At 32.7% G+C, this 72,089-nt stretch overlaps 4 protein-coding genes across 7 annotated transcripts; 3 read left to right on the top strand and 1 right to left on the bottom strand.

Annotated features, from left to right (window-relative positions):
* The first annotated feature begins 23,846 nt into the window (after positions 1 to 23,846).
* On the top strand, positions 23,847 to 25,361 carry LOC108475625 (uncharacterized). The gene has a single exon (XM_017777608.2). The coding sequence runs from the start codon at positions 24,177 to 24,179 to the stop codon at positions 25,170 to 25,172; it is 996 nt and encodes a 331-aa protein (XP_017633097.1). The 5' UTR covers positions 23,847 to 24,176; the 3' UTR covers positions 25,173 to 25,361.
* Positions 25,362 to 51,796: 26,435 nt separating this feature from the next.
* LOC108475012 (probable protein phosphatase 2C 11) lies at positions 51,797 to 60,087 on the top strand. Its single transcript, XM_053026312.1, has 16 exons — positions 51,797 to 52,202; positions 52,299 to 52,367; positions 52,860 to 52,925; positions 54,337 to 54,458; positions 54,602 to 54,730; positions 54,844 to 54,953; positions 55,000 to 55,050; positions 56,643 to 56,861; positions 57,638 to 57,780; positions 57,962 to 58,060; positions 58,159 to 58,317; positions 58,639 to 58,725; positions 58,974 to 59,065; positions 59,276 to 59,347; positions 59,487 to 59,626; positions 59,722 to 60,087. The coding sequence occupies exons 1-15, from the start codon at positions 52,064 to 52,066 to the stop codon at positions 59,613 to 59,615; spliced, it is 1,686 nt and encodes a 561-aa protein (XP_052882272.1). The 5' UTR covers positions 51,797 to 52,063; the 3' UTR covers positions 59,616 to 59,626; positions 59,722 to 60,087.
* Positions 60,088 to 61,643: 1,556 nt separating this feature from the next.
* On the top strand, positions 61,644 to 67,452 carry LOC108476027 (putative DEAD-box ATP-dependent RNA helicase 29). 2 transcript variants are annotated; one of them, XM_017778078.2, is made up of 11 exons: positions 61,644 to 62,191; positions 62,647 to 63,808; positions 63,961 to 64,018; positions 64,221 to 64,310; positions 64,682 to 64,727; positions 65,167 to 65,243; positions 65,403 to 65,455; positions 65,857 to 65,938; positions 66,029 to 66,085; positions 66,682 to 66,820; positions 66,918 to 67,452. In XM_017778078.2, the coding sequence occupies exons 1-11, from the start codon at positions 61,816 to 61,818 to the stop codon at positions 67,139 to 67,141; spliced, it is 2,364 nt and encodes a 787-aa protein (XP_017633567.1). In that variant the 5' UTR covers positions 61,644 to 61,815; the 3' UTR covers positions 67,142 to 67,452. The 2 variants fall into 2 exon arrangements, with proteins under 2 accessions (XP_017633567.1, XP_052881827.1); XM_053025867.1 differs by having other exon boundaries at positions 62,093 to 62,209.
* An 87-nt stretch (positions 67,453 to 67,539) lies between these two features.
* On the bottom strand, positions 67,540 to 70,782 carry LOC108476028 (F-box protein SKP2A). Of its 3 annotated transcripts, none has more exons than XM_017778081.2 (6): positions 70,528 to 70,782; positions 70,362 to 70,394; positions 69,608 to 69,941; positions 68,596 to 68,944; positions 68,358 to 68,499; positions 67,540 to 68,055 (listed from the first exon to the last, which is right to left on the bottom strand). In XM_017778081.2, exons 3-6 carry the CDS (start codon positions 69,859 to 69,861, stop codon positions 67,682 to 67,684), a joined length of 1,119 nt encoding a protein of 372 aa, XP_017633570.1. In that variant the 5' UTR covers positions 69,862 to 69,941; positions 70,362 to 70,394; positions 70,528 to 70,782; the 3' UTR covers positions 67,540 to 67,681. The 3 variants fall into 3 exon arrangements, with proteins under 3 accessions (XP_017633570.1, XP_017633569.1, XP_017633568.1); XM_017778080.2 differs by having other exon boundaries at positions 70,362 to 70,391; positions 70,528 to 70,779; XM_017778079.2 differs by lacking the exon at positions 70,362 to 70,394 and having other exon boundaries at positions 70,528 to 70,657.
* Positions 70,783 to 72,089: the final 1,307 nt, after the last annotated feature.

Raw genomic sequence — 72,089 nt, 5'->3', positions numbered from 1 at the left:
TCAAACATGATTAAATACCATTCCATTAAACTTTCTCAATGTATTACATGAATAGATTCCGCACATACCCGTATCACTTTGTACTAACCTTTTTCTCAACCATGGCATTTATTTATTCATTGAACCATTAGGGATAGAAATCAGATACTCACGAATCACAATCGGTAAGTGCCTATACCATGGCCCATAGCCAAATCAAGGGATTATCCGCACCCAAAGTGTTGATGGTCCGAAGCCAATGCATTAACTTAATGACATTACATTATCATCATCACTATAGTTAAGGTTTAACCGGGAAGTTTCGCTTGTCGATTTCATCGTTGAACACTTCCGTATAGTCGTATTCACAATTCAAACATTATCCGCAATCTCATAAACACATTTTATGCAATATCAAAGCATAAAACATTCATTTATAATGAAATTAACACCTACGAACTTACCTCGTACTCGGAATTGACAAATCGGATCGATTACTCGATAACTTTCGATTTCCCTCGATCTAAATCTGAATTCTTTCCTTCTTGATCTATATGTATTCAAAGTTAACCCATTTAATCACCAACTCAATCAAATTCATCCACAAATATACATTTGGGTATTTTTTCACTTTAGCCTCTAAACTTTCACATCTATTCAGTTTAGTCCCTACTGCACAAGTACATAAAATTCACAAAAATTCAATTTAACCCATGCTTGGCCGAATTACCATAATGCCGTTAACAGCCCATATTTTCATTTATTTCACACATTTAACCCCTCAATTTACAATTTTCTCAATTTAATCCCTAATTGACATTTTTGTCAAAAATCACTTTACAAAGCATGTATATCAAACACCGTGCTTACATAATTCATCATCAAACGTCATAAAACTCATGGATTCATCAATGGGATTTTTCAAAATCACTAACAAACTCAAAAATTAAGGTATGGGCTAGCTAGTACTCAAAGTAATGATAACAAAAACATAAAAATCATCAAAAACGAGCTAAAACGGACTTACATGCTTAAACATCAATAGCCGAACCATCCAAAGCTTTCAAAACCCTATTTCTTTTCTCAAAATTGGTTGAGGAAGATGACAATTAAAAATGAAATAGTTTTTGTTTTTGTTTTACTATAATTTATAACCATTTTACAAATTTACCCTTAATTAAATCATTTAAAAACAACTTAGTGGATGCCCATTTATGTCCATTCCCACTATCCATGGTCTAATTACAATATAAGAACCTCTCATTTAATAAGACATGGCAAATAGATACCTTTACAAATAGAATGTAACTTTTGCATTTTACATGATTTGGTCCTTTTTTTCTCAAATTGAGCTATTAAACGATAAAATTAGCTCACGAAATTTTCACCCATGCATATTCACATACTGTAAACACCAAAAATAATATTAAAATAATTTTACGACCTTATATTTTTTGTTTCGAAACCACTATTCTTATTTAGCTAAAACCGGGCTGTTACATGTGACCTATCCACACGGCCTCGAGACACGGTCATGTGTCCCCTGTTTTCATATTTTTCTCATCTTTTTAAATTTATTTCAAACTGATCCAAATTAATTTCTTGCTTAGTTTTAAATTTCTGTAAGTTTGATATTAATCCGTAATTGATTGAAACACATGTTAATTTATTTAGTTATAATTTGTTTGATAGTTAATTTAGATTTTCAAAATTATAATTTGGTTGTAGTTGTTTAATATTTAGTTGTTACATCCTATTGTCTAAGTACGATGACCAGATCGGGTGAGGGGTGTTATATTTAAATTCTATAATGGAGCATACTTGCATTATTTGTTTAGGTGATAATTATATGTATTTTATGGTTTAGAAATGTTGGACAAAGTTTGGAAGTGAATGGTGAACAATATAGCATGTTTTGGAGGTGTTTCAGGCTTGTTTTGGCTTCCAAGCATCTTATTATCGACACAAGTGGGAGTTGTATTGGTACTTTCTTAGCAGAATGCAAAAAATTAATAGTTCCAGTGCCCAAGTATCGATAAATTGGGTTAAGGTATTTATACCTCTACCCTAATCCGCCTTATTTATTTTGTTTAGCCTGGAAAAAGCCCCAAACAATGATTGAATGCAACCAAAGCATAAGAGAAGCTTAGAAGTGGTTCAAATTACATTAAATTACCTTAATAATATTAAGTAGGAAAGATGAACCTCAAATTTAGTAAACCTAGTGTTCAAATGTGACATCCTTTGCTTGAATTATCAACTAATCTTTGGTTAAGGGGTACTACATTTGTTTTGGTATCAAAGCCTAAATTTAATTGATTCTACAGTTGTAAATGAGACTAAAAGACATGTGATATATGATATTTGTAACACCTCTTGCTCGACTGATCATCGAATCCAGACTACGGGATGCCACATTCGTTGCTAGAGCAATTACAGCCAGATTCAAAATAAAATGATCATTTTCACATGCATTTACACATCAACCATGATTTAAATACAATAATATCTCATTTCAAAGTCTTAATCGAGCTTACAAAAGCTCTTAGTCAATCTATGCACGAAATAGGACCAAATTGTAAAGTTTTAAAAATTTATGGATCGATGTTGCGACTTCATCTCAGCATGTCACGTCGCGACAACAAGCCCTAGCTCGTCGTGATGTCACTCACTGTAATGGCAATTTTGTGACGTCCAAAATTCAAAGTCGTGACGTGGAACACCTTTTTGGTAAAAATTAATCATTTGATACCTATTTCATACTCTCCAACCAACCTAACAATTTACGCATCAAATACCAATTTCATTTGGATCAAACATACCAAAACAAGTCAATTAATCATCTCAAATAAGCTATATTGCCCGATGTACTCTAGTAAATGGACTCGGATACACAGGTAACCAGTTACTTGCCCGAGCTTGACATGTAATCGTGTTAGGTTACCAATCCAAGCTAAACTTTTAAAATGACACATCAAGTTACTAGTCTAGGCTAAACCTGTGTCACGTGTATCTTTGAGTCCGCAACAAATATTGGATCTTGATAACATTTGTAACCAATCTCGTACAAGCACACATTTAGTCGTATTATAACATTTACTAAGTTCAGACGGGCATCTATTAAACACATTAACATTTATTTACAATTTAGTCCAAATCTCACATTTTATACCAATATACCACCAATTAATTCACAATCGATTATATATATACAAATCAAACACACAATTATTTAAACACATAAATACCATATAAACTTACCTGGTCAAGACAACAAGCAAATTAGATCCTTGAGGACTATTCGACAATTTTGGCTTTTCCCCGACTATAGTTTGATTCAATTCTTAATTTAAACAATTATTTTAGACAATTCATCAATAAAAATATTTTTATAACATTCCATGATATGCATGAACCTATTCAATACCATTTTTAATACCCCTTAAGTTTTACATTTTATTCAATTTAGTCTCTAAAATAAAAATAACAACATCATTCAGTTTTGAGCTTCGGTTTGAAAACTGATTTCAATCACATCCCTTAGGGACTCTCTACTATCTATTATTACTAAAATTTCACATAAAATTTTAAATTTATTCACTTTATTCCTTATGTACAAAACTAACAATTAGACTTTACAATCTAGTCCTTTTTCATATCTAAGCTTAAAATCTATCAATTTAACACCAATTTCTTCAAGAAATCAACACTGAAAACTTTCAAAAACTTTAATAGTTTTACAAATTGGTATATGGTCTAGCTAAATAAAGCTCTCATGACCTCAAAAATATAAAAATTAAAAGAAAATGACTTAATTGAACTTAAAAATTAAGGGTCGAATGTTTGAAGCTTCCTTAAGGGTTTTATTTCTTTCTTTGTGTGGTGGAGAAGAAGATGAATAGAAAAATGGCCTTTTCTTTCTTTTATTTATCTTATAGTAAGATTAGTGGTTAATTAACTAGGTTTAATTAACTTAATTATAATTAGTTTAACTTAATCTATCACTAACATTCATAAGTGGAATTTTACATCATATGCCATTAACACATATTATACTATGGTTTAATTGCCATTTTGGTTCTTTGGCTAATTAAAAATCCATAGCGATAAGACTTTTACAATTGAGTCATTGTACTTTAATTATGCAATTAATAGGCAAAATTGAAGGACTATGTAATATCTCAAACCCGACCCAGTCGTTATGGCTGGATTTGGAAAGCTACATTGGCCACCAAATGTCCCAGACATACTTTTGTAATTTCAAACGTAATTTTTAAACCATTTGCGCAGTCCATTCAAGACTAGTAAAATCGAATGTTCAACTCCATTTTCAATCACATTTCAAATCCATTTGTCCATGAAAATGGTCGAAATAATCTTTCGAAGTTTTGAATTAAATATTTTAAAACTATTGGCTCATCAATTCAAAACAAATGAAGTAAAGTGTTTATTTTTATTTCATAAAAATCGTGAAAATTTCAAGAATCAAAATAATTAATATCTCAATCGTAGACATTCAATCATTTATTCAAAACTATTTCACATTTTCAATCATACTTCTAAATCATTTGTACATTAACTTCAAAAATCAAATGCCTTTAGAATTCTCATTTGTAAACATCTCGTAATTTTGAAAACTAAGACTAATTTTATTAAAAACTCATTTTTTAGAAATGAAACAGAAAAATGTATTATTGACAAATTTTATTTTAAAAAAAACTGAGTTTCATTCGTAATCTTATCAAATACTAACTTATATAGTTTTTAAAACTTAATGTCATGCAATCAAGTCATGCAAATCAGAATAAAATCCTTAAAGTAAAGTCTCATGCCACAGGTCATACTCAAACTTATTACAAACCCAAAATAACAAAATGAAATTTAATTACTTTAATTTAAAAAGACTTCTGATAAACTCCTCCAAATGTCGTTATCGAATCCTGACCTCAAGGTTATCTGTAAAATCAGAAAATTAAAAGGTGTGAGCTATAAAGCTCAATGTAAGATTAACATAAACACAATCATATACATATAAACATATACGTTATAAAATCATAATAATCATATCAGTTTCATATAACTCAATATTTCACACTTATACTATGCATGATCATGTCAATGGACATTTTGTAAAACGATTCAGATTTTTATGAAAACAGTCCTACCCATCTTCGCTATACACCAAACTCGAGTTCCCCGAAACTCGTCCATCCTATAACACACCAATTAGTGAACAATGTCCAGTAATACAGATAAACTACCACATAATCAAAATCATGGACAAGCCACCAAAATTGTAGATAAACTGCCAATAACTTCCACCTTTCACATATCCCACCCCATGCATGTGATATGGCCAAAATCACTTGAAATTACATAAGCATGTTTAACATGCAAATCACATATGTACACATAGTGCAAATATTTCACATTTTATAAATCATGCAAAAATCACATATGGCATAAGATCACATAACATGAGAATGAGATTTACATACTTTTCAATCAATAATAATCATCAATACCATACAACATGCTTTTCACAACATATACGGTTTGGAATCACTTACTTGACATAGTCCATAACAATGAGTTTTATCACTCTTTATGGATACATAAAGTATCCTCATCAAACAAACATAATTTAAATAATGATGATTTTATTAGTATAAAACATAAACTTAATTTTGTTTAGTTTTAAAACACACACTTGATTGTAGATCCAATGTGAAACAACTTTTTAAGAATGCTCACACTTGGATCTAACAAATAGATTACCTAATCAATCAAAAAAATGTGATCTTACGTTAAGACTATCGTTTTGAAGGTAGATACGATAAGTTAGTTATCGGTTTCCATGAACACTTACCCTTAAAAAATAATCACTCGGATTAGTGATTTTGATCCCAACGTTAATGGTCTCTCAGATTGGTGTCGGTCGGCCCTTCAATAAATATGACATACGAGACATTAATACACGAGAAAAATATTTCACTATGGCCTTCTTAAAAATATTCGGTCAAGAGAAAAGTAGGGAGATTTCTACTCAACCCTTATGCTTACACTAACTTGGTTGAAACGGGAGGATCAACAGATCATCTTGATTATGAATCAGGGGGGAAAGAATGATCTAAAAAGGAGGATTATTTGAAATTAAGTTCATGAAAATAAAGGTTAGGATTAAGAATTAAACACGATAAATAATGCATAGTTTTTCTATTACTAAAAAGAATAGTGAATGTGGAAAAATGAAAAAGACAGGAGGAAGAATCTCAACTGTCAACGGTGGTGCTGCGGCGGTCGTGACAACTTGCTAAGGGTTTGAGACAAATTTGCACCAAAAAGAAATTGATGAGAGGAAAGGGATTCAAACTCAGATCATCAATGGCAGCTCCACCACTACTCAATTACTATAATGATATTTATTTATTATCAACTGAGCAAAATATTATCTAAATAAAAATTTGGTCGTGACCACTCTTGGTTCATTAACCCAATTTCTACTAACCCGATTTTTGGGATGTGACAGACTAAACTTTAATAAACTTTTATACCAACTTCGTAAATTTTATATTTAAAATTTATGAACCCAATTTATGGAAATGGGGTTCTGAAATAGCCTTTTGCCAGCACCACTAAAAATTGGGCTGTTACAATATTGATGTGATGAGATGTGATTTTGATATTGATACATGTTTTAATTGTGATTATAGATTAGAGATGTCAACTGATTCAAGGCAATCAGTTGAAGAAGAAGTAGAAAGTCGTGCTTCAAATTTGAATAGAGAAGGGAATGTACCTACGACTAAAAAAGATCCTGTTGAGCCGGGAGGGTTAAGAAGGCCTCCAAAGGAAGTAAGACTTGCATGAGAACAAGTACCTATCCCAGAAGAAAGGCCCACATAATAGGCTTTCTTCCAAACAATGAATTAATTCTTTCAACAGTTCATGAGAGTTGTTCCTCAAGCTCTTCCTCTACCACCTTAACTTGCTCCTCTCGTGCAACCACTTACACTTGAACCTCAACCCCAGCCTCCTACCCAGAATCATTGGTCTATTTTAGAGAGAATTAGAAAGCATAGGGCGAAAGAATTTAGAGGGAGAAAAGAAGATGATCCCATTATTGCTGAATATTGGTTAGAAAAAGTTAGCAAGTATTTGAAGAATTGCAATGTCCTAATGTAAAAAAGTTGAGATGCAATGTTTCTCTATTAAAAGAAGAAGCCTACCAATGGTGGACTACTATGAGAAGTGTAAATTTGGCCAAAAGGATTAATTGGAACTTATTCTTGACAGAGTTCAGGAAGACATATGTTGACCAAATATATCTTGAAAAGAAGAAAAGGGAGTTCATTAATTTAAAGTAGAACAACTTGCCACAATAATAATATGAGAAAGAATTTATTAGATTGAGTAAGTATGCAAGAGAATTAGTGGCAATAGAAGCTAATAAGTGTGTAATATTTGAGTGGGGATTTAATGAAGATATTTTTGTTCTTGTGACAACTTTGGGGTTAAGAGACTTTTTTACACTTGTTGAAAGAGCTCATAGAATTGAAAAGGGTATTAATAGAAAAAAAAAAGAAAAGGGCTAGGTTATGTTGGAAAAATCTTGGTTTGAAAACAGTTTTTTTGCACGGTGGAAAATTAAAATTTTGAAAACCGACCCGGTTTGTGATATTTATAGCAATAAACCTTTATTGAATATGCATTTGTGTTTTCTGATAAGCGGATCCTTGATGTTTTTTGACTTTCAACCAAACGATCTTATCCGCTATTCTCATACCACAAATTGCTTCGCGTGTGGGCTCAAACCAGTTGAAACAAAACATAGAACTTCAAAAAGTTTTCCTTTTTGGGTGAAAATGGAAATTCTCTCTTGTTTAATAGAAACAGGTAAACTTGTTATTCTAAAAAAATATATTTAAAATTTGAGAATAAATTCTCTTTATATTTTAGCAGAATAACAATATCTCAAGAGTAGCGTAAATAGCTCTATCAGTGCCATCTATTTATAAAAAGAGAAGGTAGAACCCTTATAGAGTTGTAGTAGTTTATTTTCACTAAAAAAATAATATCCTATCTAGGATATAGGGGGCGACAACCCTAGTTAATGATTGATAAAAAATAAGGCAGATGAATGCAAAAACGGATTGTAAAGTTTGTCAAAGTTACGGATTTTACTTAGGGCTCTAGACGTTTGGAAAGAAACTTGGATTTCGACACAACTTGAAACGAAATCGAATCCAATGAGATAAAAAATTAAAATAAATAACTAAAATAAAATAATAAATCAAAGATTAGAATAATAAGGAATCAAGTAAAAAAGATAAATGAAAAATATAGAACGTGGCATATAGAAGTCTTAAGAAGACTTGGAAACACAAAGAATCCACAACCCCCTTCAAGCAGCTCTAATTTCCCCTTCAAGAAAGTCAACTTTGCAAGAAAAATTTTGAATATGATCCCCACAATCTGAAAAGATTGTTAAAACTCTTCTAAAAGAAACTCAAGAGAAATTCTTGGAAATAAAACTCAAAAAGAATTTATTAACTCAAAAGAGAAGTTGAATAATAATGAATTGAATGATTTGTGTAAAATGCAAAGGCCTATATATAGGCTAGCTAAATAAATCTAAATAAAAATCTTATGTATACTAGAACTCTAATTAACCTAAACAAGAATTAATTTTAAATTAAACTTTCTTCTTCACATAAGACTCCTAAATAACTTAAACTACTTAGTCATTATTAAAAATTTGGAATAATAAAATAATAAAATAATTGGAGCTGATAAATACAATATTGGGCTCATACATAACAAAAATTAAGCCAAAAACTTGAACCCAATATGATTTAAACTCGAATTAAAAGCCTAAAACTTGAGCTCCTGAACTCGAAATCGAGTGATTCAAAGGGCATTTCGAAGCTAAGAGATAGATATTTGAACACCATGAAGACATCTTAACCCAAAAATGCCTGAATCCTATACAAAATGCATCGTAAGTGTGTTGATTTCCCAAACTTGAAAATTGGTAGCTTTGGTGAATGGAATCTAATAAATTTCACTTCATCCGTGTATGTATCATTCCCCATTTCCTTGAAAAGAATCTTCCACGAATCTTTCTCAAATCTTGTCTTTGATCGAATATTTGTTTGATTTTTTTGGCCTTTAACATTGTTGTTCGGCTTTGAAGTAGTATGAGCCCTTCACATCAATGGGTCTGAAATTTGGCCTTGAGACTCACATCATTCCCCCTTCCCTAAGAAGATTCATCACCGAATCTTCAGTTGCACAAAAATAAAAAGGATTAAAATAAATAAAAATAAAATGAAAAAAATACTTACCTAAGCTTTCTTGTGCACCAAAACCATATCCAGGATCAAAGATATGATTTTGATCTCCCAAATCAGCATGGATCATGTATCTCTCCTTTAAAAACAAACCATCAACACTAAACAAAGAAATATTAGGCACATGAGTGTTTAAGTAAAAAATAACCTATAATTGTCTTTGATTATACATGGTCATCTATAAGAATTTCCAATAATGAGTTAAGAATTTCACATAATTATAAAAATCAAGAAGGTTAAGATTATGTAAAAATTCATTGTTAAAGGTCAAAACATAAAATTTTGTTGCAAGAGAAAATATATAAAATGTTTTAATAAACCTATCTAGTGCAACAAAATTACTATTTTTAACCTTTACAAATCTAGATAAACCCATAAAATCAATTGAACTTTCAGATCAAGGTTTAATGAAATTTGACCAACAAGAAAGCATGTTGTAACGAAAAACAAAATTAGTAGCATACTTATCAAAACCAATCAAGGTGTGCCTTCTTAAATCAATTTCTAATGTTTCCTTACTTTTCTTACTTTGTAGCATTTGTGGATAAATATCAATGTTCAACTTACCTCTCTCCCATAAGTAAAATTGTCTATCAATGGTAGAGTAATATAATTGGAAGTCTGTCAATGGATCCTTGAAATCAAGTAATAAAAAAATATCACTAACAAATTTTGAGTTAGGGTTAGCTGAAACATAATCATTCCTTACTTTTGTATGAGTATTTTCTTGCTTTTCATTTTCTTTTTCTACTTGAGAACTCTCTAATTTTACCTTATATGAATTTTTACTCACCAAATTTAGACCATCAAGTAGACTTTTATCACTCAAGGTCTCTTATCTCTCTATATTTTCATATGATTCTTCCTCAATTCCCATATTCCCCTCACAAGTATTATAAATATTCAATTTATTACAATATATCTCAATAGGAGAACCTGATATTTGTATATCATCTAACTCTATAAATTCAAGGAAAAAAATTCTCATTATCATCTTTTTCCGATTCATAAAGTTTGTCATCACAAATCACTTTTGCACTAGAGTAAGAGTCAATAGAAGGCACGAAGTCATACTTACTTTCTTCTCTAATTGGACATTGCAAACCCTCATGATCTTTTGAACTACACCAATAACATTTCACAATAGGTGAGAGATCAATTGTACTCCTTTCGTTTGGTCATCTTTTCAGGAAGTACTCATCAACTTATTGGTTAACTTAGTCGACATTTTGTTTTGACCTCTTTGCAGTAATAAGGAGCGTAATGCTTTCCCATCACTTGCTTCAACTCGTCCCTTGTTTCAATTACCTTTTCATAGTTTCTTTGACAATTAATTCCAAGCTGAATCCACCAACTCAACGTATAATCCGAAAATCCAAAGGCTGCCAATAAGACTTTTTCCTTTTCTAAGCATTTATAGTGACGGAATATAAGTTCAATTTTTTATTCCCGCTCACAATATGCTTCGGGATCATACTTCTCTCAAAATGGTGGAATGTTGAACTTTGGTTTAGCCACAGAAGGTTGGCCTTGTGGTACGTGATATTCGTGACAAGTTTTAAAAATTTATAATTAATCGTTCTTGAAACTAACTATTATCACGATGAAGGCAAGTGTACCTATCGAACAGTAGTATAGCTTTAGCAAGACTGGATTGTCAAACCCAAAGGAACCAAGAGTATTAGTAATTACCATCCTTTTTATTATCTAGCCTAAAAATTAAGTGATTTGTTTATCTAAACTACTTAACTAAACTAAGGGTGCACAGAGAGAAAATTGGGAAAAAAACTTTTGGGAAAACTCGATTGATTAAGACAATACCCAAGGAAAAATCCACCTAGACTTCACTTGTTATTTGACTCTGAACCAGACGATTTATTCATTTGACTTGATCCGTAGAAATCCCTAAGTTATATTATTATCTCTCTCGAGACTAATAACGTCTAACCCTAGGTTGATTAATTGAAATCTCTTTCTAATTAACGCTCTAGTGTTGCATTAACTTGATCTATGTATCCCCTTATTAGGTTTCACCCTAATCCGGTAAAATCTTATCACCCTATCTCTAGGCGTGCAATCAACTCCGCTTAATTATAACAAATTTACTCTTAGATAGGGTCTCTTCCTCCTCTGAATAAGAGCATTAACTTGAATCAATATCCTGGAATATTTAAACAAGAATTAAGAACACATAATTAAGAACAAGTCAAATATTTATCATACAATTTAGATAATAATAACAAGATCCGTCTTAGGTTTCATTCCCCTTAAGTATTTAGGGGGTTTAGTTCATAATTATAAAAGAAAACATCTCAGAAGAATAATGAATACAAAACATAAAGAAAACCCAAAACCCCTGAATGGAAATTGAAGGGAGATCCTCAGTATTGATGATGAATCCGACTTCTGAAATAGACCAATCGGCTTCCCTTGAGTAATTCCTTGCCTCCTACTCTGTGTCCCCCTTCTAAGTGCCTCCTCAGGTATTTAAATAGGCTTTAGGATGCCTAAGAGCCTTCAAAATTGGCCTTTTCCGAATAGGACTATACTTGGGCTCGGTATGGACACGTCCGTGTACGATTACTCCAGCCCGTGGTCAAGGCTGTTGAATAGGAACGGGTGTGTAGTCTACCCGTGTAAGTCGTGCTTCGATCCTGCCAAACGGACACGGCCTTGTGACACACCCGTGTGAGGAAGTCCAGGCCATGTTGATTTCCTATGTGGGTCCATTTTCTCCGTTTTCGGCCCGTTTCTCGCTCTTTTTTCTCCCCTATGCTCACCTAAGTATAAAACATAAAATTAAAGAATTAGGAGCATCGAATTCACCAAATATAAGGAGAAATCATCCATAAATGTGCTAAGCATGGGATAAAAATATGTATAAATTATGGTTTATCACCTTGATTAGGAGTACCAAAAGTTTCATCAGTATGACGATATCTTTGTTTACCATTATTAGAAAAAATACGAAGTTGTTCATTGTCCCTATCATCATCACTATCATGAGAACGAGACCGTCGATTTGAACAAGTCTCCAAAAGAGCAACAACTTGAGTTAGCATTTGAATTTGATTGGCAAGCTGATTAATGTTCTCTTTTTGTTCTGTTCGATACTTAATCAAATTGGCCTCAACTGTATCATGTAACTCCTTCAATTGTTGATGTTGATAATTTACCATCCCTACAATATTCTAAAATGTAATAACTTGTTCTTTTTTATCGGATGGTGTCTCATCATGGTTTCTACGATTACGAGTGTCACGAGTCATAGTGAAAGCTTGAAAAAACACAACACTCAAAAGAAAATTTAAGCAAACCTCACATTTATGCACTCAGAAATAAAATAAAGTTCTCAATGAGATAAGAATTAATCTTGTGAGTATTTTAAAAGTGTCTATATCAATCAATCAGAATGTATTTCAAATTAATAAAACAAACCTAGTAGCACTAAGAGTCTAAAATCGGTTAGATACCAAAGAATCATGTCGCACAGAGGAAGGAATGTGCAACGTGTTTTAACCTACTAACACAAGAAACAATAAAGTTTGAGAATGCGTAAATAAATAATAAAAAGTAAAAACAAAGGAAAACCTAAGGCTAAGAGTCAATGAAAATTGCTGAAACCCAAAAACTGTGTAGCAACTTGACAAAATTCGTTCGAGATGTTCCCGATGTCCAAAAGTCACGAAATTAAAACTGGAGCATCTTCAAATAATACAGATCTGATCTAGAAAGTTTCGACACAAAATTCAACCCACACAATATTTTTTGATTTATTATTTTTTTTGTATTTTTCTATTTTATTCCACTTTTTTAATTATTTTTTTGAAATATTTTTATATTCTAAAATAGTGCTAAGAAGCTAAGAAGTAATATGTAAAATTTCAGATCATTTGAAAAATGTTTACATACTGTTACGAAAACAACTACTCAGTGCTCGTCCAATGACTTTGTCATTAGTGTGTTACCCTCATAGGATATCCTTAATCTCTTTAGGATAATATCCGTTCTCCCAATATGATCCTATTTTATCTTATGGTAACCATTACATCTTCCTTCATGAAAAGTCAATCACTATCAAATAGTGATCAAGTCATCCATCCCCAAAAACGGACAACCCGTGACCACGTTTACTTTTCATCAACCATGTAATGCCAATGAGAGGATGTCATTTACCCATTTTTTGGGCTATGAATTCCACTATTTTGAATGACGTAACATACTATAGAAGTCATACACCCTACGTACCATCTTTTAATTTCTTATCTATTTGAACTCAGGCTGTTACTTACATCAAAGTTTATGAGTCACACATATATAGTTTGGCATCCGTTTAGGATTTAGGTATGTCACACTATGAGCATCACAAGTGAATAAATCCAAAAACGGATTCAGGATCTATTCTGCTTAGGTCTTATCCAATATACTATCAATCCAGTCAGTCACATCTATATCTCTATCTTCTGGGAGTCATTCGCTCCAATGTCCAAGACAAGGCATCTCCCCAATTAAACTTAATAGACGACATATTAGTATTTCAATCGGTTTGCACATTTTCTATTAGACTAAGGACATGTTTAGGTTCATCTACTAACACAAGCTATCTTTCTGTACTACAATCTGACCGCGTAATATCACTTAGTATTAGTTAAACATTTAGACAACCAATAAGCAACATTTGCTTTTATTTTGGTTTGCGTGCAAAAATCATGTAAGGACAATAATACAAAATATATTAATTTAATTCATGAATTATTTTATTAATCAATCTATTTGAAAAAATTACAAGTTTACAAACAAATGTACTATAATTAGAGCACCAGATCCAACAGGTTAAGTGAGTAGCAACTAGTTCATTGCCACCACCTTCAGCCAAGAAAGCTAATAACTTTTGAGGATCGAGGTACTTATCTCCTATTCAAATACAAAGGCAAAGGGGACAAGGTAGACAAACTCAACAAACTACCTCAGTTGCAAGTACTGGGCTTCGAGGAAAAAACCTACACTAACTTATGAACATTGTGGAAAATTTGTAACACCCCTTACCTATGTCTGACGCCGAAACAGGGTACGAGGCATTACCGGACTTGAACATACACATTCACGTAAAAATCGAGCCATAAAATCTCTTTTAATTCAAAACCTTTCAAACATATGCATGTCATCTCTTATTTGGGTCTACGAAGCCCAAAACATTCATCAGAATTGATTCGGGACTAAACCGAGAACTTTAAAAAGTTTCAGGAAAACTTAGAAAATTTTTCCATGAAACAGGGTCACATAGGGACATGTCCATGTCCTCAGGTCGTGTAACTCTGTTTAAGATGTCAGCATGCACATCGAACCATACGGTCAGGCCACACGCCTGTGTCTTCAGGCCGTGTCCCTCATACGGTTGAGACAGATGGCCGTGTCTCAGCCCGTGTGGCCAACACTTAGGCTATTTTCCAAGCCTTCATGTCACCCATAATCTTTTACAACCTTATGCACATCAAAATCGCAAATCATGCCATCATTTTAGTGATTAAACACTCTTTATTAAGACACATCCTTAATATTAACAAGTCCTCTTACAAGTAATGCATCTACTCAGGCAATACCAAGTCTAGACTCCTTATTTCACATTCATAAGACTTGTCATTTTGATAACCACTTTTATCATTATACTATGGTTACCAACTTATTCATTGAGCACTCATGTTCAATCATTATCACGTTGTGTTTATAACGTGCAATTACTGTATGGCTATGACCACCTCATTTGGTTATAGAGCATACATCCAACACACATGTCATATTACTAACCATGCATGGCAAACAAACATAATCACATTATAAACATTAGACATGACATGAATAGCTGGGCTTACAAGCCATAATCAATATGAGTCACATCTCATGGCCATATACATATAACTCAATATAAGCTGACACATTTGGCCAAAGCAAAATAATACATGTCAATCAACTAGATCCCTATACATGCCACTCACTTGAAATTTCTAATATATGCTTCATTATTCCAAATATAGTAGCTTGATAGTGTGATGCTGCCTCCGACGATCTCCAACCCCGAGCTAACCTAAAAATGCTAAAGGAAAGGAAAGTAAGGAAGTAAGCTCTATAGCTTCGTAAGACCGTATAAAAATAATAAGCAATTTATCAACTTGCTTCTCATGGTAATACAACCATATTTTCACTTTTACTCATGTTCCAGTCAAGCTATTTTCTCGAGTCACAGTCACTAAATTATTTATATCTGGAGCTATGGAACTCCAAATTAAGTCCTACTAATTTTTCATGAAACTAGACTCACATGTCTTCTTACCATAAAATTTTCAAAATTTTTGATTTATCTAATTAGTACAATTTATTCCTTAAAGTTACCCTTTTCACTATCTGACAGTTCTAACCCCTCTTCACTGAAAATTACTTAACTCATAATACGTGACTCGAATGATGTCCCTGTCATTTTTCTTGAAAATAGACTCATCAATAATTCTAGTATATAAATTATAACTCATAAATATTTTTGTACAATTTTCAATGATTTTCTCAAATCAGAACGAGGGATTTCGAAGTCATTCCAACTCTGTCTCACAACAATCAAAATATTTCATAATATGAAACTCTTTTGCTTACATCATTTCCTCTATGTGAAACTAGACTCATTAGGATTTAATTTTATATTTTATTCAGCCTCTAACTCAATTTTCACAATTTTTGGTGGATTTTTAAAGTGGGACTATGGTTGCTGTCCAAAACTATTTTAGTGTAAATTAACGATACTACGTTTATCACACCATATTAATTCATTTTCACCACATTGGTAAGGTTACATATTCATATATCATAAGTATAGAACTATAATCACAAGGTCATCACAAAATCATTCTCATAAGTATGAATTACCTATTTACATCTTCACTAAATGTGCATCATAAACTGAAATCATTTCTTATGAGCTTGACATACATACCTGTGTTGCTCAACATGTTCATAATTCCTTACTAATCATATAACATGAATTGAATTTAAATTTCATCAATTTCATGTAAGTACCTATTCCACTCACAACATGGTTATACTTTTCTCATTTAACTTAAACTGTAACTCTCACCGTTGAACCATTTGGAATGCTATCGGATATTCACTAAGCCTCAAACATAGGGTATAATGCCGATGCCATGTCCCAGACATGGTCTTATACTGGCTCATCCATCAAGTCGATGCCATGTCCTAGACATGGTCTTATACTGACTATCGAAATCGAGGCCGACGCCATGTCCCAGACATGGTCATACACTAGCTCTCACATATCTGTGCAAGTGTCATGTCCTAGACATGGTCTTATACTAACACATCTCGCAGCCGATACATGTCCCAGACATGTCTTACACTGGCTCTCGTCTCAATGCCGATGCATGTCCCAGACATGTCTTACACTGTCATTTCATAATGTGGTCGATGCATGTCCCAGACATGTCTTACACTAGCACACACATATCGCCCAAATGTCATGGCATGAATATCCGTTTATTCCTAAGGTTCAACCGGAAGGTTCCTCTACATCAGTTCTCATCATTCATAATCATTTCTACAATCAAGCAATTTATGCTATATCTATTCAAATACGTGTAATAACGATGTAGTTATATTATTTACATACGACTTACTCGTTTTTATGGGATATCATATTCCATTGAATTTCTAATGTATTCTACCATCATGTGAATGTTATTAACTTTTGGCATCATTTTCATCATACTCAATATAATCAACATATAATTCAATATAATCGAAGCAAGATAGATTCAAGTATATTAACAATAACATGGATAACATGCTTATTTAGTCATACGAACTTACCTTGAATACGAGAACGACAATTTTACCATTAGTCCATAACCTTGTATTTTCTCGATTTAAGCCTGAATCTCGATTTCCTTGATCTATCATTTCAAATATAGCCCATTTAGGACTCACATTATTCAAATTGACCCAAAAAATCATATTTTGGCAAATTTACAATTTTTCCCCTAAACTTTGCCAAAATTATGCTTTTTCCCCTAGGCTCGTAAAATGATTTTTATTCAATTTTCTTACTCTTTAAGCCTAGCCAAACAATTTCCATAACTATAGCAACTCAAGATTTCAATTGTTACATGCATTTACTCTCTATTTTACAAACTTAATAAAATGATACTTTTAGGTGTTTTCATGCTAACACCTTTCACAAAAGTTGTTTATTTCACAACTAAGATTCATTTTCTTCCATAAAATTGCAGCAAACAACATGAATATTCTCATGGTAAAATCTTATACTTTCAACCATTTTGAAAAATAGTCCCTCATTAGCTAGATTAAGCTACAAGGGTTCCAAAAGTACAAAAATTATAAAAAATAAGCATCTAAATCACTTACTTGTAAGGGTGAAGAGTTTGCTGAAATTTCAAGCTTCCAAACCCTTATTTTTGCTGGTATTTTCAGTGAAGAAAGATGGAGAAGAAGGGTGGCTACTTTTGTTTTATTTTATTAGTGTTTGCTTATGTCATCAATACCAACCATACCAAATTTTGACTTTTCAACTCTTTTGCTCCCCCCAATGGCCGGCCATCACTTATTTAATGGTCTAATTTCACTTTAAAGACCCCCAATTAAGGTTCTCTAGCAATTTGACACCTTTGACTATTAAAACAAAATTTTTGCCCTTTATGCGATTTAGTCCTTTTTCGCAATTAAGCACTCAAACGCCAAAATTAATTCACCAAAATTTCCATGCACTTATATAATCATGCTATAACACATAAAATAATATTAAAATAATTTATTGACCTCGGATTTGTGGTTCCAAAACCACTGTTTCGAGTAAGCCCTATTTCGGGATGTTACAAAATTTCAAATAGGTAAGTGTAGGACAATTCCTGAGGCATGTCTTAAATGTAGTTTAAAAGAGCATATGATAAATAACTATCTGAAAATTACCGAGGAGTCTGTAGAACAAACTGTGAGAACTACTCCAACACAATAAAGGGTAGAAGACCTAGTGCTAGTAGTGAGGTTAGTGAAAATCAGAGGTTGAAGAGAGAAGCTACAGATAGACCCAAGTCTCAAGCACTAACACGAGCATATGCCATCAAAACTCAAGAGTAGTATTCAATCAAGTTTGAGTCAAATTTCAAATCAAATACAAGTTCATTCTTTTTGTTATGTAAACTCAACTCAACTCGATTCGATTACGATATTTATTTTTTGGTGAAAGAAATGAAAAGCTCTACAAAACACTAGAGAGACTTAAAAGGAGATGTTTCAAATAATTGTAAACCTTCCCCTCTACCAAATGCAAACTTAGCAATGTGATCAACTTTAATATTTTATTTTCTAGGGGTATATTCAAGAGACAAACTCTCCATTTTCTGCAAGAGCTGAGCAATGAGCTTGGTTATTGTTGAATTTGAACACTTCAACAAGGATTCCTTAATAGCCTCATTAACTTTCATGTTTTTTGTATGCACTAATCAACAACACACCATCAAGAATGCCCTAAAATTCGGCTTCAAATATTGAAGAAGTCTCCAAACGATGGTTAAAACCAATTATCCATTTCCCATTGTGATCTCTCACTACTCCTCTTGTAGCAGCACATCCCATGTTTTCTACTGAACCCACTCTAGATAATTGCCTCGTAGAACCTCCATTACAAACGGTAAAATATTGCTTAGCCCAACTATACACATTTTTGACAATTTCCTTTACACTCTACGACACACCCTGAAAGATGCAAATATTTATGTTCTTCCAAATATGCCAAGCAACAATGTCAAAGAAGCTCAACCAATCAACATTCATCATAACTAAATTATGACGATTTTGCAAATTAGATGCAAGCCAATCCTTTAAATTACCTAAAAAGAAATAAGCCTGCTTTTGAGGTGGAATGATTTGAGACCATACGTATTTCATTGCAACACAATCCTTAATAGCATGAATTACATCCTCCAATTCATGTCCACAGATTGAACATCTCGCATTGCTATCAATTTCACTCCTTAGTCGCTCTGCCCAAGTAAGTAATCATTGTTTGAGAGCCAGCCAAAGGAAAACTTGAACCCTCTTAATGGATTCCACGCTTCCATATTAGGATTCTATGATTTCTCCTTAATCATACGATAAATGCTTTTAACGGAGAAACAACCTGAAGAGGTGCCCACCCAAGCAATCTTGTCAGAACTCACCAAGGGGTGCGAGGGTGGAATACTAGTAATACGCCCAATAATTTCTTTCGATAGCCAAACTGAAAGAGCTCTAGATTCCACAATCCTTCTTTTGTGACCATCTCCTTAAGGTAACAATCAAAAGCAAAGTTTGCACCAACTGGAATTAGATTGATCAATGGACCAATCTCCAGAATCCAATTATCCCTCAAACACTTAATGTTGTTACCATCCCCAATTGACCAATAAATATTTTCTCAAAGCACATGTCATACCTTAGACAGGTCTCCCCATAGAAAAAAGCAATTACTGCGGAAGATACCATGGGGTAAGCTTTCCTTCATTCCATACTTCAACCGTAGGACACGAACCCATAGAGCCTCTAAATTCGCAAAAATATTGAAACCCAACTTCAACAAAAAAAGAAATGTTCTAATGCTTTAGATGTCGAATCCAAAGTCCTCTACAAACTTTTGGTTGGCACAATGAATTCCAACTAACAAGAGTCATCTTTCTACTACCTACAACAGAACCCCATATGAATTGTCTAACAATACTTTCAATTTCATCACATATTCCTTGCAGGATCATCATTAACTACATGAAGTAATTAAGAATAGTGAGGAGTACCGAATGTGCTAAAATGATTCTGCCAGCTAAGGATAACTGCCTCGTATCCCACTTTTGCAACTTAAATTTAACTTTTTCCTCCACAAACCTCAAAGAATTGATAGTAACCTTTTTGTAGAAAAGAGGAACTCCCAAGAACGTTTCTAGGTTATGGACTTTATGAAAACCAAACAAATCACAAAGATGCTTTGTCAACTCTTTGTTCACCTCTTTAAAAAAGAAAATATTTATCTTATGAGCATTTACTCGATGTCCAGAATAACTACATAATTCATCTAACATCTCCTTAATTAAATGAGCCTGGCTCAAATTAGATTTCTCAAATATAACAATATCGTCAGCCAAAAACAAATGAGAAAGCGTCGACCCTAACCTTGATAAATGAATAGGAGACCACTAACCTGAATTAATGGATGAACAAATGCATTGTCTTAGCCATTCCATGCAAAGTACAAACAGGTAAGGTGACAAATGACACCCCTACTTGATACCCCTAATTGGACTAAATTTCTAAGTGGGCACACCATTCCATAAGATCTACATAGTTGAGCTCGTGATGGTCGACATAATAACTTCTCGAAGGAAATCTAGAATGCTTGCCGCCTGAATGGAGACATCTATAAATTTTCATCCCACATTGTCATAGGCCTTCTCCAAATCAATCTTAACGATCATTCATCTTTTTTGTTTACTCCTCATGGAGTGGATAACTTCTTGGGCCACTATGATATTATCTGTGATATTCCTACCAGCAATAAAACTTGCCTGTTCTGGACCAATAATCTTAGAAAAAACCACCTTGAGTTTGTTTGCAGTGATCTTCATTATCAACTTGTAAAGAATTGAACACAAGCTTATTTGGCGAAACTATATAAAATTTTCAAGATTCTTAACCTTTGGAATAAGTACAAACAAGATGTTATTACGCTACCTATATAGGTTGACCATTAAAATTCTCTCATTCAATAAAAATTGAATTAAATAAGTAAGGATTATATTTTATTATTTATTATAATTAAATTTAATTAAATTTACAGCTTGACTTTTTAGTTATATATTAATTTTAATTATTTATTATAATTAAATTTAATTAAATTTACAGATTGACTTTTTAGTTATATATTAAATGCGATATTAATAAACTATGCCCCAAATGAGATTCTCAACTTTGTCTATCAAGATAATGGAGGAATGGCTTTTCCTAGATTTATCATTATGTAATGTTGTTTTATTCCTTTGTCCCTCACCCAAAAAAACCCACGATATTATTAAGTTAAATGTAATTTTTTAATAGGGTTAGAAATTAATTGAGTATCAATAAAAGAATTTATTTTTATTAAATATCTATTATTTTAATGAATTTTTTTCTTTTATATAATTTTTAAATGAAAAATTAAAATTAATACTCAAAAATTAAATATATGTTTCATGTATTTATAAATAAGTTTTTAGCATTACACCAATAATAATTATTAAATAAATTTTTAAAAATAATTTTTTCATAAAATGTTTTCTTTCACACACATTGTGTATCTATACTATTATTTAAATCCTTAACTGAGTTAGTATCACGAGTCAACCGAGCACCAACTCGGTTAGGGAAATTACAAAATTCTTTCCATATTTAAAATAAGCCATATTATTTGAGAGTATTTTAGTCTTCTTTTTTTTATTATAGAAAACCAATAAAAATTTAGTTTTGAACCCATTCAATTTGAGTTGATAAAATATTAATTTAACCATTAAACCAAAATTTTAATTAAATATAATTTATACATTTAAATTTCATTATGCATACTTTATTACCCCGATCAATTTTATATGAATATTATTATTTAAACTCCTGATTGAGTTGGTATCACAAGTCAATCGAACACTAACTCGATTAGGAAAGTTATGAAAATGTCTTTCCATATTGAACCCATTTGATGGTCTGATAGTCAAAGGTATTCATCACCTCAGGTGTGGCTCGGGGATCAAGTCGCGCTAGTTGTGTTTGTTGTTTGGGCTTTACCTTGTTATTGTAATTCACCAAAAAATAATTAAATTTTTTATATTGAATTTTTACCAACATGACAACTTATTGACGTGCTATAGAAAAATAACAATATCAAAATAAACAATTAGAGTGCATTTATTATCTTAATATAATTTATTTACTTGTTTAATTTCTTTTTACTTACAATTTAAACTAATTTTTCATTTAATTTCGTACATATTGCATGTGCTATTATTAGTTCCAAACAATACGTTTTATTATTTGTTGTATGTTATTTTAAATATATTACTTATATTCTAAATATGTGGTCCACGCATATGTGATAGAAGTTCTAGTCTATACTATTATTTAAGCACTAATTTACTGATTTGATATCATCATTAACAGATCATCAACTCAATTATAAATTACAAAAAATATTTTCTTTAAAATTATAATTAAGATTATTATGATGTTACTTTTATCTTTCTATACCTCTATATATCTTTAAATAAAAGAATTAAAATTACAAATCTAAAAGTAAAACACCTATTTAATAGTATTAAGATACAAATTTATTAACATAAAATATTTTATTTTAAACGCATCTAGTAATTTTAATTTTCTTTGTTCAATGTTTAAACGTAAAAAAGGAAATCATCATTCATCAAACTCATCTAAACATTTCGATCCAATTTTTCAACATTTTGCTTGATACGTTGTCATTGAATGATTTCTTTAATATTTCGACAAACTTTTATATCAAATATGGATAATTCCATCAAAGATCTCTAAATTATTGCTTTAATTTTATATTGATTCTCAACATTCTAATTTAACTCTTAAAATATTAATATTATGTTACAAATGTGATTTTGGATTTCATGCCAACCATATTTTAAAATTAAATTGTAAATACGTGTATATTTATTATATGAACGACTTAGATTTAATGTGTTAGAAAATAATATTATTAAAAATTATGTCGATTCAAATAGTTCATTTAGTAGATACATGAGTATTTATACTTTAACCTACACATTTTAAATATATTTCTTGTAAGATTTGAGCTAGCATTTAATGATTTAGCTAATAGTGAGCTAGAGTTGAGCAAACGATTATTTGGTCAATTTAGACAATTTTTCAACCTAAACAACTATCATATACAAAAACCAAACCGACTTATACGGTATAAAGTATAAACCAACACTAAATCGACTTAAACATCTATTAATTAAGTTAATCAACTAATTTATGTAAAATATATTCTAAAATAATAAAAATATAAACATATTTAACATACATAAATTGAATTATATATATTATAAAATATAAATATTTTTAAAATTATTTAAATTATTAAATATTAAGTTGGTTGGGTTCATTGGTTTGATTATGAAATTCAATAATTGATAATTGAAAACATAATCAAATAAACCAACATTACAACCGATTTAATCGTAAAAATTGTCTAACCAAAACCACATTAACCGAATTGGTTGGTTAAGTTAGTTTTACTTTCAATTAAGTTGGTTTTAATATATTTATAATCTCTAGTGAGGCTGATTGAATGACTTGATTAATATGGTATTGAAACTGATAAAATAATTTAATTAATTCGGTATTGATATTTTGGGTACTCATTAAAAAATACTTTGATGTTTAGGGATGAATTTAAAACCTATGGATGTTTGGTGAAATTTGAAGAAGGAAGAAAACTTGGTGGCGACCGAGCAAGGGAACAAAACCGTGTTGACTGAGCTCGATTGAAACGAGGACTTTCCCTGTGGAATAATTTGGCATCGGCCAGCCATTTTGGCCTCGGCGTGGACGTAACGATTGGCCTAGGCTTTGCCGTCTTTTTAAAGACAAACAAAAACTTCCACATTTCACTTTCATGTCTCTCTCCACTCTCCTTCAATTTCAATTCAAATAACCAAACAATCTTTTCATTTACAAACACCCAACTCATCTCTTCCATCTCCATTCCCTAAACTTTTTCTCTGCAACTCAAGGCTCACCATGGACAGAGAGCAAGAAGAGATGCAATTCCTTGGCTTCTTCGGCATCTACAAAGAATCCTACAAAGTCATCATTGCATGCAGAAAAATCTTCAGCAAAATCACACTGTCTCTAATCCTTCCCCTCTCTTTCATCTACCTCCTTCACATGGAAGTTTCCAGTCTTCTCTTCAGGAAAATCATACACACCAAGGTGGAACTCGATGAAGCTCAATCACCCGCCAAAACCCAGAAACTCCACGACCTTATCTCCAACGAAATGGCTTACTTTTGGCTTTTCAAAGCTGCTTATTTCACCCTCTTTTTAATCTTCTCCCTTCTCTCAACTTCTGCTGTCGTTTACACCATCGCCTGCATATACACAGCTCGAGAACTCACCTTCGACAAAGTCATGAGCGTCGTTCCCAAGGTCTGGAAAAGGCTCATGGTCACTTTCCTCTGTACTTTCCTCACCATGTTTGTCTATCATGTTGTGGCCATTTTCATCATGGTTAGTAGCGTGATTTTATTACTAGGCACCGATGCGGTCGATGCGGTGTTGGCTATTTTGCTGGTTTTGTACTTCGTGGGGTTCCTTTATATGACCATAATCTGGCACTTGGCTAGCGTTATCTCTGTTTTAGAAGAGTGTTATGGGTTCCAAGCCATGATGAAGGGCAAGAATCTGATCAAAGGAAAGTTATGGGTAGCCATAATCATCTTTTTGATGCTGGCTATCAGCTTGGCCGTCGTCCAGGCAGCGTTTCAGAGTCTGGTTGTTCATGGAAGAAGCTTGGGGATGGCTATGAGGGTTGTGTATGCAATTATTTGCTTTTTGTTGCTTTCGAAGTTGATCCTGTTTGCATTAGTTATTCAGACGGTGATTTACTTTGTGTGCAAATCATACCACCATGAAAACATAGACAAATCAGCCTTGTCGGATCACTTGGAAGTGTATTTGGGAGAGTATGTGCCATTGAAAGCCAAGGATGTTCAGCTTGAGCAATTTCAAGTGTAGGCTGACTCGATGATTCCAAGTCAATCAATAATAAAAGTAATTGAATGGGTCATGTTTTTCATTGTAGGCATTAAGATACATGTAATTCTTGGCTTTTGAAAGCGCTTTGTAATTTCATCATCAATGGTCTTCTTTTCTTTTCTTTTCTACTCTTAAAAATAAATATGTTAATCAATTTCAAACCAAAAATATTTTTTCTCCTTATTTCATGGACATTAAATGATTTTTGTTCAAACCTATGTTATCCACTTTATCTTCTCTCTTGCTCCTTGCTTTCTTTTTTATTTGACTTCTTTTCGTTATCATTTTTATTCGACTTTATTTCAAAATTATAAAATTTCTAAATAATTAATTTTTAATGTAAATGAATTTTAAACCATTTTAATATTTCCAAATTTATGAAAAATTTTCAAATTAGAAAACCAAAAAATTTTTGATAATTTAGAAAATAAATAAAAATTTTAAAATTTATTTTTCAAAATTTTCAAAATTTATAAAAAATTCCAAAAAAATATGATGAAAAAATTTTATAGTTATAAAAATCAAAACAAATACATGATTTTTGAATTTTTATGAATTATATATTATTTAATAAAAATAAATAAAAGTTTGAGGCGAATACCAAATAAAAAAGTGAGGTTGAGAGTTAAATTTTCATTATATATATATATTTTTTTGAAGTAAATGGGTCGCATTTAGATGTAAAGATCTAGTCGTGAATTTTTAAAGTGATATTGTTGAATCATGATTAAGCATGTTAGCATTGAGTTGCTTTTCAATTATATGTTGAGTTCCAACTAAAGGTACAACTAAAAGAGTAAATAGCAAAGATTGACACAACAATTTATTACACAATTTGACACATTTTCCTATGTCTGCGGGGCCTTATCAAAAGAGTAATTAATTATAAATCAATTGTCTAAATCTATGTTTTAAATTAAACTCACTCACTAAACTGCAACCTCACACCTATACATCAACTGAGATCACTATTCTACTAATACTTTAGTTACAAACCCAACGTCAAAATAGTTTGGTCATAAAACATTTGAACAAATTTTGTAGGAGTTCATAGCAAAGACATGAGTCCGAGAGACATGGTTAGCATGAGGAGATGACTCCAAACATGCTCAATAATCTCAACAACTTCAGTTTTAAAACTTTTGGACATAGTTGAAGTAAGGAATCAAAATTTTCATTGTTGGCAAGTAGTGAAAGCTTTCCATCAGAATCATCTTGTTGACCAATGGCATTGATTATAAACAAATTACTAATGTCATCGCTAATCTATTAACTTTAGGTTAATGCTAGCTCAAATATGATATGAAACATATTTAAAAGGGCATAATAAATTATAAACACTTGTAGTTAATAACCTCTTGGCCAAATGGCAAGGGTATTATGTTGTAGGCATGAGAATTTAGATTTGATACCAAGTAACCCCATTCCTCTCCCCCCAATTGGAGTTTTTTTTGTTAAAAAAAATGCTTTTTAAAAATGATTTTTTGTCACAGCGGAAAATTAAAATTTAAAAAACTGATTCGGTTTGTAATATTTGTAAGAATAAACTTTTCCCTAAAAGAATTTGTGCTTTGTGCAAGATGGATACTTGACGTTCTCATCTTTCAATTGAATGACTTTCTCCGCTATTCTTGAACCACAAATAGCTTCAAGTGTTGGTTAGTGGAGGGACCGATTGGACATATATAATTAAGGCTTAAATGATTTATACTTAAGTTTCAACTTTTTGCCTATTAATTATAAACTCATTTAGTCATGAAGTGGTTCCACTATAGTATTGTGGCTGAGCTCTCCGCAATTACATACCATTACGAAAGATACTTGATCAGTGCTCATCCAATGACCATGTCATAATGTGTTACCCTCATATGATATCTTTAATCTCCTTGGGATAAATTTGTCGTCCCAATATGATCTTATTTTATCTCATGAAAACCATTACATCTTCTTTTATGAAAAGTCAATTACTATCAAATATTAATTAAGTCATTTATCACAAAAACAAATGACCTGTGGTCATGTTTACTTTTCATCTATCATGTAATGCCTATGAGAGGATATCATTTACCTATTTATTGGTCTATAAATTTCATTATTATGAATGGTGCTACATAATGTAGAAATCATACACCTAATGCAACATCTTTCAGTTCATTATCTATTTGAACTCAGGCTTTTCCATATATCAAAGTATACGAGTCATACATACGTAGCCCATCATCCAGTCAAGGTATGTCATACTATGAACGCCACAAATGAATAAATTCAAAATAAATTTAGGATATATTCTACTTAGGTCCAGTCTGATGTACTGTCAGTCCAGTTAGTCACATCTACATCTCTATTTTTTTAGAGTCATCGACTATAATGCTTAAGACAAAACATATCCCCAATTGGACTTGATAGACGACATATTAGTCATTCAATCAGTTTGCTCATGTTCGATTAGATTAAGGACATGTTTAGATTCATCTACTAATACAATTTGTCATTTCATATTACGATCCGACCGCGTAATACCACTTAGTATTAGTTAAACATTAGATAGCTAGTGAGCTAATATTTGCTTTCATTTTGTTTTGTGTGCAAAAACCACTAAAAACAATATACAAATGGTATTAATGTAATTCATGGATAATTTTATTAAACAAATATGTTTGAAAAATATAAGTGTACATAGATGAAAATACTACATTTAGGGCACTAGATCCAACATTCTGAACAAGTTCTTGGATAACAAGCTTAAAGGTTTTTTATTGATGCTAGTGATGCTATTGATTGTGACATTGACCTATCGGTCTATTAGTGAGCTATCTCTCCAAAGATTGTGAAAGATGTTCTACTAAAAATATTCTTATTATTGCTTAGACTCATGTTCCCCCAAAGTGGATCCCACTCTAATAGCCCTGAATAAATTAAATACATGTATTAAGATATGAAGGCTTCTTATTCCACAACAATGAAATCACTTTTTCACTTTTTCATATACTAGAGGATTTCACTTGGAAAAGAAAATGTTCCATACTAATTGATTTGAGTCCATAATCGTGGTTCCAATGTACGAGATCTTGTAACACTTACCAATGAGGCCTTATCGATTAGTATTACACAGAAGAAATCAATTATAGACACTAATCAATTAAATTTTCTCTTCTTAAACAAACTTAAGATTTGTAATCCCAGGTAAGATCAGTATATATAAACACTTGTATATCTACCACATAAACAATTCGGATTTGAAATGGTAAAAAATTAGCCCTTCAGATTTCATTAACAATATATGTATTTTTAACATACCAAACCTAAGTTATACATGTAGTACAGACACATATGTATACAATTTGAACATGTATTTTAATTTTGATTCATATCAAATTTGATAGACAATTGGATCTGAACTATTGACAATATCATTAAACTAAAAAGTAGTAGAATATAAAAAAGATTACGGCTAATGGAGGGAAGTCTGGAATGACAGAGGATGCGAGTGCCAAACGATCATTGAAAAATGTGCGTCGTCGATGTGAAAAATAAAATAGAATAAAATAAATAAAAATAAAGAACACATAAATTTTACGTGGAAACCCTTTCGGGAAAAAAAACCACGGGCAGAGGAGAAGAAAATTCACTATGTCGAAAAATTTTTTACTCAAAATACAAGAGGAATAGACTATGTCTATTTATAGGCTTGCAAAGCCATATTCTAGTAGGATTGAAACACCTTATCCTAATCAATATAAAATAGATGGAGTTTAATAAGGTTTAAAAACCTTATTCTAAAATAAAATAAAAGAAGTCTAGTTCTATATGGATTTTACTTTTATTTTATTTTCCATCGTATTTTATTTAAATAAGAATTTGGGTCACTTAATTCTAACAATCTCCACCTTGACACAAATTCTCAATGAACAAGTTCTTCATCGCGAACTTTCAATAAACAAGTTCTTCACCTCTTCCAAAAACCCTTAAGGGTTTAACTTCAACAATGAACACCAACCAAGTCTAAGCAATGCTCAAACTTGGTTATAGGAAGTGACTTAGTCATCATATCTGCAGGATTTTCATGAGTGCTAATTTTGCTCACAACAATATCACCACGAGCAATAATATCACGAACAAAATGATACCGAATATCAATGTGTTTTGTTCTCTCATGAAACATTTGATCTTTTGTAAAAAGATGGCACTGATTGTCACAAAATCATGTCTGATTTGAAGGTCTTCATTGAGTTCACTAAATAGTCCCTTCAACCAAATAGCTTCTTTACAAGCCTCAAGAATCGCCATGTACTCGGCTTCGGTGGTAGACAAAGCGATTGTAGTTTGCAAAGTGGCTTTCCAACTAATTGCACAACCTCCGATTGTAAAGACGTAACTGTGAGAGATCTTCTTCTATCAAGGTCTCCAGCAAAATCAGCATCAACATACCCTATAACTCCATCTTTAGTTCTTCCAAACTGTAAGCAAACATTAGTAGTGCCTCGTAAGTATCTTAAAATCCATTGAAGCGCTTTCCGGTGTTCTTTACGAGGATTCGCCATGTATCTCGCTAATCTGACCGATTGCATATGATAAATCGGACGTGAACAAACCATAGCATACATGAGAGATCCTCTGCACTAGAGTATGGAACATGTGACATGTACTCAATCTCATTATCGATTGAGGAGATAAGGCCGATGAAAGTCCGAAATGGGTGCTAAAGGAGTACTAACGAGCTTAGCACTCTGCATATTGAACTCGCAAAGAACTTTCTCAATGTACCCCTTCCGACTTAGGTACAATTTACTTGCTTTTCTATCTCGAGAATCTCCATACCAAGTATCTTCTTTGCTGGTCCTAAATCTTTCATCTCAAATTCTTCACTTAGTTGGGCTTTAACCTTTCTTATCTCTCTTTTATCTTTTCTTTGCTATCAACATGTCATCAACATAAAGAAGTAGATACACAAAAGAACCATCACGCTTTTTCTTAAAATAGACACAACTGTCAAAACTACTTCTTTTGAAATCATGAGAAGTCATAAAGGAATCAAACCTCTTATACCACTTTGTCTTGGTGACTGTTTCAAACCGTAAAGGGACTTTTTCAACAAGCAAACATAGTCCTCTTTTTACGAGACTATAAAACCTTCGGTTGTTGCATGTAAATATCTTCCTCAAGTTCTCCATGCAAAATGCGGTTTTACATCTAACTGCTCAAGCTCCAAATCATGCATGGCCACAATACCAAGCAAAGCTCGAATCGAACTATGCTTAACAACTGGAGAGAACACATCTGTGAAGTCCACTCTGAAATTTGATCAGTAACCCTTTGCAACAAGCCTTGCTTTATATCTGGGTTCTTCAACTCCGAGTCCTTCTTTCTTTTTAAACACCCATTTACAACGAATGCCTTTTTACCTTTAGGAAGTTTTACAAGATCCCATGTTCTGTTTTTGTGGAGTGATTCCATCTCCTCTTGCATAGCAAACATCCACTTTTACGAGTCTTCACACTAATCGCCTCGAATAATTAAATGGCTCTTGATTCGCATCTATATCTTCACCACATTTAAAGCATAAGCAACTAGATCAACCTCGGCATACTTCTTTGGAGGTTTAATTTCTCTTCTTGTCCTGTTTTTGGCGATAGAGTATTGCGGTGAAGAAGCAACTTTATTCTCAATTTTTGTCTTGGCTTGAGGAGTTGATTACGTATTAATCGATGCTCCACCGCTTTTGGTTTTCTTTATTGGAAGAGTCTTTAAGAGATAAGTTAGGTAGCATAGCGGTTTCATCAAAACAACATCTCTCGCTAATCACAACTTTTCTATTTTCGGGACACCATAACTTATAGCCTTTTACACGGTTTATAACCAAGAAAACGCATTTAATGGATCTCGGTTCCAATTTTCCATTATCAACATGAGCATACGCAGGACACCCAAAAATCTTTAAATCGAATAATTAGCGGGATTACGGACCATACCTCTTGTGGAGTCTTTTTCTCAATGGCAGCGGATGGAGATCGGTTGATCAAAAACATGCATGAGAGGTCGCTACGCCCAAAATGACTTGGTAAGTTGGCATTTGACAACATACATCGAACCTTCTCCATGATCGTTCGTTCATTCGTTCGCAACGCCGCTTTTGTGTGGAGTATGACGAACGTCAAGTGTCTCATGATCCTTCGACTTGCACAATCTATTAAACTCATCGAGCGAACTCTAAGCCATTGTGCATGCGGAGGTATTTTATCTGCTTTTCCGTCTGTTTTTCAATCATAATTTTCCAAGACTTAAATGTGGAAAACACATCGCTTTTCGCTTCGTGAAGAACGCCCAAACTTTTACGGAAAAATCATCAATAAAGGTTAGCATATAATTAGCTCCACCTCTCGAAGGCACTCTGGACGGCCCCCACGGATCGAATGGATATACTCCAACGTTTCCTTCGTGTTATGGATTCCTCTAGTGAATCGAACTCTCTTTTGCTTCCCAAAAACACAAGGTGCTCACGAAATTCGGTTTGCAAATTCCTTGCCCATTAAGAAGTCCTCTTTGCTTAATTTCGCCATGCCATTCTCACTCATATGCCCTAGGCGATATGCCAAAGTTTAGTAATATCATCATCGACAAGGAAGAGGAAGCGGCAATTGCATCACCGATATGATAGAACCTCAGAAACATATAACTTGGCAATCTTTCTTTGCCCTTTCATCACAACAAGGACCCTTTGGAAATCTTTAAAACCCCACTTTCACCGTGTATCTCGTGCCCTTTTGAATCAAGAGTACTCAACGAAATTAAATTTCTTTTCAATTCGGAACATGCCGCACGTCACTAAGTGTTCGACAACTCCATCAAACATCTTAACTTTAATTGTTCCAACACCTGCGATTTTACATGAAGCATTATTTCCCATCAAAACAATACCTTCAGATACTGTTTCATAAGTTGTAAACCAATCCCGATTGGGACTCATGTGGAAGGTACAGCCTGAATCAAGTATCCACTCCTCGCTTACTTTAGAATCATTGATGAAGCAACTAGAAGTTCACCATTCTTTGTAGTCTTCTACAACATCACTTCACCGGAATTTTCCATTTGTTTTTCCTTTTGATTCGCACCTCCCTTTTAATCTTATTTTGTAGCTTATAGCACTCAGATTTAATGTGCCCTTTCTTCTTGCGAAGTTACAAGTTTTACCTCTGTTTGAAGATTTCGATCTACCCTTAGATTTACCACGAGGATTCCGTTCTCGTGTTCTACCACGATCATCATCAACATTCGGTCTTGTCTCCCACGAACAATGAGACCCTCTCCCGAGAGTTGGGTTTAACCACAAGATGCTTCATCTTATCATACGAGGTTAAAGAATCATAAACCTCATCAACCGTGAGAGACTCATGCTATATAAAATCGTGTCTCTAAAGGTTGAATAAGACGGGCAACGAACAAAGTAGAATCAACCCTAGATCTTCCTTATCATCTTGAACCTCCATGGCCTCCAAGTTTGAGAGAATTTCTTTAAACACTGTTAAGTGTTCGTGTCTGACGCACCTTCCTCCAAACGATGAGCATAAAGACGCCGCTTCATATGCAACTTGCTTGTTAGAGTTTTCGACATACATATTTGTTCTAGCCTCTTCCATAATGCAATGGCGGTTTTCTCTTTCATCACATCCTGCAAAATTTCGTTTGACAAATGCAGATGTAATTGTGTTAATGCCTTTCGATCCTTACGCTTCTTCTCTTCATCTGTTAATGTCGAAGGCATCTTATCTATCCCTAGCGGGCATCCTCTAGATCCATCTGCAAGAAGCGCTTGCATCTTAATTTGCCACAACGCAAATCGGTGTTGTGATCCAACAATGAATTTCATACTTCAAAGACGCCATTACCGTGATCGAGATGAATAACCGGAAGCTCGATACCAATTTGTGAAAAATAAAATAGAATAAAATAAATAAAATAAAGAACACATAAATTTTACGTGAAACCCTTTCGGGAAAAAAAACCACAGGCGGAGGAGAAGAAAATTCACTATGTCGAAAAATTTTTACTCAAAATACAAGAGGAATAGACTATGTCTATTTATAGGCTTGCAAAGCCATATTCTAGTAGGATTGAAACACCTTATCCTAATCAATATAAAATAGATGGAGTTTAATAAGGTTTAAAAACCTTATTCTAAAATAAAATAAAAGAAGTCTAGTTCTATATGGATTTTACTTTTATTTTATTTTCCATCGTATTTTATTTAAATAAGAATTTGGGTCACTTAATTCTAACAGTCGAGAAGATAAACCACCGGATGTGGGAGATCAAGAGATGACAGGGGAAGGGGGTTTTATTTTGTTCAAAACAACACTTACTGGTGGTGTTTGGAATTGTGAGCAGAAGGATGACTACGAGTGTGACGATTTTGAACTGAAGGAAGGAGATGTCACTACTACCAATCTCAATGGATGTTTGATATCTGGTTCTCGAAAAATATCACACCCCAAATTTGGCCGATCCAATTAGAAGACGTGTACGTGTGAAGTTATTTATTTGTTGTAGTGTAGTCCGCCTATTAGCTGTTTTCTGGAGAATAAAAGTTGGCGTAAAGTATTCGTCGTAGAAGTTATTAGAGATTTTATCTCAAGTTATTCAGCTAATTAAGAAAAGATTATGACTAGCGAAGAGTGAGTCTGGTGAGAGATACCGCCAAATGTATAGTATGCCCAGTTTGCTTGAGCACTAGGGGTGAGCACTATTGAATCAAATGAAAATATTTCGAGTTAATCGAGTTGATGAATCATATTTTATCATCTTAACTCTATTTGAAATTTTCTCGAATCTAGTAACGTGAGATAGAATTCGAATCGAATCAAATATATTTGTTTGAGTTAATTTTTTTTAAAAAAACTTTAGATCCTTGTAACCACTGTCACCCACCATAATCATATTTTCCCACTGTAATCAAATTTGTTATTAAATTTCATCCCCTCATATTTTATTTATTAATCTTTTATATATATGTTAGATTATTTGCTTGCTTAGTTGCTTCAATTATCTTCGATTCTTGTCACTATGTATTTTGAAATTAAAAATATATTAAATGTAAAAATGTGATTTTTAATAAAATTTATCTTAAAGATAAAATGTGAAATTGATACCAACATAAAATTTTAACTGAATATTTTATTCCATTATCAATAATTTAATTTTAACATAAATTTATAAAGATTCAATGTGATTAAACAATTCAATAATATAAATAGTATAAAATGTGAAATTTAATTTAATAATATAAATAGTATATATAAATAAAATTATTACTATTTAGGTTTAGGGATTGTTTTGGATTATTTTGATTTTTTATTTAAGGGTAAAGGGTAAGAAGTAAAAGTTTAGGGGGAAAATAAAAAGTTTTTGGGTTTGGAGAGTAAAATTTTGAGGCGAAAATAAATGGGGGAGTAAAAGTTTTTAGGGCGAACATTAAAAAAAAAAGTGGGGGGAAATGGCTTTGGGGTAGACTGGGGGCGGGATAGGAGTAAAAGTTTTGGGGAAAGTAAAAAGGTTTAGGGGTTTGGGGTAAAAATGTAAAATATTATAGTTTAACATTCAGTTTATTCGAATTATTCAAGTTATTTGAATTCAAAGCCTCAACTCGATTCGAACTGAAAATTCAAAAATTTGAGTTGACTCAAATAACTCGAATAACTCAATTTGTTTAACTCAAAATTTGAAAAAAAATTGATTTTTTCGAGTCGAATCGAGTTTTGCTTACCCCTACTAAGCACTGTGCTAAGCGGGTTTTGTAACGTGATTTGGTTAAGGACAAACTGAATTAACTAGTCAAATAATATTTTTATATGATCCTTAGCTATATTTCTCACGAATTTTGTATGCCAATTATTAGGACAAACTCTAGATACATATAATACATGTCAAGTTCCACAGAAGGGAACTAGATATATATATATATATTGTGAGAAGGGTTCGTCTGAAGGGTTTTGCTTCCTTCAATACGACTTTCTGGTTCTTCTTCTTAAACTTGTATATTTTCTTCTCCTTTATTAAGCTGATAGTTAAGGTTTTCGAATTAATGAGTTGATGTTCCACCTCTCAGTAAGTCTGATAACTCTGCATGTTAAGTTTTGAAAGATTAAGGACATTAAGAAGCATATGAACAATGAATTATGAATAAAAGACCCTACACGAGGGTCATTTGTAATTGGGATGTTAGCAATTTGCCTGTATATGGGTTTTAATGGTGGTTCTATGTTTTTTAAGTAGTTGTTTCTATTGGTTCAAAAAAGATGTTCGAGTTTGGAACTCCAAGCTACAGTTTAGGTAAGTATTAGGTGAGTCTCTATCTTGGCTCCTGATTGTGAACAGTTAAGTAGATATATATAAGATGATAACCTCTTGGAAAACTAGTAAGTATGTATGCAAAGTTTTGTAAAGATTTTGCATGTGTAATGATGTTATGTGTAAGGTATTGTTTAGGGTTTAAGATTTAAATGGTAAGTAAGAAAGTGAAAATTTGATATGAAAAGGTAAGAATCATTCAGGTATGTGAATAAGATTCGAGTAAGTAACTTTTAAGTGAAAACCACTATTTGTGATGCCTCTAGTAAGGCAGACATATTGCTAACCAAACTGGTAGATCACAATATGAAGGTATGTGTAAGTCCATAGGTCTCTAATGAGAAGAAGACTGGACTGACAGATCACGACCTGAGGATGTTCAAGTCTATATGGCTGAAACCCATGGCAATGATATAATAATAAGAAGACTCATGGTGATGCCTTCAGAAATATGTAAACCAGATTGACAAATCACGACATAAAGTTATGTATAAGTCCATGAGGGAAAAACCCATGGTGCCTTTTGTAAAAGTCCGCAAGGCCAGTAAACACATGATTTTGTATGTTATCCATGCGATGTGATCCTAAGCCTTAGTGGCATATTCTGTAATACCTCTATGATGAATCCCATAACGACTATGTGGTGTATTCAGTGGTGTGTGTGTGTGGTAAAATTTAGTTATCCTCCTTTTTGTCAAAATCTGGGTAAGTTTTGAGATTTCTTATATTTTTTCAATAACTAGTTCTATGATAAAGATATGATGAATTTGAAGATAGCTTAGTTTGTTTTATATTGTAATAAAGTTTAATAAGCTTTAAGGGGCATTTTCTAAATGAGTATATGCATTTGTAATCGTAAAGAGAGTATCTGCCCTAATAGCCCGTCAGTATAGGATATGTGGTGTATTCGTATATATGAATGGTCAAAGTGTTAGCTGGACTTAGTTCATTTATGTTATGTAGTGATGATGTTTGAGATCTTGTATCCATTATATATGAATAGTATCATGCCTCATCATGGGGATATTTGAAACTTGAGTTATTTGTTAATTTAGGCATTATTGTGCTGTTAAACATAGACGTTTGAGATTCTTATGGATGGACTGAAACTTTTCATCATCAATATGAGCTTGTTTTGGGTTTGAGTCAGAGTATGATCTGATTGATAGTCTGATAGTCATCCAACTTAGTATGAGAATCCTCCAAATGTAGGTTCAGTTAGTAATTATCCACCAAAGAATAGTATATATGAATAACCGTTCTGGGAAAATATGAAGCATGTGTTTGAAGAGAAAATTTGTTGGAAGTGGGTTCTGTATGGATATTCTATTGGGAATTATCTTATGTTCTAGAAAGGAATAAGATCTATATCAACTGGTAAGATCTGGAATCAATTAAGGAGTGAAATGAAAGTGAGATGTTAGGTAAGGAAATTAGCGTATAGGTAAATATCCAGTATTATAAAAGTATCCACCAAAGGTAGAGTGGTAATCCAAAATTTTAAGATAAAGATTTCAACTTGAAAGTTTTCAAGGTATTTTGTATTCAAACCCACTAAGTTCACATGAACTTACAAGTGTTTACTCATGTTTTAGGTTTAGGACCAAGCCAGGAACTCGCCAATGGAGTAGTCTGAGTCGCGATATTATGCATATATGGGTTCTATAGGGCCTAGAGATATTACTTTACGCCATGTTAAATTTGTTCTTAATGCATTTAAAATTTGTAATAAGTATGTTGTATTCTTAAGTACTTCTTTTATTTCATCAGTAGCAAGACACTTAAAATAATAAGAAGAAATGTGTTTACGCTGACTGTTTTGTAATTCTTCTAAGTGTTTTTTTGTGGTAATACCAAAGATTTAGACTCAATAACTTGAGTTGGTGAGGGCGTTACAAAAAGGGTATATTCGTTGATCTAGAAAAGCATGTCAAAGTCAATAATCATCGAAATGCTGGGGAGAAAGATTGGGTTTAATATGTTAAGTAGCAAATTTTATGCTACGTAGAAACCAAACCAAAGCTTCCAGCTAATGGACTTGGACAATGATTACTACATTGTTAAGTTTCAAGCAAAGGTTGATTCTGAGAAAGCGCTTGTAGAGGGGCTGATGGTTGTGTACAGTCAATACCAAATGGTACAACCTTGGACACTGTCGTTGAACATACATGAAAGTTTCCTGATGCGGGTGGTGGTGTAGGTTAAGTTACCATGCATTCCAGGGGTGTGGTACAAGAAATGTCTATTGGAGGTGGTTGAGAGTACAATCGGGCAAGTTTTGAGGGTTGATGACAATACGGAGAATGGGTATCGAGGATGTTTTGCTAGGATGATAGTGTGTGTTGATTTTAGAAGGCCATTGATAACGAAAATAAGGGTGTAAAGTAAGGTTCAGAGGGCTGAATATGAAATTCTCCCTAATTTATGCTATGAATGTGGTTGTTTTGGTCACGTGAAGGAGGGCCACCTGAAGACTTGAGCGAAAAAAGCGACTGAGTGCAATAAAAAAGAAACCAATGAGCAAAGAAAAATGTCGGCAGCGAAACAACCATCTACGAAGGAGCTTGATAGGTAAGACAAAATTGAAGCATATGGTAAATGGATGATTGTGTCTTGATATCCTAAGAAACAATCATGAAAATCTACAACTAAAATTAATGGACAAATACTGACTAGTTTAAGGTCTAGATTTAAGGTGATTGCCAACTCTATTTATGAGAAATATGACTCATATAGGCAGATGGAGGATAATATGTCAATGGGGTTAGAAAGGATGATGAACAAGGACTTAAGAATGGTAATGGGCTATTGGAGCCTTTGGTTTAGGCTGGGCCATAAAAAGTAAGTGGATCATCAAAGTGAAAATCTATTTTGGTAAGTGAGGCTAAAGTTGTAATAACTCGTTTTCAGTGGTGTCAGAAACAGTGGTTTCAAAACCACAAATCTGATGAGCGAGTTCATAAATATTATTATTTAATATTTACGATTCAAATATAGTATTGTATTGAATTATGATTTAATAATTTAACCTATTTGAATGAATAGTTAATTTCAAGTGGTTTTGAAAAATAAAGTATCGGGATCTCATTTTTGTAAACTGAGCCTGTAAATATTATTTATTAAATATTTATAGAGTACATATATAGGTGTATTGAAATTTAGTCCGAAAATTTTAGTGACTTGTTAGTTAATTAAAAAAAAGGACTAAATCGTAAAACTAAATCACTATTGATTAATATTGGTTAATTGAGCTAAAAAGTATTTTTACAAGGCTTAGAATGGCAATTAAGCCATTATAACTTATAATGGAGAGTGGTTGAGTAGTTTTAATTGTTTAAGTTAAAATTTTTTAATTAAAATAATATTAAAACTAAATTAAACATAAAATAACAAAAGAAAAACCTTACCATCTTTTTTCTTTCTTCTCTCCCACCAAATAAGCCACTATGGAAGAAGAATTTGAAAGTTTCAAACATCCTTAGCATTCGGCCTTTTTCATGGTATGGAATTTAAGTCCGTTTTTAGTAATTTTTATGTTTTTAATATCGTTGTAGCTTAATCTAGCTAAGCCAGGGACTAATTTCTGAAATTGTTAAATGTTTTGAATTATGTCATTGGTGAATTTGCGAGTTTTTGAAGTATGATGATAGATTTATAAGCTTGATAGTTAAATAGGATAATTTTTTAAAATGATTTTGGTTGATTTTTAAGTTAGTATACTAAATTGTTAAAATAGTAAAATTACATGAAATTATTGTGAAAATATAATAAATATGGGCTATATAGGGACTATGGAAAATTTAGTCAGCATGATTTGAGTTTAATTATGTTTAATTTGAAGTTTCAGGTTTAGGGACTAAATTTAATAAAAGGTGAAAGTTTAGGGTAAAAGTGAAAAATGTTGAAAAAAGGTAAATTACATGAATTTAAGTATTTTAAAGTATTTGAATTGAATAACTAAATTAAATTATTATATTTAGGTTAAGAAATGAGTCAATCGGACAATAATTGTGGGAAAAGAGAGTTAGCGATGTAATCATTGATGTTGGGTTCCTTGCCGTTTTTGGATTTGGTAAGTTCGTAACTTAGTTAAATTAATTAGTTGTTGTTTTTATGATATAACATCTAGCTATATAAGATGTGATTGAGTTCCTTTATTTTTTTAAGGGTAAGGAACAAAATGGACTAAGTTGAAATGATAATTAAATTAAAGGTTATGTTTAAAAATGGGAAACTACATGGATGAATTATTGTGATGAAATAATGTGTATATGACTAAATGGTATAGGTATGAAACACGACCCGTATGAACTTCATGAATGCTTAGGATACAAATGACATGTTGTTAGGGTTATTTTAGTTTCGAGTTCTAGCTTTGGATGCCCTACTGATGGCTGAAGTCTTGCATTTGTTGTGGATTCTCCACAACTCGTGTAAGCATATACAGTTACAGTTACAAGCACACTTTGTGTGAGCATTGCCCCCTTGTATCCAACGTTATTTCATTTGGTTCATCGGGTGTTAAATGTATGAAATAAGATGGGTAACACTAAACTGTTATATGGAATGAGACATTGAATGGAGATATTGATATGAATTATTGAAACGTAATATGATTTATAAAAGGATTGTGTGTTAAATGTATAATCTGAAATGGTTATATAAGATGGTTATCTGAAATTGTTATATAAAGTAGATTTAGAATGATTATATGAATCGGTTATATGAAAAATAATTATATAAAGTGTTTATACGGGGTGTTGATATGAATAGTTATGTAAAAAAGGGACATTTGAAATGAAAATTTGAAATGGAAATGTTAAATGTTAAATGAATAGATGTTGAATGAATGGTGTATCAAATGAGTTTATTTGTATATACTTTATGACATGATAAAGTTATAAATTTTGTATATGTGAGCTCACTAACCTTGTGAGACTTGTGATATGTATAGGTTAATAATGAACTCATGACCTTGCTTATGAAATTAACTGCAAAAACTTTAAGTTACAACCTTTTACGGTAGGTTAAAGTTTAAGTTTAATACAAACTTACTAAGCAAAGATTTTCTTACATCCATTGTATTTGATTTCTTATAGATTATAGAAAGTTTATGTCAGTTGGAAGTGCAAGTCGGAGCTCACACTCTCCTTTCAACAATTCGGTATAAATTTGTGATTTATTTTGATTTAGGTTATAAGTGGCATGTACTAGGAGCCTTTAAGTTATTTTCTTTATGATGGTATTATCTATAACTTGATTTGAGTAAGCTTTATGGTCGTGTATCTATGTTTGGTATCTTTGGATTAAGTTTGTGATTAAAAGTGCTTTTGGTCATTTGATAAATGCCTTATGTGATTAGCTTGAGATATGCTAAATGGTTGTGAAAAAATGGTTGAATTGGTATGTCCTTAAGGTAATGACTTGTAACTATTAAATATGTGTTTGTTTAGATGTTTAACTTGTGGTACCAATGAGGGTACATTAGTTAGGCGATTAGGTTGAGTGATATGGTATGTTTTTGGTAGGTTTATATGTGTTTTAAATAGGTGAAGATGATTGCAAATGTTTTGGCTTGGTATTTAAGAAATAGTGCTTGAACGTGGCATGGATTTGAAATTTTTAAGGTACACACGGCATGTGACACAGGCTACCACATGGCTATATGTCTTATTGATTTTTAGGTAAAAGTTTTTCCATACAGGATCAGACTGTTACACGACCGTGTAATCCTATTTCGAGTCACACACAGTCTAACACAAAATCTACGACAAGTCCATGTGACCCTATTTTTGAACTAAACATGGTTTGGCCACACGACCTGGGCTCTGTCACATGGCCGTGTGGCCCTTTTTTTTCAAATTTTTTCATGTTTTTCTATTTTGTTTTAAATTAATCCCTATTTGTTTCCAAATTGATTTTAAGGTCTCGTGAACCCAATTTAAGTTCTATTTTCTCATATATGCTATGAATAATTATCAACTATCAATTTATGATGATTAAATTGAGCTCTGAATTGTTTTGATTTAAAATTGAACTGAATTTTTGAAAATGTCGCAAATTAGTCCTAATTAAATTCTGGACTATATTGGAGCATACATTAGCTCACATATGATTTGAGAAATGACGTATTTGTAAATACTAAATTAAATTGACTATGTTTGGATTATTTTTGTTAAATTTGAGTAATAATTATGCATTTGTGAAGTATTCTATGTTTATTTGAGATAATCAGTATGAATTGAATGTGTTCTATTTTGGTAATAATTGTAGCGTTCCGTAACTTGGGTCCCCGGGTTGGGTTATGAGTGTTACAAAAACAAATTGGAAGAATGGGTTGTTTCATAAAAATGTGTCAGGCTAACTGTTTTGGGCAAAACAAAGAGTTGGGCTAATGGTGTAGTGATAAATGAGGGAAATAGAAGATTGGATAAGGGCACAAAAGAATTCACAAGTGCAACAACACATCTGTTAATGAAAAAACTGAAATTTTGGAAAGGAATAAACATTCAGTGATGGTTATTGATGTTGATCGCCAGATGTAGAAAACGGTAGACATCGGGGACCACAAAAATCAGGGGAGAACAACTAAGTTTGAAATGGCCATCTACGTCAGTTTCGTTGAACTTAGAGCGTGCGAGGATGGATGTTTCAAATGAAGATTTAATCTTAGTTTTTGATGTCCAGAAAGCGATGGTAGCAGTAATAGACATGACAGTTGATGTTGAGGATGATAATGGAGAAGGGAAGTTGGAAACGATAAGATAGAAAGCAACGGTGAGGGGAATGATAGGTCACGACATGTTTGAAGGTGAGTGTATTTGGAGCTTTTTTGGTATGAATAAATCAATTATTGTTTGGAATTTTCAAGGGTATGCACACCCAAGGTTTGAACATTATTTAAAGGAATAAATGAGGGAAAGTTGTGTTGGGTTGGTTGTATTACTGGAAATGCGAGTAAGTGGGCAAAAGACGGATTTAGTTATAAAAAAACCAGTTTTAATTTTTCCCATCGAGTAGAGGTAAGGAGGTTTTCTAGGGATATTTGGTTGTTATGGAATGAACTATTTGAGGTAGAAGTGGTATTAACTCACACACAATTTGTTCAAACGAAAGTTAATCTAGTGGGATGGCGAACATGTTTTTTCTGACAGTGGCGTATGGCAGTCCTCGATAATCACTGAGGCAGGAGTTATGGGAAAAGTTAAGTTAGTTACCAAATGTTATGGATCATTTTTAGGTGCTAATGGGAGATTGGAATGCCACATTTTCGGGTGATGATTATGAAGGACCAAGAAGGCATGTCAATAAGGGTTGTGGTAAGTTTCAATGGTTTTTATTTGATTATACTTTAGTTGACATAGGGTTCATTGGCCCTAAATTCACATGGCAACATGGAATGACATTGGAAAGGTTAGATAAGGCCATTTTCAATATGAATTGGAATGATACGTTTTCGACTACTTGGGTCAAACACCTGTATCGGCTGAAGTCGGATCATAGACCTCTGTTGGTCAATCTAGAGGTAACTATAGAAAAAAAAACATTTGAAATAGTTTCAGTCTTTTAAGGTATGGTTATCTAATAAATCCTTTAAGGAGTTGGTCAAAGAATCTTGGAGTAATAGTTCATCTATAGGCAAGAACATTGAACAGTTTAGTATGAATGCTAAAGTATGGAATAGTAAGGTGTTTGAGAATATTGAGAAGAGAAAACGAAGGTTGGTTAGGTGGATAAAAGGTATCTAGAGGGCAATTAACCATAAAGCTACAAAGAATTTACGAAAATTAGAGACGAAACTTTTAGCAAAATTAGAGGAAGTTTTTGATTTGGAGGAACTATTATGTCTGTTGGATCAATGGATAAATAAAATAATACTCATCTTGTTGCATAAGGTGGAAAGACCAGAAACATAGGGGCAATTTAGTCCTATTAGTTTGTGTTCGGTAGCGTACAAAATCATAACAAAAACGGTGGTGAATAGGTTAAAATTCATTATACTGCAACTTACAACACATAGCCAGGTCAACTTTGTATATGGTAGGTTTATCACGGGCAACATTTTAGTGCTTCAAGAGGTGATCCACTAAATGCAAATAGATAATAGGATGGCTATAAAAGTGGATTTAGAGAAAACATATGACCGATTACGATGGGATTTCCTCAAGGAAACATTAAAGTATGCAAATTTACTGAATAAACTTAGTTCTCTGGTTATAAACTGTGTCACTGGCTCGCCTATGCATACTTCTTGGAATGAATAGTACATAAATGATTTTAGGCCGACTAGAGGGGTTCGTCAAGGAGATCCACTTTCGCCATACCTCTTTGTGCTTTGCATGGAGAGATTAGGACATTATATGCAACAAGCTACAGTAAATAGATCTTAGGATCCAATATGATTATCAGATGACGGGCCTATTATTTCTCATTTATTTTTTGTAGAACATCTGGTTTTATTCTGCAAAGTTGACATAAAGCAAGCAACCATGGTGAATGAAATTTTACAAAAATTTGGGAGAAGTTCGGACCATAGAGTAAATAAAGCAAAGTCAATGTTAGCTCGAAAGATCAACTCGAAATCACCAAGAAAGGGGTGGATTGGCCTTAAGAAAATTGTGGAAGCAATGAAAGAATGTGCAACAATGAACACAATAATTTATAGTGGTTCGATCCCATTTGCCTGCTCCACTACCTTAGTTTTCCACAACTAAGGATTTTCCCAAGTTCATTAATTTGACAACCTTTGAGGATAATGTTTAACCTTACAATCTCCCTTAAGATTTCTACCCAGAATCTCAAGATTGCAACTCCCTTAAGGTTTTTACTCAAACTTTAAGACTCAACCCTTTCAAAGAGAATAAAAAATAGCAAACTAAGAAGTAATCCTTACAAGATTGATGTGTTTTCCAATTAAGCACAAATACAAAGAATAACACTTGAGCTGAATGAATACAATGAAAGCTCACAAGTGTTTACACGAAGAATATGAAAGAATTAAGCACTAAGGTTATTTTGATTGATCTTTAAAAGCTAATAATCTCTCTCCCTTGTTGTAGGACCTTTGGAACATGGTATTTATACCCTCTAATACATTTCTAAACCGTTAAGGTTATTGTGAAAGTTAATAAAGTCGTTGGGGATGAAAAATATCATATCATTAAATTCACCTGCAACAAAAGGTATTGGTACTTTTTCTATGAGCATTGATACTATTAGCATTTAGTGTCTAATTTAGTGACCGTTGAAGTTAGTTTACAATGATACCAAAGACAAATTATAGATACCTGGGTATTTATTTGAGAATGGGTATCGATATCTTGAAAACTATCAATACTTGGCCAAAAAGAATCGATACTTTTTGGCTTGGAGTAATACTGACTTGTTTAAAAATAGTTTTTAACATTATTGAAAATGTTTAACTCAATTGAAACCATTTTAACTTGATTTTATCTAATTTTCCCAATTTTTGTTCAACTTTAAATTTTATTCAAAAACACTTTAATTTAACAATAAAGCTTAGTTTAACAATAACAAGTTTTCATTTTTGTAGCAGTAGGTGAGAGTTTGGCGAGCCAAATTACAACTAAGCTTGGAATGGAGTGAGTTGCAGGTTTGGGGCGTTACTTAGAAGTTCCAAATTTCCATAAAAGGGTCACAAATGCCACCTATCCATTTCTTATTGAGAAAGTTTAGAGCCGGTTAAATGGATGGAATACAAAATTACTTTCACTTGCTAGACGTGTAACGGTTGCTAAATTAATGTTATGCACAATTTCGAGTTATTTCATATAGTTAATGCTGATTCCAAAAGGAGTGTGCATAGAGATTGAGAAGATTATTAGGAAATTTGTCTAATGTGCCTCAAGTAATGATCGAAAGATATCTTTGACTGGTTAGGATTAATGTTGCATGCCAATGGATAAAGGAGGTCTTGGATTTCAGAATATTCAAAGTTAAAACAAGGCATTTTTGTTGAAGTTGGGAATTTTCTTTTTATAAATAAAAAATAGGCATTATGGATGAGAGTGGTGTGATTAAAGTATAAGGTGGTTGACCGTTTACCCGATAGTATCCCAATTAACCAAGGTAGTTATGTTTGATGGTCAATGAGGTGCATTTGGAATGATTTAGGGAGAAATATAGCTTGAAAGATTAGAAATGGTAGGGATGTTAAATTTTGGTATAATACATGGTTCAAGGACTCGAGGGCCTTAATTGAATATTGCACACAGCCAAAACCAAAATTTTCGGAGGCTACTGTTTTTGCAATAGTGAATCTAGATGGAGATTAGAACTGGCCATGCTTCATTGGTGAGTTATCACCTGAGATTATACACTTATTAGTTGAATTCTGATCACAATTAGATGATGGAGAAAAAGATACTTGTTTATGAAAGGCTATTGATTCGAGTATTTACATTGTTGCTTGGGGGTACACATCGCTCAAACAAAATTATTGGATGGAGGTACAATCAAAATGGAAAACAGTTTGGAGAATGAAAGCACCACAACAAATAAAACAATTCTTGTGGCTATGTCTACATGGCAAACTTTTAACAAATGGTGAGCGATGTAGAAGGGGCCAAACAGATGATGGATCATGTTCTTAGAACATGTCCTTCGACTCAAGTTGTATAGAAAAGTTTAGTGCCTAATTTTATCAATAAAGATTTCTTTACAACTGAGTTTGAATATTGGTTGCTATCAAATGTAAAAAAATGTGCCAAAAACGGTTACTAAATGGATACAATGGGAAATAATGTTTGTAAATACCTTATGAAGACTCTAGAAATTAATGAATCTGGCTATTTTCACAGGTCAAAATCTTAGTATAGACAAAGTGGTCATGACCAGTTTGTCTTGGTCTAAAGTATTAATGTAGGTGGCCTCTAAGTCACAACAGATTGCATCTACATAATGGGAAACTCCTTAAACAGGGTAGTATAAACTTAATACAAATAAGGGAGTTAACATGTGATTTGGAAGTGCGACAATGGGTAGGGTACAAGATGTCACTAGGACGACTGGGTATTTGGGTATGGCCGCAACATAGGCGTTAGCTCGATCCTAAAGGTAGAACTTCGAGCAATTGTTGATAGGCTGGAAATAGCTTGGGAGAAGGGGGTGTGTTGGCTACTAATTGAGAGTGACAGTAAAACAACAGTAGACCTAATACTTGGAGTCAAAGTGGTGGGATGCTGAGATTGGCATTGGAGGTTTGCAACGGGATGACGAGGAATTGGCAAGTGAAGATTCGACATGTACCACGAAGAATATGATTGTTGATGCTATATACAAGGCAATAAAGTGTCGCCAAGCAGGTTTTTATTTTTTCTCACAACCGCCTTTGGTGGTGCAAGATGCAATGTTGAGGGATAAGGGCTGAGTATCTAATCTATTGTTATCAATTAAGCGTTATAGTTTAACTTCCTTTTGTAACTAAAAAAAAAACTTGAATTAATAACTAGGTTGACGAGAAGTGTTAATAGATAAAAGTAGAGATAGATTTTAAAAGTATACATAAACTTTAGTCTAATATACAATTTTATACATAAACTTTAGTCTAATATGCAATTTTATGCATGAACTTTAATTTTGTGCAATTTTATATATAAAATTTTAATTTGATCCAATTCTCACAAATTATTAACACAATTATTGATATAACTTTATTTTATGTTTTTATTTTGCATATACAAATAATTATATTTATCCAGTATAAAAATAAATTAATATATTTATTTAAATGTATATGATTTAATCAAAATTAAAGTTTCATTTATACATTTGAATCATAATCAAAATTTCATGTGTATAATTACATAAAATTATAGTTCATGTGTCTAATTGTACATTGAATTAAAGTTTATGTATAATTTTGAGATTTATTCCATAAAAATACTAATACTTTAAAAATTTAATTAGAACTTTTAAATTTAAAGACGAATTAATTCATTTTAATACAAAAGATTGTTGTGCCTATCGTTACCTCGTCATGCTTGGATAATTTACACGTACAACATTGGGACAGTTCATCAACCAGCAATTTTAAATAAAAACAAATACATTATACTTATCATGCGCACAAGCATCCAAAATTTTAATTTGAGGTATTAAAATTTAAGGTAAAATATTAAAGTAGTCATTTTTTTTATCTTAAGTTATATTTTAATTATTTATGTTTTAAATGTTACGTTTTAGTCTTTTATGTTATTGTGTTGTAACATTTTAGTTACTGAGCCGTTAATTGTCGGTAACGGTGTAATAGTAAGCTAACATGGCACGTTAATTCATCATTTCAAATAAAAATTTTAGATTAAAATTATACAATTGGTTCTATATTTTTTCATTTTGAGCAATTTAAATTTTTTTCTTTTATGTTCTTTTAGCTTTCTCTTTTTTTTTCCTTTTTTTTTCATTGTCTTTTGCTTCTCCATCTATTTTCTTCCCTTCTCCATTTCTTTATTTTAACGTAGTTTTTTTTTATATTTTCCATGTTAAAGCTTTTTTATGTTTATGAAAAAAGAAAAGGTGAAAGATGAAACCAAAATAAAACTTGCTTCACATATTCTCACCCTACAATTACAAACCCTCATCGTCCATTACTACTTTAATGACACAAATTGGATCTCTTAATGACCTAGCCCACAAGCTCGCCTCACCCGAAGACCTCGCCAACTGTGACTTATGGTAATCCCCCCTCAACAAAGTTTCCTGAGCCCATTCCCTCAACCTCTTAACCAACCCCTACAATCACCTTCTCTATCTTACCTACAACATTCTCACCCTCTCGAAACTTCGTTGTTTCACAGATTCTTCAAACGAGCTCTACACTCTCAGTGATTAAAACAACCACCCTCAACTTTACTCAAACCAGTTTGGTTCCATGCTCTATTTCTCTCTTCGGTTCATCCATTCTCGACTTCCAATCAAGCTTGCTTGAGAATATCCAAGAAAGTTTAGATCAATTTTGTCGTTTGCTTAATTTTACTCATCAGAAAATAAAAGAAAATGAAAGGAATAATCTACATGATTCTGTTAAAATTTTTGAAACGAAAAAAATTTGCTTTGAATATAAAGAATTCAATTTATATTTAGATTTGATTAAGGATATAGTTTTTTTATATTGATTAGTTAGATCCAATTTTAGTTTCAAAATTAAGTTATATTCAAATCGAGATTTGATTAAGAATGATTGGTATTTGGTTTCGAGTGAAATTCAATTTAGGAATCATGTGAAAGAAATAATGACTTGGTTTATCCAGTGGGCAAAGATTATGTTTCTGCAGTGGAGAATATGAGAAGAGAGAAAAATAAATGGGAAGAAGAAAAAGAAAATAAAGAAAAAAAATTCAATTATTCAAAAAAATAAAAGTATAGGGACTAGTTTTAACAAATGGAAAACATAGAAAAATTTCATTAAAAGTAATGACGAAGCAAAAGAAAATAGAAAATAAAGAAAAAAAATTAAAAGAATATAAAAGAAAAAAATTAAATGGCTCAAAACGAAAAAAATATAGAGACCAATTATATAATTTAATCTAAAATTTTCATTTGAAATAATGATTTAATGTACTATGTCAACTTATTGTTACACCATTAACAATAATTAACAAATCAGTGACTAAAATTTTACAACACGATAATGTAAGTGACTAAAATATAACGTTTCAAACATAAGTAACTAAAATATAACCTGAGGTAAATAAAAGTGGCTATTTTGTTAGTTTACTGTAAAATTTAAGGTAAATTACCTAGTTGAACACTCAATTTTTAGGACATTTTCTTTTTTATTACCTAAAATGCAATTTTTGTAATTTCGTTACTTAACTTTTAGGGCACTTCCATTTTAGTCACCTAAGTGTAAAATCTCTAACGACGGTTAACTGTACATGTTATATCATACTTACACTTGCATTTTGGTTACCAACTTCTAGGTCGCTTTTATTTGGTCACAGAAAAAAGTCCTTTTTAAGTATAAATTGAGGTAAAAAAATCAAAGGATAAAGTAAAAAAAGGATAGAAACTAAAATAATATACAAAAATTGTCAAATTGTATTTGTTTATTCCATTGCTGAAAATTCTAAATTTTTAATATTAAAACTTAAATTTCAAAACATCAAAATCAATTAAATAAGTTATTTGAAAATTTTATCCCTTAATAGTGTCGTCGATTTGTCACTATAGTATTGAAATTAATTAATTTAATCTCCTTCTAAATTTTAAAATTTTATTTTATATTTCCAAATTATCCTTAAACGGAATCAACTCAAATAACTCATATTTAATAATTGCCTACAAAGTTTAATTTTTTATTATATAATCTCGAATTTTCCATGCTAAACTAAAAGTAAAAGAAAAAATTCTTACAATTAATTAAAGTTACATGTTCTTCGTTTGGGTAAAGAAGTGATGAAAAATTTATGAGTTTTGTTTGGCATGAAAGATAAAATTAATTAATTTAATTGATTGCAAGAATTTTTCTTTGCTTTTAGCTTAATATGGAATATTCAAGAATTTGTGTTTCATAGGCAACTATAAGAGTTAAGTTATTTGAGTTTATTTTAATTTGGAAACATAAAATAAATTTTAAATTTTAGAAGGTGATTAAATTAATTAATTTCAATATTATGGTAACAAATCGACTAACACTATTAATGGATAAATTTTTCAATAACTTATTTAATTGATTTTTATGTTTTGAGATTTAAAATTTCAATATTTAAAAAAGAAATTTAAAACTTCTAGAAAATGGGTAAACAAGTACAATTTGACAATTTTAATGCATTATTTTAGTTTCTATCTTTTTTACATTAATCCTTAATATAATTTTTTTATCTCGATCAATACTTTAAAGAGATATATTTTTTGGGTGACCAAAATGAAAGCAGCCTAAAAATTAAGTGACTAAAATGAAAGTGTAAATATGATGTGGCATGTACAGTTAACTGTCGTTAGATATTTAACTCTTGTGTGACTAAAATGAAAGTGTCTTAAAAGCTGGGTGATAAAATTGCAAGAATTTCATTTTAAGTGACCAGAATAAAAGTGTCTTAAAGTTGGGTGACTAACTAAGGCAATTTACCCTAAAATTTAAGTAACATATTGTAATAAAAAAAAGTACAAGATATAAATTGTAGGATTTAGCTGACCGGATACAAGAAAAATGATAAAATAAATGATCATTCACACTATTTACTAATCTTAATATCTTCATGGTTAAAATTTGTTGGATAGTCACTATACTTTGTCAAAATTTATGATCTAGTCTCTATACTTAAAAAATTTAAAATCAAGTTCTTATACTTTTTAATTTTTACAGAACTTAGTCCAATTATTAAAATCATAAGTATTTTTTGTCAAAGTTTGTCAAATTGGCATAGTGCCTTGTGCCTAGAAGTCTGCATGGGCCGGGCTACCCGACCCGGCCCGAAGGCCCGCCCAAAATGTGGGAGGGTTTGGGCAAAAAAGTAAGACCCGTTTAAAAAATGGGTTGGGCCTCGGGTAAGACATTTTTGGCCTGGGCCCGGCCTGAATTTACTAAATGAAAAAAATTGTTTTTTAATATTATTTTCTTATTATTTTCTCCCTATTTTGCTACTATTTTAGTATTATGTTGATACTATTTTGTTGTTATTGTTTGGATATTATATAAAACTTATTTTATTGTTAAATTTTTTATTATTTTAAAGACATTTGCTAATTTTGTTATTATTTTAGAGGCATTTGCTTGTTAAATTGTATTTATTTTAGTGTTATTTAAGTATACATATTTTTTAAAATTTATTTTCAATTTGTTGAGAAATATTTATTTTGATTTTTAGTATTTTTATGGTTTATATATATTTTAAAATTATATAAAAATAATATAAAAATTAATATATGGCCAGGTCAGGTTTGGGCAAAATTTTAGGCCCATTTTTCGGGCCAGGCCAGGCTTGAGCCTAGCAAATAGACCTAAATTTTTAGTTGGGCCCCGCCCGAACCCACCCCGGCCGGGCCCATGCATACCTCTGTGCCCTAATGTGATGTGGCATATGATTGATGAAAAATAAGTACCTTAACTTAACAAATTTTAATGGAAAATACCTATTAAATTGAAAAAATTAGGAGGATTGAAATTTTAACTTTTAAAGGATAGGGACTAAATCTCAAATTATATAGAAGTACAAGGACTAGCAGCATATTTTAACCTATCTGCATAATTTTTACTATTACGAGTCAACAGCCATAAAGGCAGGAGTAAATCAGCTAGCCTACTCTATACCGCACCAAAGCCAATCCCAAACCGCTTGAGCAAGTAATCGAGCAGGGTTTTTTTTAAAAAAAAACGCTTATTTTAAGCTTTGTTATAGAGACCGACAGAAAAGAAGACTTATAGAAGATTTTAGATTCTTCTTTCTTACACTTTACTTTCTGTTTCGCATTGATTTTCTCTGGAAACATACAAATTTCATTCCTCCATTCTTTTTTTCCAGATCCAAATTGCAATATAAATCTCGTAGTTTTTAAGATATTGGAAAAAGATGGAGGCATCGTCGACGAGTCAACCTGAGTTTGACTGTTTGTTTAAGTTGTTACTGATAGGGGATTCGGGTGTGGGGAAGAGCACTCTGCTCTTGAGTTTTACTTCAGATACCTTTGAGGAACTCAATCCTACCATTGGTAACCTTACCTATCTTCCTTTTTCTTTATTCTTTTTTGGTTAACTTGTTTTAAAAATTTTGAAGACTGAGTGATTTGATTTTTTTTTCCTTTTAGGTGTGGATTTTAAGGTGAAGCACGTTACCATTGGAGGGAAAAAGCTGAAGCTTGCCATCTGGGACACTGGTAAACGTCGTCAGATCCTGTTTCTTTTGCCTTTTCCATTGTTTTTTTTTTTGTTTGTTTTAGGATTTTTTTTCCCTTTGATGGTTAAGATAGAATATAGCATTAGATATTGTGTGGAAATTTTCAATGTTTATTGCTTTCGTTTTAAGTTCTTAGAGCACATTTGAATGTATTATGCACTAGATCATGATATTGGTGGAAGTTGCAAACTTCATCCATATATATATAGGTATATACACGCACGTGTATTTGACATGGTACTCCATGTTAATTTGAAAGAGAGGACTGTCCAAGTTTGCAATCTGTTTCCATATTCCATATCAACTGTAGACTAAGTATGAATTATCTGCAAGGAGCTCTTATTCTCCTTGGACACCTCCTATAGGATGTTTGTAGAATTTGGTATTGTTTATACATTGTGTTTGTTTGGTGTAAAATGAGTTGGTGATTTGAATAGAAATAAGTTGTTATTCATAACTTCACTTTATGCAGCTGGACAGGAAAGATTTAGAACGCTAACAAGTTCATATTATAGAGGAGCACAAGGGATAATTATGGGTATGGGACTTCATTCATCTCTTGCTAGCGGTCTTCTATTTACTTCTGTGGCACATCAGTTGTTATAATTTGTATCTGTGTTGTTAAACATGATCAACATAATGATGCTGGAGGTTTTGTGCTAAGAATTCGTTTCGTACGTGAAGTTTATTTTCCTTCTTTGCTTCAAATTTTTTTTACGTGAAGTTTATTTTCCTTCTTTGCTTCAAATTTTTTTTTTCATTTTTATCAGTAATCATACTTTTGAAGTTCTTATTGGTATATGTTAGTTATCATCATTATTAGATATTCTGGCGTCACGCTTCCTATGATGAAATGAACTTCACAATGAGGGTAGATTGGGTCATTTGTGGTAAGGTGAGGAGACGTTACATTTCAGCAAAACGAGATGTTGTGGAGAGATAGCAGAGAGGAAGATCGGAGCAGACTCTGGAAAACAAGTGCGGTGGCAGGTGGTGATGATGGACACAATAAGGGGTTTAGAAAGATGAGAGCTACAGTGGTTGTGATTGTAGAAAGAAAGTTGCAGAGAGAACTTTAGAGTGCTAAGTTTGCCAAAATATCAAAAAGTTCCAAAGGAGACATTCAAACCTCTATTTATAGGCCTTGGAAAGGGAAGTTAAAAGGAAATGGTTATAAAGGAAAAGTGGGCATGAATGTGTTAAAATGATGGATAAATGGGATTGAGAGGGGTTACTTGAACTTGAACATAGGAAAGTGGAAGGTAAATTACATGGATAATGAATATAAAGGCAATTACATGAAAGTTATACCCACTTAACTGTTTGTTCAATGAAGAGATGGGAAGGAAAACACTTGTATTCCAAAGAAGTTTAAGAAGTGAACTTACTTAACAATATCTGTATCTATGTCTCCAAGCCAAGCTTTCCAGGACATTCCAAAATTGGATCAACCTAGGAGTCATGCCAACCTTCCAAGGTTAGCTCCAATGGTAGTTGTTCCCAACATAGGATCAAAGTGTTAGTAACCAAAAGCAAGCATCTACTAGTTCGTTTTAGGCCGGTTTGTTAGGTCGTTCTACATAGGATTGAGAAACATTTTTGATTTCTTGTTTAAGAGATGGGTGCAGAAAAGATGCTGCTTTAAAAACCTCAGATCTAGCTGTAGATTGATTTTCTACCCACTTTATTATTATTTTAGCACTGATGCTAATTTTTTGGTCTGCCAAAGTCACCTTTTCTCTTGCAAAATTTTGGCTCAAGATAATTTGATCTCTGACCATAAATCAATTTAGCTACCAGACAGATTTAAGTACGTTATTCCCTTCAACTAAGGTAGGGGACTCCATGTTTCTATGTATTCAAATACTCAGCTGGTTTATTTATTGCTTTTGGTTCTCATCTTAGTGGCTCCTCATATGATGCTAATTATTACATTTGTACTATTACAGTTTACGATGTAACTCGGCGAGACACATTTACAGATTTATCTGACATATGGGCTAAAGAAATCGATCTGTACTCAACCAATCAGGACTGCATCAAGATGCTTGTTGGCAATAAAGTTGATAAGGTATAGTTTGAGAAGTGATTATATCCTTTAATCTCACCAAGGTTATTGGTTTTTATGTTCCGGTAATCCTCTGGTTCTTGACCATTGTCTACAATGCTTTGCCATTGGATTGTTGAATTCCATCTACCCCTTCATGTATTCAGGAAAGTGAAAGAGTGGTCAGCAAAAAAGAGGGCATCGACTTCGCTCGGGAATACGGATGCCTTTTCATTGAGTGCAGCGCAAAAACACGAGTCAATGTGGAACAATGCTTCGAGGAGCTTGTCTTAAAGGTATTTACCAAGTAACTTCAACGTTGACAGGCATTTACAAGAATCCCTATGAATGCTCATTTACATAGACATGCTCAGATAGTTTAAACCCGGTATTGATGTTTGATATGCAGATATTGGAAACCCCAAGTCTCGTGGCTGAGGGATCATCAGGAGTGAAAAAGAACATCTTCAAACAGAATCCGCCTCAAAGCGGTGCTGCAACCAGCGGTTGTTGCTCGTGGTGATTTGGTGATTTTTATCGTTGAACGCTTTGTTTACTTTTACAGCTTTACACCTGTTTATTTTAGCTTGCTCATGTGGGTGTCTTACAATGACATGTACATTAATCCTGAACTTAATAGTATTGAATAAGATCATGTTCCTGCCCATCTCTTGTCAAATATAGTGCCATATTTTATATTTGGTTCCTTTATAGGTGTTATGTATTTCAAGTCCAACTGAAAGTGTGTATATTGGGATTGGCCCAATTCATGGTAAAAAGCATATTTCAAAAATGGTGAACTTGCCATTGATGAGCTGCCTAGGAGATTAGAGGAAAGCACATGGCATATAACAATCAAATAGAATCAATGATGTAAGGAACTTATTTATATTCTATATTCTATAGAGTGCTGGACTTTGGCAGAGTTCATTAAATGGAATTCCAGTAATTCTTTATGAAAAAAAATAAATCAAATCAATGGACTGGGAACGAATTTTCAGAGTGAAGCAGATAGGTATTCAACAGCTAACCGAGTTTTGTCTAGTCCAAAAGGATAAGGTCATTTGAAAATTATTTATAATATAATAAAATAAAATTTTAAAAATGAGACGAGTTCTCCATCCATTCATATTTATCCCAATTAAATAAAATTTTAAAGAATTTTATCAGAATTTTTTTCATATAAACAAGTTTTTGTTTTGTGGGTTTATATAAATATATTAATATCATCTATTAGTTGCGGTTTGAGTTCATAGTTTCTCTTAAAAAAAAATTCAAGCCAAGAAATAAATAAGAAATGCAGTGATGGTGGTGTAGATCTGAAACATTTAGGTTGGGGGGGGGGGAGGATTCAAGCATTAATGTCAATAGCAATTCAACAATACTATATAGGTTTATCTTTATATTGAAGTTCAAATTTCATAAAAAATAAATTACAAAAATAATTACTTTTATGTACCTCATATTATATTTTAGTTATTTATGTTTAAATATTACGTTTTAGTTATTACGTTATCGTTTTATTACGAAATAGTCACTCTATCGTTAAACTCTGTTATCTCCTTAACAACAGTCTTACGTGACAGTCTAAATAGATTTTAAATACCAACTTGAATATTTAGTTACTGGGTTTTTAATCAAATAAATTTAATTTGGACTACTATATAAGACATCTAAGTTAGTATTTAAAATCCATTTAGACTGTCATGTAGGATTGTCGTTAGGGAGGTAACGAAATATAACGATAGAGTGATCACTTCATAACAAAATGATAACGTAAGTGACTAAAATATAATATTTCAAACATAAATAATTAAAATATAATTTAAAGTAAATAAAAGTAACTAATTTTATAATTTACTCAAAAATATAAATTTAAAATTTAAAATGCAGAGAGACAATATTATGACATGAAATTGATTATTATAAACATTAATCTAACTAATTTAATAAACATCTGCAGAACATCATTATCAAAGCCTATAAAAATAGAAAAAAAAATTGAAAAATGAAAAGTCAAAATTCGATCCAAATCGAATCCCAACATGCTATTATTATTGATGTTGTTGGCCCTACGTTATTAAGCTTACTTCCATTTTTCTTACAATCTCTATTTTTGTGGGTGAAGTTTCAAAGTAAAGCCTTAAAATCATACTCCCCTCTCAAGTCACGGCGGCGGCGCCACCTACTTTGAGCAGCTTCTAGCTGAAACCATCGACTACCGAATAACAAAAGAGGAAGAAATCTGACGGACCCATTCGTGGCCGCCTCCTCCTTTTCCCCGCCGCGCGGGGATGCCGATGTTGAGGCTCTTCGCTCTCCTGCATTGGCTGACCCACCGCAACTCCCACCTCTGCAACCACCTCAGTCAGACGCTATGATATCATCTAGGGACCCGCACGCGCTCTTCAGTGGCGGCGGCATAAGGTTCTCCAACTTCTTTCTTCTTCTTTTTTACTGTTTACTAAGTGGCCGTATAGCTTCATCAAACTAGAGTATCGCACTGAAAGAAAATTGTTTGGAAATTATTCTATTTTTCTTTTTGTTAATCATATAATCGTTTGGCTTGTTCTATTTTGAAGGATGACCCTATTAATTATACAATAAAAAGATTTAATTCAAATGTAAAATTAAATTTCAAGGACCTTTGTTGTGTCTAATGGCACTGCATTGGATGCATTTGCTGGCTCTGATTTTATGCTAAGAATTTACTGTTAGTAACCATTTTATTTAAATTAATTGTGTTCTCTTAGTCTTTGCTTTTTTGCATGTTAACTAACATAGTTATTCTTCTTTTATGGATTGATTGGTTTAGATTTTAATCAACCTAGCTTTGGTGTTATGGTTCTTAGTTCAGGGTGGAAGTTAAGATGCAAGAACAGTACATAGTAGTTTTTTGTTTCAGTTATCATAATAACTAGGATCTGAATCTGTTTGTTTTCCAGTTTCGATCATGTATAAACATGAACTAGGATTAATAACATGAAGATCCAATTAAATGTGATACTTTGTAATGGTTTCCCTTGGTTTCTAGATAGTGAATTGTCTGGATCATCAGATGTAAAGTTTTTGAAAGTTTAAATCTCTATGAAGTTCGGTAAAATTGCAGAAGCTGCATGAGTTTTTGTGCACAATACTGTGCATTAGATTTAGAGGCCCATGAAAGTTACAAGGTGGCTAAAATGCTTTGGTTCTTTTGCCAGCTTTCTCACTGGAAGTCGAGCTGCTAAATTCAGCTATGGATATTCCAGTTTCAAGGGCAAAAGACCTTCAATGGAGGATTTCTATGAAACGAGGATATCTGAAGTTGATGGTCAGATGGTTGCCTTTTTTGGTGTTTTCGATGGTATGCCGTCATTTCTTTGCCTTTATTGTCTCGACGTTGTTCTTTACAAGATGTACTTGATGGTTTCAATTTGCACCTCTTTTAAAATACATGGAAAAGGAACTCGAGTAGAATTAGGTGAGGGTTTATATAGCTGTTTATGATTTGATTTGGTTTCCCTTGTTTTATCTTTGCACTATAGGTCACGGAGGTTCAAGAACTGCAGAGTATCTTAAAAACAACCTCTTCAAGAATTTGAGCACCCACCCTGATTTTATCAAGGACACAAAAACAGCTATAGGTATGAAGTTGGCGAAGTTTTCACATCACTGTATGATGAGGAGTTCCATGACTTTGTTTGTGTATATGTATTTGTTTATGACAATGTTACTATTGCAGTTGAAACATTTAAACAAACTGATGCCGATTACCTCAATGAAGAGAAAGGCCAGCAAAAGGATGCTGGCTCAACTGCTTCAACTGCTGTATTATTGGGTGACCGGCTGCTTGTTGCAAATGTTGGTGATTCTAGGGTGGTTGCTTCTAGAGCTGGATTAGGTTGCTTTCTTACCTGCTAATGTAGTCTAAGAATTTCTTTGGTTAGATCTTTGGATTGAAAAGCAATATATCAAAGAATATCAGAATAAAAGTCTTCACGTCTGTGTCTCATAAACTATCAAGTAATAGCTCGATGGCTGTCATGTGTTGGAGATGCTATAACAGCCATTGACAGGTTTCGAAGGCTTTGTATTAACTATTTCTCCTCCATTTAGAAGTACAAATATGCTTTGATTTAACTTATAAGATTAGCAATATATGAAGAAAAAGTTAAACTCTGGTGTTTAAACAGCGGATGATTTACTTTTGTGTTTTCTGCAGCCGTCCCTCTGTCAATTGATCACAAGCCTGATAGATCCGATGAACGCCTAAGGATTGAAGATGCTGGAGGTTTCATCATTTGGGCTGGTAATATGCTTTTCTCAGTCTTTCATGTCCTCATCTTTTCAATCAGAATGCACTCTCTGTATGCTTGTATTGTCATGCTGATCTTTCCTCTATGAATAATGGTTTCTTGCATTCTAACTTTAATTATTTTTATTTGGCTTATAAATTGGGTTTGCACTTTGTTGCACTGAAGTAATATAAATTCAGTAAATTGTTTCTATTTGTTGCAGAATGGAACTAAAATGTGTTGCATTTCTTTTTGATGTTAGGGACATGGCGGGTTGGTGGTGTTCTCGCTGTTTCACGTGCATTTGGTGATAAACTACTTAAACCATATGTAGTTGCTGAGCCAGAAATTCAGGTGGTCTATTGGGGTTCATACTATAAAATTTGTTCTTTTTCATTCGTCTAATCACTTTTTAAGTAGAATTACTTGAGTGAAATAAATATGGCAACCAGTGTTAAAACATGAGATAATCGAACCATTAACCCCTGATTTTCAACTGCTAAAGTTTCCTTCATTCATACTTTAAGAGTACTTATTAGGGTTCATACCCTTTCTATTGCTTAGGAGGAAGAAATTGACGGTGTTGATTTCATAATCATTGCCAGTGATGGGCTTTGGAATGTCTTATCGAATGAGGTGAGAACTTTTACCATGTTCATTTCTGATATTAAAAAGAAAAAAAAATGGAGACTTTATATTGATGTTTCTTGTATTTTCCCAGTAATTGTAAATGACTTCTATGGAAGCTAAGCATCTGAACTTGTTTCACTTGCAGGATGCTGTGGCCTTAGTGCAGCAAGTAACTGATGCAGAAGCTGCAGCAAGAAAACTTATAAAAGAGGCATATGCACGAGGGAGCTCAGACAACATTACCTGCATCGTTGTCCGGTTTGACAGCTCGTGAACTTGTTTGAGGTTTGTAATTTATCTGCAAATAATCATGTTTTCTATCTTGTTCATCCGTAGAACCACTTTTGTAATCGGTAAATTTTTTTTTATTCCTTTTACAGGTACTGGGGACACTATTTAGCAAAAGGCAGGAATAGGATTATGATTATAAATGGATGCAAGTTATAAGCTCACTTTGGCCTGATTCGTTACTGCAAGAGGTAGTCATTTCAACTGGTTACAAGTGAGAATGTTGTATGTGTTTTAAGATTTAGTTATTTCTCATAAGAAAAATTATCTTACACCATTGATGGAATTTTTGGATTCCGAAGGGGATAGTAATTGAAAAATTCTTAATGTTAAAAGATTACATTGTTAATGTATCAAAGATGAAGTCTTGTTATTGATCTTGCTTGAGGCATTGGGATGTTCTGATATTTGATTATACAAACCCTAGGTAATCAATCTGTTTGTCGGTTTTATACAAACCCTTTACTTGAATTTTTTAAATAGATATATTTTTTTATAATTAAAATGAGGTGTTTGATTATAGCGGGATTTGGTAGGATTAAAATATACGTAATCCGTGCGACTTATATAGTTTAATGGGATAAATTATAAATGAGAGGAAATAGTATTCAATTATTATTGGAGTATAATGAGATAAAAATGCGATGATTATAAATCAGGGGGGGAATTTTTATTTATAATTGAATTTCTTTGATTCAATCATGGACGATTAAGTCGATTTACAATTTGAAATTTTTAAGAGATTTGCACAATTATCTAAAATTATGAAATCAAATATTCTAATATTCTAATTCTTTTAAATTAGTTTTCTTATTTATTATGGCAACCTTAGTATTCCTTTAAGTAATTCAGTGGATCACTAATATTTCGAGTAAATAGATTTTTTTACATGTTTTGCAAATTGGATAAATTTAAATGGGTCAAAAAAGTTTTATTTAATCAATTTAAATTTTTACGGACACTTTTTGTAAATAATCATGAGTTTTGATTCACGACCCATGACATATATATGAAGTAATTTTTTATCTCTTTTCTCCTTATCCTTTTTTTCTCTCTATTCATGTTATCTACCTTAATTGATTTTTTTTCCTGTTATTCAAAATAATTTAGTCTTTCTCTTCTTCTCTCAGCCATATAAGAAATCAAAAAATGACCACCGTAAATGGCGTTGTTCATCTTGTATTAACGTGTACTTACACCGGTTCAGTTTGATTAAGTTGATAAAAAGAGCAGAGGAAACTAATCAATATTCAAAAAATTAAAAATTATAAACTTAATGTCATTGATTCAATTCAATATATGGTTGGACAATTAATCGTGTTGGTAATAAAAAGAAATGAAATTTATAAATAGTCATAAATTAGAACTTATAAGCTCACACCGATTCTATTCAATCGATGATTAAATGATTACATTGTAATTCATTTGGTTAAGTTTATAATTTGAGTAATTAAAATTCATCAATACTTATAAATTAGAACTTTATAAACTCATAAATTTAATTTGGGACTTACATTGATTCAATTCAATTAATGATTATATTTATCTTACGATTAATTTCACAATTAAATCTAAATTAGAATTTTAATGTCATTACTTGCTATTCGATTGATGATTATATGAATAAATATAATTAGAGTAATTGAAGTTAATCAATACCCATAAATTAAAAAATTGTATACTTGATGTCATTATTTTCGTTTTACACCAATTTAATTCGATTAATTATTGTATGATTAATTGCATAATTTATTTGATTAAGTTCGTAAATAGAGTAAATGAAATTAGTCAGTACTCAAACCCTTAGAAATTATAAAGCTTAATTCCATTGCTTTTGTACTTACACTCATTGAGTTATAATTTTGAAATATGAAAAAGTAGGGGATTGAATTTCAAAATTACAAAGAATTCAGGGAATAATAACGTATTTTAACCAATCTTACATTTTTTTCCATTCTTCGACTCACTATTTTGATGGGCCAAATTTCGGCCCATAACTTTAGATGGAATAGGCCGCAAAAATCTTTAGACAGAAAACCCCTTCCGAGGGTTTTAGGCAACCGATTCGTGAACAGAGCAAAAGAAAAGAGCCAGCCAAGTCTGCCGCTTTCTTCTATTCCTCTCTGTTTGTTTCCCCAGAAAAAACACTTTCCGGGAAAAAAGAAAACGGAACCTGTAAACGTTCAATGGCTCCGGTAGACGAGCGTTTTGTAAGCTCCAAAGCGGAGCTTAAACGAAAACAGAAGGAAAAGAAGAAGGCAAAATCTGGTGGCTTCGAGTCCTTAAACCTAAGCCCTAATGTCTACAGAGGAATCAAGCGGAAGGGATACAGAGTCCCTACGCCGATTCAACGCAAGACCATGCCTCTTATTCTTGCTGGAAACGACGTCGTTGCCATGGCCCGGACTGGTTCTGGGAAGACGGCGGCTTTTTTGGTCCCCATGCTGGAGAAACTGAAGCAGCACGTGCCTCAGGGCGGTGTCCGAGCTCTCATTTTGTCTCCGACCAGAGATTTGGCCTTGCAGACTTTGAAGTTTGCCAAGGAATTGGGAAAATTTATAGGTTCCTTCTTCTTATGATGTGCGATTTAAAGTTAAATTTTCATTATTCATAATTTATCTTTTATGTTTTTGAATGATTACAGAATTAGAATTTTGAATTTTATGCAGCAAAATGCAGGAATTTAGTTTTATTGGTAACCTACATTTGAATTCTTTTTTTTTTTTGGTTCTAATCGTTTGTTTATTTTTAATAAAACATGATCTCACTTTTTAGCACTCTTTCAGGAAGCCAAAAGCTATCAGTAAAACTAATAACCAAATGGAAAATGGAACATTAGCTTTAGATTGTAACAGATGAGTTTCAGAGACCACTGAGGATTTTATCCCCTAACAAATCTACTTTGTCCTTTCATTATTGTAATATCGGTGATATGTAGTAACTGAATAAGAAATTGGTTTTAATTGGCTTGCCTTCCTTGATGACAACTTACATATAATCTCTTGTGTTTATTTTAGATCTTCGGATTAGTTTGCTTGTCGGCGGTGATAGCATGGAAAGTCAGTTTGAAGAGTTGGCACAAAACCCTGATATTATTATTGCTACTCCTGGTAGACTGATGCACCATCTAACTGAGGTTGATGATATGACACTTCGTACAGTAGAATATGTGGTATTTGATGAAGCAGATTCCCTCTTTGGCATGGGTTTTGCTGAACAGTTGCATAAAATTCTTACCCAGCTTAGTGAAAACCGTCAGACCTTGCTCTTTAGTGCAACTTTACCAAGTGCCCTAGCAGAGTTTGCTAAGGCAGGACTGCGAGACCCTCAACTTGTGCGGCTTGATTTAGAAACCAAGATTAGCCCCGACTTAAAGCTTGTTTTTTTCACCTTGCGTCAGGAAGAAAAACATGCTGCACTGTTGTATTTGGCAAGGGACCACATTAGTTCTGATCAACAAACTTTGATATTTGTTTCCACTAAACATCATGTAGAGTTCCTTAATATTATGTTTCGAGAGGAGGGTATTGAGCCTTCTGTGTGTTATGGTGATATGGATCAAGATGCTCGGAAAATTAATATTTCAAAATTCAGATCAAGAAAAACTATGTTGCTTATTGTGACAGACGTTGCTGCTAGGGGTATTGACATACCTTTACTAGATAATGTTATTAACTGGGACTTCCCTCCGAAGCCCAAAATTTTTGTTCATCGTGTTGGACGAGCAGCAAGGGCAGGTAGGACTGGTACTGCATTTTCCTTTGTGACATCTGAGGATATGCCGTACCTTTTAGATCTTCATCTATTTCTGTCAAGACCAATCAGGGCGGCACCTACTGAAGAGGAGGTTTTTCAAGATATGGATGGGGCAATGAATAAAATTGGTCAAGCAATTGCAAATGGAGAATCTGTTTATGGACGTTTCCCCCAAAACATTATTGATCTTATTTCAGATAGGGTTAGGGACATGATTGATTCATCTGCAGAACTAAATAATTTGCAGAGGACATGTGCAAATGCTTTTCGTCTGTATTCCAAGACTAAACCATTGCCTGCAAGGGAGTCCATCAAAAGGGCAAAGGATTTGCCCCGTGAAGGTTTGCATCCTATCTTTAGAAATGTACTGGAAGGAGGTGAATTGGCGGCACTTGCATTTTCTGAACGTCTGAAAGCTTTCAGGTAATTTCTAAAGCCTTTCATCTCGGATATACTGGGCTTTGTGTTTAAGTGCTTCTGTCTTTTTGGCTTCTTTGTGTTCTTCCAAGTCAAATTGTTACTTGTAAGTTTCTTAAGCTGCAAAATTTTAACTTACTATCAATGATTTATGCTAGACCCAAGCAGACCATTCTGGAAGCTGAAAGTGAAGCCACTAAATCAAAGCATTCTCAGGTAACTCCGCAATTTTTGTGGCATTTTCTTTCTATTATCAATGATGATTTTTTTCTTAAATTGGTTAACTTTCTTGCCTTCGATTCCTACATTTTTCTTTATTCTGATTACTCTGCCTTTTCTTTATTTCTTTTGAATATCTTGCTTTTTGGCACTTCAAAACCTTGTATGAGAATTATGCTGCATTCTTTTGGTCATACAGTGGGTCGGTGTGATGAAGAAGAAGAGAGATATACATGAGAAGATCATTAACTTGGTTCATAAGCAGCGCTTTAGCAATCATGTGGAAAAGGTAATTTTTGTTATTTAGTAATGATATCCATAACAGTATCCAGCAAGTCTTCACCCCTATCAACCATGCACCCACGCACGGAAATTGAACTTCTGATATTGATATAGTGTTCTTATTGGCTTCTGTGCATGTCCTTTTTGGAACTAGTTAAATAGTCACGTCTTTCTCCTGATCTATTTTCAAATTCCGTGGTGTTGAGAGGTTCCAAATGCTATGGTTTTGGAAAGAAGTTTATTTAGACCTATTTTATTTACAAAAACTGATTGATAATGAATATTTTCTTTGTTTTCATTTTTTTTTTGGCCTTCAATTTTATTTGTTGTCTCATAGCATCTGTTCTTTCTATTTAAGTTGATCTTTGATGCATGCAGGAAATCGAACCTGACATTACTTCTTCAAAGATAAATGACACAAAAGGTATTTTCCTTACAATTTTTTAATTTCTTCCTTCTTATTGGAGCTTTGTCTTCCTTCCTGAGGAAGTCCTTAATGTTCAAGGAGTGTCTTATTTTATTTATTCTCTATTATTTAGAGTGGCAGACAGGCAGAGTGAAGAGGGTAACAGTAGCTATATTTTTTGGTTTTGAATGGTTGAAGCTAGCAAAGCTCATAAGAAATAATCTAGGTCTTTTCTGTCACATTTGTTGGCCAAATGTGAGCTACCTCATCAAGTGGGATAAATAAAAATCAACAGTTAATCAATGAATAAGTCAGTAGAACTTGTTAACAAAAATGCATGTATCCAAGTGTATTTTTCCAAACAATTATATGTATTCGTTGATAACTGATGGTTCTTCTTGGAGCATTCATTATTTCTTGTTTTTTCAGTAACATTTTTTTTTCTTTTCTATATTAGAGGCTCGTGGTTCTAAAAGAAAGGCGAGGAACTTCAAGGATGAGGAGTATTACATAAGTTCTGTGCCAACAAATCATGTATGTTAATTTATTATCTTCAGACACAATTCTTTTCTATTGTGGTTTCAATGTGTCTATGATATTTAACCCTTTTTAAATCTTATTGTCTAATTTGAGCTTTCTTTCAATTTGTTAACTTGCTAATGCCTAACGAGTTTGTGTTCATATTGCTATCAGCATACAGAGGCTGGTCTCTCAGTAAGAAGTAATGAAGGGTTTGGATCAAATAGGTAAATTTCAGATCTTGATAGCTTAGCTCATTTTCCAATTTGGTTCTTTCCCCTTGCTACTGAGGATGTATAAATTTAAATTTCCTGGAATAGTTTGGAACATAACTCAGCATTTTTATGCTTGAGAATGTTTCATGATAAGTCATTTAACTTATCATGCTATCTAAAATCTTTGTATATTTGACCCTTTCCTGTCTCTAGCTCACTGCAGATCTGATTAGCACGTTTTGATTTGCATGCATTGCTGCAGAAAAGATTCTACTTTAATAAAGTTGTGCATCTATGCTATTATAATGTGAAATGAAATTTGAAAATGACGTTTAATTTTGAAACATTTAATTTGGGAGTTATCCCTCTTTTATAATGGTTGCATTCACGCTATTAATTTTTTTTATTTGCAGGTTGGAATCTGCTGTACTGGATCTTGTTGCTGACGATAGTGAAGGTTTGCAGAAACAAAAATCCAGATATCATTGGGATAAGGTGGATAGAACTATTTGAATACTGATATTTTATCGTTATCCTAAACAAATTATGTTTTTAGTTCAACTCATATGAATCTTTTACATGCAGAGGGGTAAAAAGTACGTCAAATTGAATAATGGTGAATGTGTTACAGCTAGTGGAAAGGTACTTTTTACTGCCAATACTATTTGAGCTTGCCTTTCTGGATGTTCACTTCCCTTTAGTTTCACCTTTCAAGCTTATTGGTTTAAGTTAAATTGGATGCTTTCTCTGTATCTTTACTATAGTCAGTGAACTATTCTGGTGCTTAATTGAGCTAGATGGCCATGCTCGTTCTTTCATTCATACACATCCCGGGCATTTGGCTTCAGTCTGCAATGACCTAGGTCCACTGCTTTTTTTCCCATTGTTCACTGTGGTGCAATATGTTGCAAATTTGCTCCACTTGTTCATTTTAAATAACTTCTCCTTGATGTTTTTGTATTCCCGACTTCTTCCAGGTTGCAAACCTGTTGTTTTACCTAGACCTCAAAGTTTTTCTAAGTGATCCTATCAATTATCTTCCTAATGAATCTCTATTCTAGGCAATTCTTGACTTGTATAAAAGAATGGCAGGGGTTGTTTAGGTAAATAATATCGTCTGTAATGGCTGTCTTAATGGAGGTGCTGTAGTGATTAGTAATGCAAAGTTGGTTAACTAGCTCAGTAGAGTATCTGGTCGTTCGGGACAACTGACTTTCATACTTTTCTGTTGTTTGCAGGTGAAGACAGAGAGTGGTGCCAAAGTAAAAACTGAGAAAACAGGAATATACAAGAAGTGGAAAGAACGATCTCACAAAAAGGTATATTTGAAGGGAACCACCAACGGAGAGAATGGTGAGGCAACAACAATTTCATCAGGTTGGATTATGAACTTTTTCTCCACCGGTTTGGATTGCTATTATTATTCTGATGATAGAAAGAATACATTATTTATTCCCGAAAATATCTCATGCAGGAGACTATTGGTCACGAGGTAATGGTAGAAACTTCAGAGGGAACAAGAAATTGCAGCATTCTGTGCCTAATGCTCATGTACGTTCAGAGATCAAAGATTTCGAACAAGTGCGAAAGGAAAGACAGAAGAAGGCAAATAATAAACTGTCATATATGAAGGGCAAAGCCAACAAGAAAAAGGGTAAAAATTTTGGTAAAAGTGGTAAAAGAGGAAAATCCAAGTAGCCGATCCCATTGTTGCAGTGTCATCGGGAGAGCATATACATATAGGGCAGTACTTGCTAACCAGAAGTGGATTCAAGAAGTTTTTGACCTTTTTGACGAGTATTACATTATACCATTTATGATGCTCAAGTAAAAGTGGGTTCTGGAAAGAAATTTTGAGTCGGCCACTGTATTGTTTGGTTGAGGTGTGAGTAATATTATAGGTTTTGTCATCATTTCATTTCTTTCAGACTATTGTCGGTGGGTTAAAACTTCCATGCTACTTTCTTAATGTTACAAAATATATGTTGTTGATTCTTTCTTTTTCGATATCCATATCCATATCCCATACTAAAATTTGAAATATATCCAAACAAACTCATTCCATACATTGCCAAGTACAATGCAAATCATCAGGGTTCTGTCAAATAATACTTTTTAATATTTTATAAATAATAAAAATATTTACGACAATGATTATTACCATGAGTTTAAAAGTTTCTCTGCATTCTTTTATAAGTACACGTTAATATTTATAGATATGAACATTGAACATATCCTTCAATGAGCTGTATGGAAAATAGTGTTGAAGGTCCGGTGAGCTTGAACCGCACAAGCACAGTGCACGGAGGTTAAGTTCAAGCAACCACTCATAACAAGGGAGTGCCTTCCAGAGCAGGTATGAAGTGCAGGGAATGTGTCACATAAAGCCTGAACTGCTGATGGAGTCAGTGCCGTACACTGGCTTATATTCAGACTTTTTAAACCATCATCTTCATATCTACCTTTCATCGACGACTCCCACATCGAACCTTTGTTCTTCACTCGGCTATGAGCCAATGAGTACATCGCCCTGTCTGTGATGTTACGGCAATAGTACAGTCCGAGCGACCTCAAATGGAGACACTCGTTTGCTAAAGCAATCACGCTATCATCTGCACCAATAAGCCAATAAATGTTCTTCATAACATGCCATGCTTAAACCTTCAACTTCTTTGATATAGTGAACATGCATAGTGTTGTTATTGAATCAACATATAATACTGTTATTGAGATCATGAGTACTCTTTAGGTGTCTGTAAAACTTGGTCCAGGGATAGGTTGACAAAATTTTAGGGGAAAATAAGACGGGCTTTCGTGTTAACCAAGATATTGAGGCTTCAAGAAAAAAAGTAGGATCGTACATGTATGTTACATTGCATTATGAGATGCTAATAAGCACCAATGGAAGGGATACCTGTTATACGAACACAACCACACAGGTCCAGGCATCGGAGATCATGGCATCCGTATGCTAAACTCATGACTCCGAGATCACCAACATTGTCACACCATCCCAGATTCAAAGATTGCAACATATTGCAGTTTCGTCCAATAGCCTATTATCAATACAAGCGATTCATTATCTTCTTGCAGACAAGCAACTGATTTTTCGTCAGCAAGTAAACAATAACCCATCATGATATTGTTCAAACCTGCAGTGCATGGTCAGTTGCAGCTTTAACACATCCGCACAGATTTAATATTTTTAGTTTTCGACAAAAATTAGTCAAATACGCGAGAGCTTCATCGCTGAATGATGTGCAGCCGCTGATGTTAAGCTTTTTAAGGTTAGGACAACCGTGAGCCAATGCATACAAGGAGCGATCACTAAGCTTGAAACTTTTGCTGAGGTCCAGGTCCTGCAGATCGTGACAAAACTTTGAAATACTCTCGACAGCATTGTCCTCGAGCTGTGGATTCTCTTGGCGCAATATCAGAGTTTGCAGTCTGGTGAATTTAGGTGCAAGAGATAGAACCAAATTGTTCATGTTCTTTCTACACCTGAAGATTGTAGACAACACAGTTATTAGCAAGTAGGATACAAAGGAACAAGACACAAAGAGTAAGCCATCCGTTTATCTTTACCAAAGGCAAGACCAAACCACGAGATTAAAGATAAAAAAAGGCCAAAAACAGAGCAAACTCCACAGACATAACAACAAATCTAAATGCAGTTAAGCAAGACGAGAAAGTTTCTGGCCAACATGTTAAGTATCATGTATCTCAAGATCTCTGTCCTAGTGATGCTGCCATCGAGGATAAAGCATTGAGAAGATGGGACAACCTAGAAAAGAACATGGAATGACAATCCGTTACCACAGAAGGCCAGACAAATGAGTCAATAAGCTGCTATATGTCAGAAACTATAAAGGTTATATCTTAGAGCTATGGATAAACAAACACAGAACAGCAAATGTCCTTGTTTTTTGCATTATATTAAAAACTCTAGCTACCACGAACATGAAAGCCCTATTGATTATCTTAGCAATAAGAAGGTTTGAAAAAACATGACATGTGTTTGCCAGTTTCATCAGATACTTCACAAACTGTAAAACTTTTCATTATTCCAAATTTTATAACCATTTGAGAGATAATAATAGCTAAAGCACATCAACAAGAAGCGAAACATAAACAAGGAAAGCTAAAAGACCATATATAGTATACCATGAGAGACAGAGTTGTGTGAGGCCCAAGCAAATGGCATCCCTCCACCCACTACAGACACTGGAAGCAACGATAGCGGTCTGATCATCGAGTAGTGAAACGATTCTCAACAGCAGCTCCACAGGGATATCTTTCCACTCAGTGATCCCCACACTATTCATCTTAAGTCCCTCACTATTCCCAGCTGCAACCATCATCAGCTTCTCAAAGCATAAGTTCAAGTCTTCATTCCCAACTTTTGCTTCACCAATCATATTCACTCTCTCCTTCTCCCACCACCAATTCCACACAAACTTATATGCATATGTTTTCAGATAGATTATAGGTGTTGATCCTGTAACCAGACATAAAAAGAAAAGTCAGAAGAGATTAAAAAACCAAAGAGAAACCAGCGAATTCAGTGAGAAAAGACAAGTGCCTAGAAAGAAAAACGAAACCCATGTTCCAAAACCTTGAGAAACTAGAATAAATGTACAATAGGGACATAAAAACAATCAAAATCCTAAATCCTTTGAATTTTTCTCAAGTACCCCAAGCTAAAATTATACCATCCTTTTCAGTTTAAACTCTGCTGGTCATATAATAAAACAAGTTACTCAAAAGAAAAAAAAAAGAGCATTTTTTTTTCTTGGTATGGAAAAAAAAAGAAACCATTTTAGCCATAATAAGAGAAAAAAAGGAAATTAAAGCAAATCCAATTTATCTGATTGTATAGCCAAAGAAAAAAGAAAGTTGATAGCATAAAGAAGATGACCTTTTTCTTGTAAAAGATGGAAAATTTAACCTGCTTCAAAATCATCGGCTCAATTGTATAAGAAAAAAAAATCGATGAATCAAAAGTAAACAAGGGAAAATTCCCAATAATAAAATTTTAGTTAAAAAAATGAAATTATGGAAGATCAAAGATTATGATCATATACCTTCTGTCGTTCTGGGTTTTGTTTATTTTGCTGCATTCGTTTGTTCTTTACATATTCATCTGGCTTTTGTTTCCGTTGAAGAGTTTATAAAGAAGACATACAAGAGGGTGCAAAAAAAGAAAAAGCGAGGGAGTAACGTACGAGGAGAGGATTAGCGACGTCTATGCCGCCACGTGTGTTAAATTAACGGTTGAGATTTAGTGGGTCCTACTTAATGACCCCACATATATATAGTGAAGGTTTTTGATCATCGTTACCTATTTTTTTTTTTGAACTTAAGGACACAGAGGTACGAGCCTATAGAACAGATCCTGTTCAAGTAAGGTCGTATCGTTACCTATTTAACAGTAAAGAAAGGGAATGGAGTCAAAATTCAATGACAAGTTACTGTTTTTATCTACTCTATTTGGGAAAAAAAAGTAGAAAAAGAAAGAAAGAAAGAAATTTTATTTTATATTTCTTAAAGGAAGAGACTTTGAGACTAATTTTATTTTATATTAACATTGTTAGTATATTTGAGTAATTTGTATAATATTTGACGTGTTTAGATATTAAATTGGACCTGAAAAAAATAGATATCAAATTAGAAAAAAATATAAGTTTAATTACTAAATTGGATCTAAAAAAAGATTCAATACCTAATAGGGGCGTTCAATTCGAACCGATCTAGCCTTAACCAAATTAATCGAACTTTTTAAATCCTTAACCATTAATCAAACCGAAATTTTTTCAAAATATATTAACCGAACTAAACTATTTTAGTTAATTCGGTCGGTTAACCAAATTAACCAAAATTTTTATATTTTTTTTGTTAAAACAAGTATAAAACATATTAAAAAAACAAATTGGTAATATTCATTTAATCGAATTAACCAAAATAAAATTAACCGAATTGGTAATATATAATATAGGTTTTTTAATAGTTCGGTTAATTTGGTTAATTACCTGATTTCAAACCAAATTAACCGATAACCAAACTTTTAAAAAACCATTAACCGACTACTGACAAAATTAGATCGGTTAACTGAATCAACCGAATTAGTTCAGTTTGTTTGTTTATTCGGTTTTAACTGAAACTTGAACACCTTTGGCACCAAACTAAGAATAAATTTCAAATTCAAATATCAAATTAGAAAAAAATGTCAAGTTCAAGAACCATATTGAACAAAAAAAAAGTTTAAATACCAAATTACAAAAAAATAAAAATCCAAGTGCTAAATATTATATTAAACCTTGTTTAAAACCGAAGCCACACGACAAGGAAGGAAAGAAGAACAAGTTCCTTTGTACTTTCTTTTTTCTTTATCATTATTACTATTTTATTTTCTGATTGGGTAAAATTAAGGGAAATATAATTTTCCTTTTTGAGATATAGAAGTGGGACTACAGAGATGTGGGGTTGGGGTAGGGTTAGGTTTATGTACGATATGTTCATGTCTACTTGCACTTGAAAATGACCCAAAAACTTTAGTTAATTAAATAATTAATTTAAATATATTTTAAGTTGTTGATTGAGTTTTAGTTTGATTGATATTGACATTATTGTCAGTGTAAAAAGATGA

This window comes from Gossypium arboreum, chromosome 3, assembly GCF_025698485.1.
Source record: "Gossypium arboreum isolate Shixiya-1 chromosome 3, ASM2569848v2, whole genome shotgun sequence".
Lineage (NCBI taxonomy): Eukaryota > Viridiplantae > Streptophyta > Magnoliopsida > Malvales > Malvaceae > Gossypium > Gossypium arboreum.
This window is presented reverse-complemented; position numbering and strand designations above follow the sequence as displayed.

Bases quoted from the DNA above. Each gene is read 5' to 3' on its own strand.
- LOC108475625 (XM_017777608.2), top strand. From the start codon at position 24,177: ATGGACAGAGAGCAAGAAGAGATGCAATTCCTTGGCTTCTTCGGCATC.
- LOC108475012 (XM_053026312.1), top strand. From the start codon at position 52,064: ATGGAGGCATCGTCGACGAGTCAACCTGAGTTTGACTGTTTGTTTAAG. The intron at 55,051-56,642 runs GTACATTAATCC...AGCTTCTAGCTG, and splicing joins TGGGTGTCTTACAATGACAT to AAACCATCGACTACCGAATA. The intron at 59,348-59,486 runs GTGAGAACTTTT...TTTCACTTGCAG, and splicing joins GGAATGTCTTATCGAATGAG to GATGCTGTGGCCTTAGTGCA.
- LOC108476027 (XM_017778078.2), top strand. From the start codon at position 61,816: ATGGCTCCGGTAGACGAGCGTTTTGTAAGCTCCAAAGCGGAGCTTAAA. The intron at 64,019-64,220 runs GTAACTCCGCAA...TTGGTCATACAG, and splicing joins CTAAATCAAAGCATTCTCAG to TGGGTCGGTGTGATGAAGAA. The intron at 65,939-66,028 runs GTGGATAGAACT...TTTTACATGCAG, and splicing joins CCAGATATCATTGGGATAAG to AGGGGTAAAAAGTACGTCAA.
- LOC108476028 (XM_017778081.2), bottom strand. From the start codon at position 69,861: ATGATTGGTGAAGCAAAAGTTGGGAATGAAGACTTGAACTTATGCTTT. The intron at 68,945-69,607 runs GTATACTATATA...TACAATCTTCAG, and splicing joins ACACAACTCTGTCTCTCATG to GTGTAGAAAGAACATGAACA. The intron at 68,500-68,595 runs GTTTGAACAATA...TATTGATAATAG, and splicing joins CAACTGACCATGCACTGCAG to GCTATTGGACGAAACTGCAA.